Source organism: Dipteris shenzhenensis, chromosome 23 (assembly GCF_047967505.1).
Source record: "Dipteris shenzhenensis isolate YYH24624 ecotype China chromosome 23, Dip_SZ_1.0, whole genome shotgun sequence".
Classification (NCBI taxonomy): Eukaryota; Viridiplantae; Streptophyta; class Polypodiopsida; order Gleicheniales; family Dipteridaceae; genus Dipteris; species Dipteris shenzhenensis.
The window spans coordinates 23,966,373-24,038,461 of NC_141618.1; the positions used below are offsets into that span (position 1 = coordinate 23,966,373).

Sequence of the window (72,089 nt, forward strand, 5' to 3'; positions counted from 1 at the left end):
TAGACGCGCTCCAGAGAATACAGAAAGTGAGATTTTGGTGTACATCATTGCTTTCCAAACATTGCCCATGATTACCAAAGCACATAATTTTTTGCAAGCCCACATATACAAGAATTAAGGGAAATGAGGAGAATGAGACAATATGTAAAATAGTTTTGCTAATATCAATTGTGGGGCTACGGTTCAATCTCATCCTCAATGAGATCAACCCTTGCCAAACTATCTACTTCAAAATCCAAACAAGTGTTTAGATCTACAAATACATTCAACCCATTACTACTTGTGCCACTCATGTGCTCATCGAAATCAAGATCTCCAATGGTAGGCTCGTCCTCACGAGTAATGCCGGCCTCAATATCTATATCTCCTATCTCATGATCATCCTCCTCTCTTGTATCACGGTCATCATCACGTCCATGGCCATGATCATCCTCCATATGCTCCATATTAGTAAATGTACTATACATCACTTTGGAACGTGGCATAATAGGTATGACATGCCACCACCTATTATTATCCACCATTGGTTGATAGACAACCTAATTCAAACACAAATACAATCATGTTACTTTTCTTGCATCAAATATTTAAAAGCGAGTATTTTTATGTGTGTGCACAGTACCTGTTCACATTGTTGCGGTAGTATTAGTGTGTATTTCCTACTTTGCCAAAACTTTGTGGAGTCAATAGTTACAAAGCCACTTGCATGGCGTTTGATTGTTGCATTAGGGCCTCTTTCCACCATGTCCTTAAACCACTTTACATCCAAAACATACACAAAGAAGCGTCGAAAGTCAAGCATAATGATATCTTGGATTATGCCACAATAATCATCCATGACTCCATTGGCTCCCTCAAGGCTAGCAATGACGCCGCAATCTTGTGTGTTTCTCTTATCATCAATCCGTTGTGTTCGAAAATGCTTGCCCTCACACCATATAGCATTGAACATAGTGCACTACACCAAGAAAAAATTCAATTAAATAAGCAATCTAAATTATAAAAAGCTCCTAACTTATGCATAACATTCTATATACCGACCTTGCTCATGCATCCCCTAGCATACTCCCATTCTTCCATTGTGATATGCATCCCCTCGTCTTTCTCTGCTTTCTCCATTTCATCAAGTAGCCAATCCACATGAATATCCTTTGGAAGTGCTCTTAGACGCTGAGGGTATGGCACACGAGATCCGTGGTGTGTACGAAAGAGGGCCCTTTCTTCTTGTCTTCTTGCCTTTGCATCCTCGTATCTTGTCACCCATCTTTTCATCACATCACTATTAAGCACGCAAAAGAGGTTGATACTATTACATGCAACTCCGTGTCTATTACTTTGTTGCGTCCTTTTCCTTGAGGCACAATAGAGGTCATCCTTAGGTCTTCAAGGTAAAAAAACACGCCCATTTGGTCTCTCTTGAGGCCAAGCTTCACGCATCCTTCCTGTGGTACGTAGATCCTCCCTTATGCCTGCCGAATCTCGTGTCCCATTCAAATGCTCCCAAATGGTAGATGCCACATTCTTGAAGATATGCATGGGATCGAGCAGGTGATTGATCTTGAGGTGGGACCAATATGGTAAACGATAAAAGATGGAGTATCTAAACAAAATAAAGTGTTAGCGTGCAATCCTCACTTTCAACCAATATAGCCAATCTTTACTTCCAGCCAATAGTTACAAATCCTTACCGGCTCATGCCAAGTGGTGGAGGAGTCGTGGAACCGTCCCAAATTCTCATCCAATCTCCCGCGGTGAGTGATTGTGGGAGGACTTCATTCCAAGGGGCAACATATCTAGGATGATCAGGTGGGAGAAATCGATGGTGATTCTCATAGATGACCTTATTTAATGCGTCTGTCCGTGAGGCAACTAGCGAAGGACCACAAACAGGACATGCATGGTAACCCGATGTAGTGAGACCTGAAACAATAGATGCAATTAAGAGTGGAAGGTGGGTTTAGGGTGCCACGTCCTTGCCTATTCATAATTAAAAAATGCAATGCTTACCTGAACACTCGCCATAGCCTGGGAAGTCATGCATCGTCCACATCAAGACTGCTTTGCAGTTGAAGTCTCGTGACGAGGGAGACCTGCTCACATCATGCACCTCGATACCTCTCCAAAGTATCTCTAGCTCATCAATCAAAGGCTCCAAATAAACATCAGGGTTTTTGACTTTATGCTTCCCTGGAATTAGAAGGGACAGCATGACATGTCCTTTCTTAATAGCCATAGAGGGTGGAAGATTGTAATTCACCAATACCACTGGCCATACACTATAAGACGTGCTTTTGAGACCAAATGGGTTCACACCGTCCATACCCAATCCAAGTCTCAAGCTCCTAGGTTCTTCCTTGAAGCTTGGCCATGTGTCTTCAATATGCTTCCACACAGGAGAGTCCGCGGGAGTTCTCCACTTGCCATCGGTTGATCGATGGGAGGAATGCCATGACATGAGCTTTGCAATAGATTTGCACTTGAACATATGTTGGATGCGAGGGATTATGGGAAAATGTCGCAATACCTTACGAGGCACGTCCAAGGTTTTGAGATCTGCTCTATATCTTGCCTCTCCACAAGTAGGACACTCTCTTGCATCCTTATGTAGTCCACGAAACAAAACGCAATCGTTGACACATGCATGGATGCGCTTGTAATCTAATCCTCCAAGAGAGGTCACATGTTGCCTTGCCATATCTCTTGAGGTCGGTAATTTATTCTCCCTTGGAAGCATTTTACACAATAGCCTGCACGTGAAGACCATAAATGAGGAAAAGCATTCGAGTAATTGACCCACGCGCATAATTCACCATGTTTGCAAAATCGACTTTAAAGCTTACTTGAGTAATGCATTCAAACTTGCATTGCTCCATCCATAGATGGTTTGCAAGTTTAGTAACTCAAGGGAGGCACGTAGAACAGAGAATGTGCACCCCTCAAACAGTGGAGTCGATGCTGCGGTAAAAAGATCATCCTGCTCCATGCTATTATCCCTCCCTTGATGGACATATAAATCCCGCACCATATCATCAAACACCTCCTCCTCCACGGCTTCATGAGGTAATGGTGGAGGGCTACTATCACCATCACTCCATGCATCCGTAACGGTCCCTCCTGAAGATCCCACCTCATATCGCCGACACTTCGCCTCCTCACGACGGGCATAGGGTAACATGTGCGGGTGTGGCACTGCATCCTGTATCAAATTAAAACGGGATCATTATAACTCAAACATATGAATACCCATAGGTATCTCAATCAACCTTAACTTACAAATCCTTACCCTGTTTACGGTCACATCCCATTCTCCATACTTTGAGATATGATTGAGCGTAATCCTGCGTGCACGATACATGTTTCCTCGACATCGATAACACAGAAATTTGATTTTTTGCTCCAACCACATTTCGCGATGGTGGATACAGAGGGATTCATCCTCACTGGAGCTGCTTGTTGAAGATGGAGACATCCTACAAACAAACAACCCACCAAATTTGCTCTTCCTCAAATGCTTAAAAACTCTGTGTTGCGTCTATCGCCGCGTCTATCGTCGCGTCTAATTACACGTCTAAATGCCCATCTACTCTGTGTATTTTAACGCGCCTTTAGACGTGCTAATAAATGCGTTTATAAACGCATCCACTCTGTGTATTCAGACGCGACTATAGACGCGCTAATAGACGCGACTATACCCGCGACTTTTAAACTTGTTTTTCAGCGCGCCGCTCGCTTTGCTTTTCTTTTGACTACTTAAACTTCGCGAGCGGCTTTCTTTCTTCTTTATTAGCACTTCTATAGATTCGAAGCTCCCATACACAGTTCCAAGCTTTCACTCAAGACAAAAGAGCCGTACCTACACAGCTTGCTTCCAAGCCTAAAGAAGAGGAGGAGTACGAACAAGGAGAAGAAACAAGCTTGGAAAAGAAAGATCCTTCCATACCTTTTTCCAAGTAAGTCCTTTTGAAGTTGTTCTTGCTTGCTTTTTCCAGTTTTGTACTTTTTTGCATCCACGAAACGCAGCATCTAGGTATGAGCGACACGTTCTTTTGTCGGGCGAAACGTCCTTTTTCACTTTTGAGTATTCTCGACTGTCGGAGCGCGTGTATAGAGGCGTCTGAGGACGCGTCTAAACTTGTGTCTACAGGCTCGTCTATATGCGTGTCTGAGTTGTTGCAGACACACACAGACGCGGATATAGACGCCTAAACAGACGCTCTGTTAAACGGAGTTTTAAACGAAGTGTTAGACGCGATTTTAGACGCGCTGTTTAACGCACTGATAGACGGATTGTAGAACGGACTGTTAGACGCACTGTTACTTGAATTGTTAAACGCTCTGTTAGACGCGTTTATAGACGCGCAGATCAGACGGGTCTATAGACGCGCTCTGACAGAGCCTCTTTTTTTTTCCCCCCCTTTCTTCTCAGCTCCCAAAGTAATAGATTTGTTTATTTTTTTTCAGTTCAAGATGTGGCCAGGAAGTGCTTCTAGCTCACCTGATCCGCGGGAATCGATAGGGAAGGATTTATATAATCTTTTAGGACACCCTCCTAGTCCTGCGGAGTTATATGGGTATATGACGGGTACCCTTAACACTCCCCAGGAGTCGGCACTACAGACTCCGAGCCACCCCACACCGCCTGAGATCACCCCAGCGGAGTCCGCACAGCCGTCCTATGCCCCTTTCCCTGTACCATCTTATGCCCCTTCCCCCATGCCGTCTTATGTCCCTTCTGCCATCCCGTCTTATGCCCCTTCCCCCATGCCTTCAGGAGGTCCTTCTGCCTCAGCGAGCCGTCGACGTACTCCCCAGCCGTCGAGACTCGGTTCTCCAGCTATGAGTGGTTAGCGTAGTCCCGCGCGGTCCCCAGCTACGAGTGGCCAGCGTACGAGCTCGACACGACAGGGTAGCAGGCGTAGTAGCAGGGAGAGCGGTGGCGGATGCTGCTTTGGGCCATGTGGCGGTGAGGAGGAGGATGATTCAGATGATTTAGACGTGCCTCTGGGTGATGGTACGATTTATTATGACATCACCTAGACAGGAGGCATCTTGATGGATACGCGGGGGAAGGACATAATGGCCTTCATGCGCTCTGTAATTGCTAACAATTACAGAGATTGCTTTATCCACTATAAAGACCACCCAAAGAGGTTGGCTGATGAGACCCTCGCTAATGTTCGCTCTAGGTATCCTAACCCCCCCAATTGCCAGTTCACAGATAAATGGGGGAAGTCAAAGATTGTTACGATACTTAGCAATAAAAGATCTTCCCTTAAGAGGCAGGCACTAGCGGACCATGCCAGACTTGAGGCAGGTCAACCTCCAAGGGGCCCGCCCCACACCGCTCAGAAGCGTGAGTGGAAGAAGGCAATGAAGTCAGCGAGGGAGGAGCCCAGTCTGCAGCACGTGGAGGCACGGAGGATCCAGATGGAGGAGTATGGGAGCGCGCATTTTGGAGCAGGGGGTGTTGACTCATGGGAGGCCCAATTTGTAAGTATCGGTCTCAAATTATATTGCTTATGTAGTTTATTAGGAGGTTGGTTGTTTCTTTGTACTAATCCCTCCACAAAGTGTATCGCGGTCATGCAACTTGAGATCGTGGGCAGATACCCTACTCAAGTGGAGACAGCCTACCACCGCCACCATCGCAGAGGAGATACATGGAGGCACTTCTATGATGACGGGTTGATTACTGAGGAGCAGTATACCCGAGCTACTGGACAGGCCCCCCAGGTATTTGAAAGTAATTAAATAATGCCAAAATTATAAGTAAAGATTTGATTTTTCATACATTGATATATGTTGTCCCTTGTTTACAGGGCGCCCCTGCACAAGACGACGAGGAAGACGAGGAAGGAGGTGCAGAAGGCAGCGCAGAAGGGAGCGTGGAAGGCAGCGAGGATTAGTCGTTAAAAAGGGCCCCCACCCCTAATGTATAAGCTTATGCCTCATTTCAAAAAAAACCCCTATTGTACACTCACGTGATATCATAAGTTTCCCCCTGTGAATCCCCCGGGCCAGTTTGCGACAGCCTTGTGTGCCATGAAGCTTAAACTTTGCAGTGGGGTGCCCACACTTCTCCATGACATCATTTAGCTTCAACCAAAAAATGATTTGAGCCTCATTGTCCTCCTCTTTCATCTTGCACACGACAACAATCATCAACTCTTAGACACTGCATCATACAACTAAAGTTAGGCGTAAGCATCATCCCTTTGTGCTGGAGGGAATGTAGGAATAGTAGCATTTGCCTTACCTGGGATCATATACGTGAGAAGCCATCATTGTCCACCCACATATGCACCGTAAATGGTTAAAACATATCTAGCTATTTCATAGATCTCAACCACTAGTGCAGCACATGTAGTTCACTAGATTACCCGTGAAGTAGGCCCTGTTCTTGACATCTTCAAGATAAAGCATCTGCTTTCATCATCGACCGCTTGATCGAGGAAGAGGCTCCCCTGGAAAAATCTGTAAGCACATCTTAGCTTCAGCTTCAAGAGTCTAGACTCCATGCCTTCATCACTTTTAGTGTGAGCACCATGTACCATATGCCATTCGACTACACATTATGTTGCTTCTAAGAATTCAAAGAAAACACACTTGCGTGTAGTTTCCATTGGGTTAAATCAGCCCTATATGGTTTTACCTGTGTCTTTGGACAAGAGGCTCCAACTCCTCAAGCATTGCCATCAACCCATTATCTGTAATGGAGATGCCCAGGTTGCGAATGAGTGCAATTGAGACTATTTTTTTTGCGACTACCATTTGTAGGTGTCTGGGACCTACTGCACTAAAGTCCTTCACCATCTCTTTGACTGTGCACCTAAGATCTTTTACATGGGCTCTACAGGTACCTCTTTGCACCTCATGATTATGTGTGCCCACGTGGAAAAAGAGTCTCATCATTTTGGGCCCTGCCATCACATAGTACGCCACACATTCACATTGCTTCAAAAGAATGGGGGACCTTTTGAAAAAGAAACACGCCAAGGTTCCCAAGCCAGTAGCAGACATTCCAACAATAGCATGCAATCAAGGAGACATAGTCAACGTTCTCTAACTCAATTTCTCGATAATGGGTGTGCTATGGATGACCTATCCATGTAGTGCAGTTCGACAATCCGTTAATCGACCTATTGGAGCAAAGGGGGTTTGTACATTCTAGCTCCCCCACACACCTACTGCGATGAACTTTGCTAAGAAATCTCATTGTTGTCGACATTGGTTTTGTCCAACAATGGCTGTCATACTTTTGCTCCATGCCATCCATTGCACTCGCTCCATGCAGCATGGGTGGTAGTTCGAATGCAACGTTCCCATTGTACATTGTCAGAACTTCCATCAACTTCTCCACTGTGGTTGAATTGTGCAATAGTCGATGACATCCCCTAGAAGACCTGATGTACGACGACATGCTAATGACTACTTGAGGACCCTCCATTGCGGCTACTATCAATCAGTACCATGCCATGGCCTCCTAATGGTTGTTCAACATGGCTTGAACATATCGTATCATTGGCTTCGACGAGAGGGAGTTCAAATAGATCTGTACTTCATTGAGGTTGCTAGACCCTGCACCAGTTGGGCCGGCCATTTCAAGAGGGGCGAGAGAGAAAGAGAGAGAGAGAGAGAGAGAGAGAGAGACGGCTAGGGTATGGAGGATGAGTTGAGAGAGAACGAGAGCTTGAGAGAGATGTGTGTGTGTGGGGGGGTAGGGGGTCTTTATATAGTTGATGTCTGACAAATAGCATTCAATGAGTATTTAATGCAAGAATAGGTGCAAGGGTGAAGATGCCATTTTTTGAAATTTGTTTGTTGTCAAACATTAAAAAAAACAGCTATACCCTGCACCTCCACCCCAAAAAACAAAAAAAAGCTTTTAAAAGCCTCGTGAAAAGCCCAAAAAAATGAGCATCTTGGCTCTTGGCATAGCAATCGCAATTATGCAACAATTAGAAAGTGTAGGTGGTTTGTGTGAAAGGCAAGCAAGGTTGTAGAAAAAACATGAAAACTAGTAAAAATTATATAAAAATTTTGCCAAACAGTAAAACAGCCATAACTTTTGTGTAGCAACTCCAATTTCCAAACTTTTTGAAGGAGAATCGACGGAATAACTAGATCGATGCACAAAGTTGGCAGCCACACACACACACACACACACACACATGCACACACACACACACACACACACACACACACACACACACACACACACACACACACACACACACACACACACACACACACACACGGATGCACGCACGCACGCACGCACATACACAAATTTCTGACCCCTTTCCCCCCCCTCTTTTTTCTACTTTTGTGTTTGGGTCTTGTTTCATGAATTTTTTTAAAGAAGAAGAAGAAAACTATTAATTGCTCCCCCTTCATTTTCTAATGTTTTCTACTTTCCAATTGTGTCATTTTTGCATTGTATAAACCCCCCCTGTATTACCTCTTTATAACTTCAACTTTATTGGCAAAACTTCAAAGCTTTTTTATCCTATATGATATATATTTATGTATAATTAATTTTACTAGTAACAAGAAGACCTATATGCTATATATTTATATCTAATTAATTTTACTAGGGACAAGAAGACCTATATGCTATTTAATTAAATTTACTAATGATGAGAAGACCCCCATACTTTAATTATCCTTTTACCTTTTTTCCCTTTCACCCCCACTTCAATTGAATGTTAACTCTTTTCTATTCACTTATTGTCCATTAACCCTCCCCCCCCTTTTTTTTGGTTTTCAAATAATTAAAACGCTACTAGTTAATATATTTACGTAACCTTAATTTACCACTATTTCTGGTCTAAACTTACCAACCCCTTAACAACAACAACCCCTAACACTACCCTGCTGCCCTCATCCAACTAAACCTTATCCATTCCCACCAACCTCTTACCCCTTGCCATTCATCACTTACTAGGCGTTACACACCGCCTTTCTTACATTCTATGCACAACACCTATTTAGTGGCATGCTTGACATTTGTAACTGCTCACCTTCTTCTCAGACACCCTCTACTCATTATGGAACAAAAGCTTACTACTACCTCCCACAAATATAGCTTCCTCACAAGCTACCTTTCCGTTAGATTGCTCCCTTTCTGTTGGCATGCTCTCCTCTACCATTCTTGTGGTCTCTTCTCTTGGCTCTGGCCCTTCTCTCAACCACCTCTACATCAGCGCCTCCGCTTACGAACCTCCTCTATGAACCCTTTTTGTCAAGACTAGGTGCTTGTCATTGTTCCCTGGCAAAGCCTACACCTTGGCTGACTTGCAGGTCTTCATTGGCCCCTTTATCTCATAACAACTTTCGTTTTTACATTTCTCATGCTTCCTTATCATTCAATGGCTTGTCTTTCCTTTTTTCCTCAGTTTCTCGCACTTCCCTTTGAGCGCACCACCCGTCTCTTACTGCTTGCTACCTACGGTGGGAGTGTTGTACCTTTGACTCTTTTAGCTATCATCGGGCTTCTCTACGTGATGGACTCATTGCGCACTTACCCATGGTGGCCTCTCAACTAGGTGCTTTTGGTCGATCATCTCTCAAACTTTTGGAACAAATATTTGTGTGCCCATGAGATCGTTGCCATGTTCTTCCTCTCCATAGCTACGTTTGCTGCTTAGGTCCATTTTCCTCTTCTTTTCAAATACTCGCTCCACTTCACTTCTCGTAACGATTTCAATTGCTAGCTAAAACTTGATTCAGTGAGAAAAACTTAACGTTGAAGCTTGAACTTGATTCTTAATAAGTGGCTGAGATCCTTCCATAAGTGGCTGAGTTCCTTTGATCCTCCATGCCAATACGCACCTACGATGTACTTTTTTCGGGCTTTGGTATTAGTGGAGGAGAAGGTGGCATTTGAGGTCACAGTGTTCATATCGTCTGCATGGCGTGAAGGACCTTGTTTGCTTGCTTTGATTTTGACTTATCTTTCAATAAAGCTCTTAGAACTAGTCAACCTTAGAGTTGACTTACCCTTGTTAGTCATTAGTCCTTTTTAAAGAGCACTCGGCTTTATTTACTTTAATCTTTAGCTTTATACCTCTCTTAATTTTTCCTTTAAGTTAATACTTTAATGACCTTTAATTTTCATCCGTAAAATGCTCTCTACATATACTTATTTACCTCTTATTTAATTGTATAGTGTTTTTTCTTTAATTATATATACAAATAAATAAATTTATCCAATTTAGTTTTTGGTTTTTTGTGTTTTGTGTCTTGGATGGGAATTTTTACTATAATAATTCTAAACCCTAAGTTCCTTCTAACCTTAAAATATTTTACTAACTTATTAATTAAAATTTCAAGCTTTTATTATACCTTAGTTTTTTCTAAATTTTAATATGCTTTGTCATACATGATTAGTTTGTTAGAGAAGTTTGTTGTTTCCTCGATTTATTGTGTCTATATCTTGTTTTCCCTTAGTCCTAACCCATTTCTTGTTTAATTTTTTCATTTTAATGCCTATTTTTTGCCTTTATTAATTCTCTTGCCTTGTTTAAACCATTCTATTCAATTTACCTTGTTAGTTGCTCTCCCCTAATTATCCTTCAGGAAAATCCCTTAATTTCCTTTATTTATATTAATTAATTGTCTTAAATCAATTATGTACCACAATTACATGTTGGAATTCTTAAGCAAATCTATTTTTTTCCTTTAAGACTTTGTCTAGATGGTCCTTGTGGTGCAATCAAGGGTGATGATTACCCCCCTAATGTGAAAAGGGTGTGGACTACCCCCCTGTAACAAGGTTTATTTTTTCTCTTAAGATGGTGCTTCATCTCTTGGTCTACTTTTCAATTGATAGTTCTGTTAATAGTTGCAAACAACTTTTTTTCACACATTATTTGTGGATTATCTCCTTTTATTTTTGCTCCTTAAATGACTCTTTTTATGCATTAGAATGTAGAACCTGTTGTGCATGTTCCTAGGTAAAGCACTAACAAAACAAGGAGCAAAGGCATTACTTGTCTACCCAAATCATGCTATATTGTTCTAACATATAGTGTATTTGGATGGTGGTAGGTAAGTGGACCCTAACCTCGGAGCCTGGACTACCCGATAGATTCAACATTTTTTGTACCAATTCTTTGCTTAAAGTTTGCAAACTCAATATAAAGAAAAATTCTTTTGGCCAATCCTCCTACTTTCTTTTTCAATAAAAGTTTTTGATTGCAGCATTATTAATGGGTACTTTAATTTAGTTGTATTTATTTATTTGTATGTTTTTCAAACCAATGCTTTTTATAATTATCCAAATGATTGAATTAATTGTATGGTTCATTTATTGATGGGATTATTAAATCTAAACACACACTCCCATCTCTCTCTCTCTCTCTCTCTCACACACACACACACACACACACACACACACACATCTGTGTCTCTGTCTCTGTCTCTGTCTTTGTCTCTATCTCTCCCTCTCTCTCTCTCCCTCTCTCTCTCTCTCTCTTTCTCTCTCTCTCCGTGCCTTAGAAACGTCTCTATCTTTCCCCCACCTATCTTTCTCTTTTTCATCTAGTAATAATGAGGGTTTTTGTTCCATGAATGTAGGTCATGCAAACCCTAACTTTGTACTGTATCCTCAATCTACATCCTAGCAAGAAATTCCTCACTCGTATTCAAGCGAGATGACATCGTCATCTTGTATGATGACAAATATGATCTCGTGGCTGAGGCACACAGCCGTCAGACACATGAGTCGAAAGGCATTCGATCCAGCAATGTTGGTGTCATCATTTCATGCATGTATGATAAGGGTCCATTGAAAGGAATCAACAAGATGGGGCTAAAGTGGACCTCAAAGAGAATGCGTTACTCGTGTGGCCCATTAAACAAGTGGTGAGCTCTTCTATTGTATCCTTCTTCCTTTGCATCAGCTTAGAGTGGGCTTTGTTGGATTTTCTTGAATCCATTTCACCAATTTCTATGAATAGAGACTTGATGATATAGCCTAGCTCGATGATGAGGACATGCCTCCGATGGGGGTGCAACTTCTGTGAGAGGAAGAGTGCGTGGTTTGAGGGGTGCTACTTTAATGCAAGGGGGAGGTAGATGAAGAAGGACAATTCGGCTCGATTCCTCGAACGTGTAGATTCTTATTGGTGCATCATCGATGGGAGGCCTGTCCTCAAAACTCCACGAAGCCTTGGTGACATCTGTTGGGGCTACCGCCGGTGCTTCTAAGCACGATTCCAAAGGAGAGGAAACTTGTGATGCAAGAGAGTTCAATCGAAGAAGAAGAGGAGGAGGAAAATGAGGACAGTTCCCTAGTGAGCGTAGCAAAAGTGTGAACACACCCTCTTCCCGAGGGCAACATGGCAAAGGCAGAGGTCGACGTGCACCAAAGAGATTGGCCAGAGAGGAGTGCAAGGACAATTATGAGGAGGGTGTCCTTGGACAGACAACAATGAGGGCCTCTCGCGACAAGACAATTGTGTAGGAGTGCATCGAGGACCAGCTACAATCATTCACAGTGAGTAGTTCAATCTTTTGAAGGTGTATAATCTCAAGGCACAGAGTGAGAATGAATGTTTGGGCTAAATGAAAAAATTTCCTTTATAGGTCGAAAAACATATCTCTCTACCCCCTATCCCCTTGTGTCGATTGCTCCCAATGCCCACTATCTGCCAGATCACATCCTGCACCCAAGAGCATTCTTCTCAAGTAGGTACTTGTTGGGTTTGGTTGTCTTCATTGTGTTCACCGCTGCCACACCAACAATGCAAAAGAGAGATGTGGACGAGGATGTGAAAAGGGAGTGGAATGCGCACTGGCTCTGAAAGCACAAAGAATTTGAGGAAGAAATTAGGAACATAGAGTGGACATTCTTATCCAATTCCTTATTTTACATTTGGGATGGGAACCATCGCTACACATGGTGGATGACCGAGATAAGGACATGTAAGTATTGTAGTCTAGTGATTTGGGTGATTCAACATTAGTAGCCATGTTTCATTTGTTTTCAACTCATGAATTCTTTTTTTGCTTTTGAGTGCCAGCCTTTCCTAATGATGAGCATCGGCATATACACATCCAATGCCATTTAGTGGAGGTGCCCTCGAAAGATGGAGAGTTGTTATCTACGTTATCAAGGACGAACATGTGAGTTCGATGATTCCTAATGAACGCATTGTGTTGTTAGCTGCCTCGCCCTAGCTGAAGGATCGTTTAATATGTTGCTTCTGACTCCAGGCTAGCACAGAAGGGGGTTGTCACCACCACTTTTCTGGACCTCATTTGTGAGACGAAAGTGTTGGGTGCTATATCAGATGTGGCAATCCATCGAAGATTGTCAATAGAGAAGAAAAAATGGCTGGACGCCCATAGGAAGAAGGTAGCTACAAAAGTGCATTGGTACAAAAACCCTCTTCCAATCATCGTACAGGTGATGTGGAAGTTAAGGATCAATAATGGGACACTTTTCCCTTTCCTTCTCTAGTTTTTGTGATATGTTTGATGACAAGGAAATGAATGCATGTGCAGGACACGTATGACAAACACTTGTGTCCAGTCATGCATAGCCGCAACGAGTTGTTGAATGTTGACTTTCGAAAGAAATGGAGCGAAGCATACTATAGTGTGAACGACAAGCTTTTGAAGCATATGCATTGACTCTTGAAGTTGGCTAACCTTGCACTAGGGGCAAGATGCTACAAGTAAGTGAATTGTAGGGATTACATGTGGAATGGCAACGATTAGATGACAAGCTTGCGTACAAAGTGATTGTTTATTGAAACCACTTCACTCTAGACTGGGGGATGAAGCCCCCAGGGGTGATCAATGAGGAGAGGCTGTATAGCCTTGCAATGTCGAGGTTGACGGAGGATGATAAAGTAAGGTCTATGGAAGCTCTGGCAAGCAACGACAAGGGGATGCATGTCATAATGGGCATTCCTAAGCGTATGATTCAGCACACCCTAAACCCATGATGAATAGGCTGCTTTGCTTTTAACTTGTGTGGTCAATTCTCAATTGATGAACACTTGTTTTGAGCACTTTTCTGTAGATGGAAGTGTGGTTTTCAGGACCTGGCTGAGATGGGAGACACTATAGTGATCCAAAATGCATGAAGCTAGACTCCACATTTTACGGCATTGGAGAAATTTCTACTCAATTGAGTGTGATGAGAATAAGTTCTTTAGACACACGTAGGAAACGAAGCGCAAACACAGAGAGCGCCTCTTCATGCATGTCACAAAAATTGCAAGCTTGGTATGCCTTGACAACCCAGGAAGGCGCAAAGCTCGCAAGCTTAAGGCATGTGTATCGGGAGGCAATCAATAGAGCGAGCCCGAAAAAGCGAGCGACAATTAGTTGAAGTGGTTGGAAAATCAAGCAAGCAAAGAAAGAATCTAAGTTTTTTATAAAATAATTGCTTGAAGTACAAAGTATTTAAAAAGGTGGTTATGTGTCACAAAATTTATATTCTAATGCACACAAGTTTTTTAGATGGTGCAAAAAGGCATGATATTCATCTAAATCATGCCTTGTCATTTGATTTGATATGTAACATTATGCCATTTATATTTGATAATCAAAAGATGCAGGGATGTTAAAAACTCATCTTTTGGGCCAAAACAATCAAATGTTGACATCTTGCCAAAATATAGGGATGTGAAAATGTCCTCTTTTGGGCCAAAACAGGGAGCGCGCTCCCTGTTTTGGCCTAGAAGAGGACATTTTCACATCCCTGTATCTTTTGATTTACAAGTCCAAACGGGGTCATGTTACATATCAAATCAAATGGCAAGGCGTACTTTAGACGATTATCATGTCTTTGTGCACCATCTAGTAAAATTTAATGCACCAAAAAATGAATTTGTGGCCAATTTACTGCATTGGTAAGATTAGTAGGAGGTAAGAATAAACCATTAGGGAAGGATATTTTTGCAGTAACAAAGAAACATGGGTTTTGTTCCAAGAGTGAACAGAGTTAAGAAACCTAAGCATTTACAGATGCATGGAATCTAGACTAATCCATGCAAGGAGTCCTTGGAAAGATGATCTCAATTACTCTAGTGGAAAGAGAGAACTTGATTGCAGTAGGGTTTGTCTTTGATACAAACAATGACTTGGAAGTTAAACATACAAATTGTCTCATGGATGATGTGAAATTAGTGTTAATGGCTTTAAAGTTATATGCATGTTTAACCTTCTGGCATTGAGGGAACATATGCACTTTTGAATAAGTTATTATTTTTTGCTACTAAAATGGGGTATTTATAAATCTTTTATTGTTTTTTATCTCTCGCTTTTTTTGGCTTGCTCGCTTTTTGTCGCTCGCTTTTTGGTAATCCTCGTGTATCGGTATGCTTTCATGACACACGTTTTTTTGTGAGATGTATTTGTGTTTCATAGTGGAGATACTAACTTGGTGGGATTGGCCTTTTGGATGTGCCAGTTTCATGTCTACAGAAGTGGCGAACCAAGCTGTGAGCCATTTGCCAGGTGACTGTGAAGATTGGGGCATGATAAATGATTCGGATGCATCAATGTATGAGGAGTTCCAGTTGGATCAAAAGTGGCCGGAGGAAGTGTACAAGAAGTGCTCGCTATTCTTGGATTACCCTAAAGGGGAGCACCCACGCGAGGAGAAAGAAATGTACATGACGTACAACAAACTAAGGAGGCCGAAACAACCACACAAGCTTGCAATGACGGTATGCACAAACTCAAGTGTCCCCCAAAAGATTTCTCTTCCAGGTTATTTTATGTACTTACAAAGGACTCTACGCTACAAGAAACTGAAGCAAGCAAGGTGAGAGCGAGGAGGTTCGAGAGAGGCATCTTGATGTTGCATGTGAGATGTCTATGTGCATGGAGACGTCCACCAAGCACATTCCACCAAAATGGCGGGTTATTATATGCAATCCATTCTAGGTAGGAAGTTTGATACGAAATGAGCAGAATTACGAGAACTTCAACTGGTTATTGGAGTCTCTAGAGGAGGTGAACCATGGGAAGTGTTTAGAGGTAGATGGTCAGAGCACAGATAGCTCATGCAAAATCATGGTGGTTCACCTCCTTGATGCATCACCGATATTTGGACTAGGGGATGTCGTTGAGTGGTGGAACGGTTTTGAGAGAATGCTTGTAACGCATTCAATCTTGCAAATTGAGTGCTTGCAGACAATGGAGTCCTTATATTCATAGGGACAATGAAAGGATTGGACGCCCTTCTCATAAAGATCAGGGAGGATAGGCATCTGCATGAAGAAATAGGATGCCAGAAGTGGATATTTTTTTGCTCGCATGTGCTGCACTCAGAAACCACAATGTGTGCAGGGAAAGAGAGAGGTACGTGCTGTAATCTCATGAAAGGTTCAAGACATGATCGCATGATGCATATGTTACACATTCTGATTTGTTTATGTATGTTTATATGTAGATCCACATGATACATGTAATGGTGTACGTGTTCCAAGGTAAGGAGCATAGAGCCACCCCGTTGGAGGACTTTGTGGAGGATGATATCAGCACCGTAGATGTGCTAAGCGAATGATATCCCCGTGCGAGGTACTACTTAAGCAATTGTGTAATAGCTTTGGCAAAAGTCAAAACATAAGCTGGGCTTGCATTGACTTTTAGTGTTATGGTAGGTGGCATGCAATGTAGACGATTATTTTGGATGAGGTTGTTGTAGGCCTTCTCAGAACATGGAGACACGCTCCTCGATTGCAATGGAGGGTGTAGAGATTTGGCCTCGGGGGGATCACTCATCATATGTAACCCTATCACGTGAGTTCAACAGAAGGATTTTTTTAATTTCTAAAATTTACAGAAATAAATATACATAAGGGACTCTTTAAAATAGTTTTGGAAAAAATTTACAGATTTGTATAGAAAAGGGGTACATTTTATTCATGAAATTTTTTACAGATAAGGGACTTTAAATATAGGCCTTGAACGCACGTGATATAGAGGGTTTATACATAGTGACCCCCCCGAGGATTTGGCAGAAGCCGCAGTGCAAGAGGGGCAGAGAGTCTTGTGCCTTACCATAGAGGGAGGGGAAGCACGACTTCTAAGAGGCAGAGTATGGGTTCGAGTTTGACATCTGCATGAATGTTTGTTGAAATTCAACTATGCACAATTTGGTTTTTCCTTTATGCAATATTGCACTTTTGTAATCTCATCGAGAGCTTGTGGCTATGAACAATTGCCCCCAGCTTCGAGGAAGCTGGTGATTTTTTATTTGAACGAGGTGTTGCTACATAGGAGGCCAAAGATTCAAGGTGCCTTGCTAGCCAAGGTGTTAGAGCTACAAAGCCACTGGGTCGCGTTATGGGGTATGAAGATAGTGGGAGAGAGGGAAGGAGTCTCACTTGCGGCTTTCTCACATACACAATGGGGGAATACACACACAGGTGGAGGCTGAAAACAGTTTTTCTCTTCTTAGTTGTGAAAGCCAAAAGAACTCAAGTACAAAGAAATAGAAGAACCCTATATGTGGGTCTCAAAACCAAACTCAACTAACTAAGGTGGCATACTAACTGAGCCACGAACTAGAGTAGATAAGGATAGCTGTCATCCAGCTATTATTCGTGGGCGGTGTACCAACCGCATCTGTAGCTAACAAGTCGGTGACATAAATGCACAACGGTCACCCTGGCATATCGCGAGTGGAGCTCGATATCTCAACACTCCCCCTCGAGCTCAATCCCAATTCCTGCACACCAAGCAGGTCTCTGAACTTGCGCAGCTTCTCTGCGCCCAATGCTTTTGTGAATATGTCAGCTACCTGATCCTCTGTGCTGACATAAACTAGATCAATAAGACCTAGTAAAACCTTCTCCCGCACATAGTGATAATGCACCTCAATGTGCTTTGTTGTAGCATGATAGACTGGGTTATTTGCCAAGTGTATACTGCTCATGTTGTCACAATAAATGACAACTGGCCCATCTGTAGACTGATGCATATCATAGAGTAGCTTATGCAGCCAAGATACCTCGCATGCAGCCATTGCTGCACCCCTGTACTTAGCCTCTGTGCTCGACAAGGCAACTGTAGGCTGTTTCTTACTGCTCCAAGTGACTGCAGCACTCCCAAAAGAGAACACATATCCACTGGTAGATCGTTTATCAGAAATACTACCAGCCCAATCAGCATTAGTGTATCCATGCAACTGTATCTGAACCCCAGCCTCATAAAATAGTCCATACTACAATGTGGACTTCACATACCTGAGTATGCATCTAGCCGCATCCAAATGCAGTTTCCTTGGAGCCTGCATAAACTGACTTACCAATCCAACAGCATAGCTTAAATCTGGCCTGGTAATAGTCATATAAATCTAACTTCCTACTATGCGTCTGTACATAGTAGGGTCTTCCAGAGCTCACCTGCATCTGTGCTTAGCTTCACATTTTGCTCCAAAGGAACTGAAATAGGCTTACAGCCTGTCATCCCATATTTGGACAGCATGTCCAATCCATACTGCCTCTGTAAGAGTTGTATCCCACTTGGTGATCTAATCACCTCAATGCCCAAGAAATAACGTAGCTCTCCCAAATCCTTCATCTCAAACTTCTGCTTCAATAGCATTTTCACATGAAGGATATCTTCATCACTATCACCTGTGATGATCAAATCATCAACATAAATGACAAGCAGCATAATCCCTTTCTCTGTTTTTCTCACATAGAGTGAGAAATCTGCCTTGGAAATGTGAAAACCAATAGTGACAAGATACTGTCCTATCTTGTCAGACCATGCTCTAGGTGCTTGCTTCAAGCCATACAAGGCTTTCTTCAACCTGCAAACAAACTTAGGATGAATAGCATGAACATAACCTGCTGGCTGCTCCATAAAGACCTCTTCTTGCAAATCACCATGCAAGAAGGCATTCTTTACATCCATCTGATGTAAAGACCATCCCTTTGATGCAGCCATAGCAATGACTGCTCTTACAATTGCCATTCTTGAAATCGGACTAAATGTTTCTTCATAATCAATGCCATATGTCTGTGCATACCCCTTGACAACTAATCTTGCCTTGTATCTATTCACAGAACCATCTGCATTGTGCTTGATCTTGTAAACCCACTTACAGCCAATTGCATTCTTGTTTTTAGGCAAAGGCACCAATTCCCATGTAGCATTGGCTTCCAAGGCATCCATTTCTTCATCCATGGCTTTCTCCCATTTTTCATTTCCCATGGCTTGCTCAAAAGAAGTGGGTTCTGGTTCCTGTATCACTTTGACCATATAGGCATAGTGAATGGCTGTAAATCCATCATATTTCAGCCTATCCATAGGATACCTAGCTCTGGTAGATCTGCACAAAATAGGCTCACTTCCAGGTGCTCTCAAAACATCCCTGGTCTTCCTTACTCCAGGTGTAACAACAGAAGGAATACCCAACTCATCATCAATGCTCTGTTCTGAGCCACTGGATTCACCATCCACATAAGAGTGACTTGCATTCACATCAAACATGGGTTGATCTACCTTCTCTTTTCCTTTTCGTGATACTTGTGTACCACTATCTGCATTGCTTTGAGGAGATTCTCCTGATCTCAATCTGCCTGTCCATGGCGAAGTATGTGAACCACTGCTAGAGGACACTGCAGGTCCACTGATATTTTGTGATTGCTGCTGTGAATGTTGTGCAGCATTACCATTTTGTGCATCTACATCAATCATCACATTTACTGGTTTATACCAGCTGCTCATCTCATTAAAAACAACATCTCTGCTCACTGTGAACTTACGTGTAGAAGGGTTATAGCATCTATACCCTTTCTGCTGCAGAGAATAACCAATAAAGACGCACTTCTCAGCTTTTGGATCCAACTTGGACCTCAACTCATCTGGCACATGAACATAGGCAATGCAACCAAAAATTTTCAAATGAGAAATGTCTGGTTTCCTACCAGTATACATCTCCTCTAGCGTCATGCCATGTATTGCTGCAGTGGGAGTCCTATTCATTATGTAAACTGCTGTAGCAACTGCTTCAGCCCAATAATAATCTGGTAGATCTTTTTCATTTAGCATGGCCCGAGATACCTCTCCAATATGCCTATTTTTCCTTTCTGCAAGTCCATTTTACTGTGGGGTATGACTGCATGAATATTGCTGCTTTATGCCATGCTCCTGTAGGAACCTTGCAAACTCATTTGAGAGGTACTCTCCCCCTCCATCTGACCTTAGGCATTTTATTTGTAGGCTTGTTTCTTTTTCAACCATAGCTTTAAAAGCTTTGAAGTGCCCAAACACTTCACTTTTCTTTTTCATAAAATACACCCAAACTTTTCTACTGAAGTCATTAATAAAAGTGACAAAATAGTGGCAGCCTCCAATAGATGCAGCTTTAGTAGTCCACACATCAGAGTGGATTAATTCCACTGGCTTTTTACTCTCTTGAACATGCCTAGGAAATGGTTTCCTTGCCTGTTTTCCAAATTGACAGGCTTCACAAACCTTATGCATTTCTGCAACCTTAAATTTAGGCAATCCTGGAACAATATTTTGGGCTTGCATTGATTTGAGTCACTGTATATTAACATGACCAATGCGTTTATGCCAGATATCAATATCTGCAACTACACTGGTCCCATGTGCAAACATTGCTGCACTCAATTCAGGCATGTCCGCATCCAACGTAAACATCCTGCCCTTCTTCTTTCCTTTTGCTATCAAGCCACCGTTATTTTTCATATCTTCAACAAAGCATCCATGAGGATTAAATCTGACCTACAAGCCCTGCTCAACCATTTGACCAACAGAAACCAGGTTCTTGTGATGTTCGAGACATGAAATACATCAGACAGGTATTTCTTTTTCCCATCCTGCATAGACAAAGGAATTTTACCAATCTGCACAATAGGATGTGCAGTATCATCACCAGTCTCCACAAATCCTGGTTTTTCCATTTTCCTTGCATGCTGCATCCATTCTGCATGACCTGTCATGTGGTTTGATGCACCTGAGTCAACATACCACACATCATTTCGTTCTTCTGCACTTGTCACAGAATTGGTCATATGCTGCACCATAAATAGATGCTCATTTCTGTCATCACTATGTCTACTGGAAGATGCATAATTGCCTTGCTACAATTTTCCATTCATAATGTCATTCTGCTTTTTGTAGCAGTCCTTAGCCATATGACCCATTTTACCACAGTAGTAGCATTCAACATTGCTGTTTGCATTTTGGCCTGTCTGCCATCTACCACGGCCTCTTTGGCTCCCCCTGCCTCTAGAGTTACCACGTCCTCCTGCATAGGACTAGTTTTCTTGAGTTTGCTGCATATTCTGATTTCTACCACGGCTTGCAGATCGGCGTCCTCTACCTCTACCTCTACCTCTTCCAGCATTTGAGTAGAAGACAGTTTCTTTTGAAGTTCCTCCTGAAGAAGATGCACCCCCATTTCTCTGCTCTTCAAAAATTAGAAGAGCAAACAACTCTTCAAAATCTGGAAATTTTTCACGGACGGCAATACATGTCCGGAACTGTGCATAATCCTTTCCTAGACCATTCAAGGTCATAGAAACTAGATCATCATCTTCCACTGGCGACTCAATGGAAGCAAGTGCATCTGCAATTTTCTTCACCTTCATGTGGTAGTCATTGATGCTCAGGATTTCTCTCTGCACATTGTGCAACTCCTGTTTGAGCTGCATTTTCCTGGCTTGTGTATTTGTGCTGTACATTTTTGCCAAAGTATCCCATGCCTCCTTTGGCGTACTTGCATCCTAAATATGCACAATCATAGAATCCGAAATACTGATAGACAGCCAGTACATAACTTTTCTGGCTCTCTCATGCCATCCTTTAAATGCTTGCATTTCTTGTTGATTGGGAACATTAGGAAGAACTGGTTCTTCTTCATTTCTTGTAATTAACTCCCAATAGCCTTTTCCCATAAGGAAATTCGTCATTCTAAACTTCCATGCCTGAAAGTTGTTCTTGTCAAGCTTTTCTGTGACAATCTATGAAAGAGAATCAGACGCCATTACAGAACATTGCAAAATATTTTGTCACTGTGATAAACACAGCTTTTGCCTCACACGGGCAGATCTGCAAAACTGACGAAAGTGGTATTTGACCACATAGTCACTTCCTAGTGACGATTTTGCATCAACAGGCAACAAGCATGATTCTGCAACTCCCAATATCTCTGCACACAGGCATACAATGCAATTTCTGCGACAACTTTTCACCGACCAGCCGACATAAAAAACAGGGCCTTTTTCTATGTGCCTGCGAAGAACTTCCGCCTTCAAAACGGGCCCCGAAATGGCCTCGAATCAGAAAAATAAAGTCACTAAGGGCTTCGCCTGCTCCCGTAGCATATACTGCACTCTTGCCACACCGCGAAGGGCGTCTCAATCTGAGACAGTGCACTCTTGCACTTCTGGCTGTGCTACCTACAGAGATTTGCTCCCAAACTCGAAATAGGAAAGCAGCACTGGTCCTCTTACCAGGACACCACGAACTTGGTTTGCTTTCTTGAGCTCCTTACCACGAACAAGGCTCTGATACCATGTGAAGATAGTGGGAGAGAGGGAAGAAGTCTCACTTGCGGCTTTCTCACATACACAATGGGGGAATACACACACAGGTGGAGGCTGAAAACAGTTTTTCTCTTCTTAGTTGTGAAAGCCAAAAGAACTCAAGTACAAAGAAATAGAAGAACCCTATATGTGGGTCTCAAAACCAAACTCAACTAACTAAGGTGGCATACTAACTGAGCCACGAACTAGAGTAGATAAGGATAGTTGTCATCCAGCTTTTATTTGTGGGCGGTGTACCAACCGCATCGGTAGCTAACAAGTCGGTGACATAAATGCACAACGGTCACCCTGGCATATCGTGAGTGGAGCTCGATATCTCAACATGGGGAGGCAGTTTGATGTGGCTATTTGGAGCTCAATATAAGAGGACAATCTGTAGAGATTGGTTGGCTTGCTAAACCACTACTCCTTAAATCATACCTATCTATTCACCATGTGGAAGGTACCAGACATCAAGTCATAGCTATGTATCCACCATGAGGTAGCTACCACTATGTTGTAGCCATCTATCCACCATGTGGTGGACAACAGGTAGCTACCTATTCCATGGAGTAGCTATCCACTATCATAGCTATGTATCCACCATGTAGTACCTACCATGGTGTTGTAGCCACCATGGTGACCACTACTCGTTAAGTCATAGCTATCTATGCACCACATGGAAGTTACCAGACGTCAAGTCACACCTATGTATCGAGCATGAGGTAGCTACCACGGTGTTGTAGCCATGTGGTGTGTGTTATCTATAGCACTTGTGGGAGGGCCTAGTAGGTAGCATTTGGTGGGAAGGTAGCCAGCCCCCAGATCTTTGCTACTACCATACACAAGGAGAATGTCGCCAAGCCACTGGCTACACACCCTTCTTTGTGTTTGAGCATAGCCAGGATAAATGTACCACACAGGCCATAGATGTAGGAAGAGGACATGGGCATGCAACGCTCAAGTTTGGGAAGCACTTGGCTGACATTGATTGGCAACACTTTGACCCTTTGGCAACGTTGTTTGTGGATGACAATGCGGGGAAGATGGATCAAAATCCCACAAACACGTACATTGTCCCACCCACTTTTATGGGGGATTGCATGGATAAAGTTCTCCACTCAAGTCTCTTGCCCTATCTACATCGATTGGCAAACTGTGCAGAGACAGTTGAGGATTTTGTGTTCAAAAACCCCTTCCATGTGCTGCCCATGGAAGAATAAACAGAATTGTAATGCTACTTTGAAATGTCAGTAAAATTATTATTGTTTGAGACTCGAAGTACTAAATTTTTGGTTTAAAAGCAAGTAGCATGGACTTATGTCCAGTGCTTGCATGTGATTTCTTCATCTGCATTTGTGAAACAGAGAGAGAGAGAGAGAGAGAGAGGTTACACACACACACACACACACACACACACACACACAGAGAGAGAGAGGTGTCACAAGTGGAATAGGTGGAACAAAATGTGGTGGTTGCAAAAAAAAACTCGCTTCAAAACTCGCTTGAAAAACTCGCTTCTTGCCCATCTTGTCCCCACAAATTCAAAAGCAATGGTATTGTTGCCGACTCATAATTCACATGAAGCTATATTTCATTTCTCTGCATTACTATATATATATTTGTTTCGATTCCACAATGCAATTCCGAACAAATTAGCTATTGTCACCATAACATATATTCATATAAGTAGACCAACCAAATTTAGGATGATGCAAAATTGCTACCTCTGGAAATTCTATACTTTGCTTTGAAACGCGGGGCTATTTCCCACAAAAAGTGGCTTATAATGTTGGAGAACTAGGTGATATTGCCTTCATTCTCACAGTAGATGAATATGAACAAATTAGCTATTATCACCTTAATATATATTCATATAAGTAGACGAGAGCTGAAATTTGAATTATGTAAATTTGCTACCTCTAGAAATTTTACTATTGCTTCAAAGCACATGGCTATTTCCCACAAAATGCAGCCTACATTGTTGGAGAAGTAGGTGATATTGCCTTCCTTCCCACAATAGACGAAGATGGAATTGAAGCATTGAGCTCTACCCCAATGCTGAGCACTAATGAAGTAGCACTCCTAGAAGGTGTGTAGGTTGAACTTGAAGTGTTCGAGGGTCTGGGTAAAGACATGGGTATGGTAGGAGAAGGAGGTAGGATCTAGGGGGGAGCCGCTTATGATGGAGTTGGGGAGATGAAGGGTATCAAGGGGGGTGGATGGAATGGGAGGAGGCAAGAATGAGAAGGAGGAAGCTAGTAATTACCATAGCTGAGCCAGTTCATGAGCAAGAGCCGACGATCTCCATAGGGAAGAGGAAGGGGCATTTACTGAGGGAGATGATGAGCAGAGGGGAGCTAGAGGAAGTGATAGCTCTTGGGGTGTTCACCTCCCAAACTTTTAGTGTACCACATGCATTCAAAAGGAGGGGTATTTTAATTCCACTTTTGGGAAAATTTTAATAGCTTTACAATAATCGGAGGGGGTTTTTAATTCAAATTTAGAAAAATTTTTGTTAGTTTATAAGTAAAGAGGGGTGGTTTTATTGGGGGGGAAATTTAGTTGAGGGGCTTTTTTAATACCCCTTGAATGCACGTGATACCTAGGAATTCTTAGTGGTCCACCCCCCGAGCGATAGCTAGGGAGTTTGATAGAGTAGAGGGGAGCTAGAGGAAGTGATAACCAGGGAGCTTGATGGAGTTTAAAGAGAGGGATCATCATCGCCATGGATGTGAACAACACACGTGCAATGGCCATAGCTAGAAGTTGGCCATACAATAAGACAAAGAGAAACTTGCATACAAGTTGTCCCATGACATTTGTTTTCAGGCAAGCGAGTAAGGGCCTTATTAGAGTGAATGGTTATTTTATGGAGCAACTTGTAAAAATAGGATGACACATGGCTTAATCAGAGCTCAAATTTTCACTTGATCCCTCTATGTTGCCTGCCTAAATAGTGTTCACAGAAATATGGGACATGGTAGCTAAGGACCTATTTCCATGCATCCCAGATGCTCGCATCTAGGTATAAGAATCATGGGCAGATTGAGTTCACACATAAACCCGATGGTGGTGAACTTCAATCTTTTGGTTCAATTAAGATTTTTGTGGCTCGTTCTGCCACCTAGGTGCCCACACCACCATCACACCTTGTTGTGTAGAAAAAGGCCCTAATAAGAGCAGTAGTCATCATGCATATTTGGGAGTTTAGAAATGCCATTATTTTTGAAAGGGGCCAAAGGTTAATGGTGTTGAATTAGCAGGTTGTAAAAGAACTTCCAAGGATATCAAGTATTTTGGGAAGAACAATGAGTTGTCTCATCAACTCTTAGCTATCTTGAACTGAGGTTTCCCTAGCAATGGTCTTCCTTCATAGGAGACTGTAATTTTCTTTTCTATTGTATCAATCCTATTTCTTGGTTTCTCTAATACAAATTTAAATTTTCCACACAAACAAAAACATCACAAAACTTGGGGTTTTAATCTATGAAAGTTTTTCTTGAAGGTTTTTCTTGAAAATTTTCAGATTTTTAGCTAAAATATAACTAAATGGCCTGAAAGCTTGGAGAGTTTATAAATTGAGAAAATATTTATTACATGTGAAAGTGAACATGTTGTAGGTTCATTGTAATATATAGTTTATAAGTTTTCTAGGTGTTAAAATATACGTTCTTGTTAGATATCAATGCTCCACTCTCGTGTAACTATGCAGGAACCAGCTAACTCTACTTGTAAGCCCCCCATATGAGGAGAAGGCATTTGAGTAGCTCGGTTATCTGGTAGGTCTTGGTTTGGAGACCAGATGGGGGCCATGTGTGGCCTGATGGCTGGACGGAGTTGGCACACCGCCAACTAGGCTACATGCAAGTGCGGGAAGGCATCCCATGACTGACCGCATTGAGGGTAGACGAAGCATTTCCTATGCTAGCCCACTCTCAGATGAAATGGGCTCCACGGGCTTGCTCTTATATAGCCACTAGTCGTAGTCGGTTGGACCCAATTGGGTGATCGACCCAGTCTGCCCAAAACGATCGACGAGGGGTCGGTAGGCCACCGACCACACGATAGAATCGTGGCGTAAAATAGAGCAACTGACCTATGGTATCCGTTTGGGGCCCAGAGCCATCTGGGATCATCTGGGGCTCCAAACGAGCCCTGCTACTCAAGAGTGGGCTGCCCCGGGAAATGCTCCGTCTACCCTCAATGCGGTCAGTCATGGGATGCCTTCCTGCACTTGCATGTAGCCTATTGGCAGTGTGCCAACTCCATCCAGCCATCAGGCCACATGGCCCCTATCTGGTGTCCAAACCAGGACCTACCGGATAACCGAGCTACTCAAATGCCTTCTCCTCATATGGGGGGCTTACAAGTAGAGTTAGCTGGTTCCTGCGTAGTTACACGAGAGTGGAGCATTGATATCTGACACCCCCCCTCAATGTCCACCTGCAAGTGAACTTACTTTTTCGGCCAATGCCAAGTTGATGAAGATGCCTCTCCAGCAGGTCTCTTCCAAGAGCCTTCGTGAAGATGTCCATAGCATTCTCTGTAGTCGGACAGTACACCAAGTCAACCTCTCCATCCATGATGAGCTCATGTACAAAGTGATATTGAATCTCAATGTGTTTTGTGCGAGCGTGGAACACAGGGTTCTTTGCAATCGCCATGCAATTCTAATTGTCACATGATAACTGCATAGGCTTGTTCTGCACTACACCCATGTCCCCTAAAATCCTCCTCAACCACACTGCCTCACAAGAAGCAAAGCATGCTGATTTGTACTCAGCCTCGGTAAAGAAAGAGCAACTGTGGGTTGCCATTAGGGAAAAAGGGAACTCATTTTGGGGCCCTATAAGAAATTCACTATTTTTTGATTTATTTCTCTCCTAAAAGACCTCCAAAATAGTAAAATACGGAAACGTGGCTCAAAACTGTCAGTAAGGACTACAGAACTGTCAATTCAAAAAGGAATAAGATAATCTTTTGTCTGACTAACACGATTTTGCATTAAATATCCTCTTAGATTTTTTTTTGTTTACCAAAGATTCCGCATCTCTTTGGCCGACGTGTGCAGGCCTTTCATAAAGAGTCCATCACTGAACTTGGTGATTGCAAGTTTTCAAAATATTCACATGGATACCGCCACACTTCCACGATTCATGTTACAAAATGACTATGAGATTGAAAAACAAACTTTGCATCCTGAGAAGCACAAAAAATGGCCGATACTAGTGAGTCACTATCTCAGAAGAAGCGATTACACCATCTTCACATCGACTTAGAAGAACAATATGCTCCAGCACAAAAAAGACGAAAGGATACGGTGCTGAATGCTCAACAGTGGGAAAATATGAGAAGAGAAGGGCTTCAACATATTGACTTATGGTGTGATGGAAGCATATATCCAAAATGTCAAGTAAAAAACTCTACACCTCCATTTGTCAATCCCACCACATTACTGAGGTTTTTCGGCGATGGACAAAATGGACTTCTTGGTTATATTTCAGCGCAGTCTGCATTTGCGGAAACGTATAAAATGATGTACCTACAAGAAAAGGGGGCCAAGATGCAGGAGATAGCCATTCGTGCAAAATTGGAGCAGCAGTTGCAGAATGAAATTGAGGAGCATTCAAAGAGTAAAAAAGAGTTGACAAGAGCAAGAAAGAAGAGAATCGTGCTTGGAGACAGACTACGTAGCAGGAAGATTAAAAACATTGCAAATTTGAAGGCTGGGACTGGTGGATGCAAGCGACGAATTCAGGAAGCAAGGTTAGATTGAAATTTATCATTTTGTATACTCAAAAAGGCTCTCTTCCATACTATATCTATTTCGTTGATTGTCGCAAAATAAGAATGGAGGTGCTGAATGATATAGTCATATTGTGTTGTTACTACAGGAAATTATTGGAGCCTGCAAAAGAAAATATGGACCCAAATCTTCTTCCTGTTAAACAAATGAAAGGATAATTGCTTTCTTGCGGTGTAGCAAAAGGTTTGATTGAGGAAAAAAAATACAAAACAGTCAAACGCAATGTTGTAGAGGACTTTGTATCCAATAATCAAGTTGATGGCACTATAATCCAAGAGGCTCTTGATGTTAGTGGAGTTAGCAAGAAGGGATATAGTTCGATTTTCCATGCGATATCCTCAACTTTGAAAGATCAAAGGATGAAATGAGTTTTACTGCCAAATCCAGCAACCGTGTGGAGGATAAGAGGTCATTTGAATGAAAGTATAGATGAATTTATTGGGCAATATATCCATATTGAAGAAATATTTCATGGTGTTAAAGGAACCACTGTGTATGATCCTTGGAACAATATATTTTTACATCTGCAACAACTTCAAAAAAGAATGGTCGAGTTTTATGGAATAACATTTGAGGAGTGCAAAGGCATTTTGAAATTTGTTATCAAACTGGATGAGTGTGAGGTTGTAAAGGAAAAGAAAATGGAAAGAGTTACTATTACATTGATGAATGGAGCAATTGATACATCATTGACTGAAGCGAGTTCGAAGTATTTTAGTGTGCAGTCAGAGAAACACATATGGTGGTTAGGCTCGTTCCAGGTATGATCATTTTTTGTTTTATACTTGATTTTGGTCATTGTATTCAAATCTGTTATAGTAATACTTTTGTTTTCTATAATCTGGCAGGTGAAGACCGAAGACCATGAAACACTAGATTGGGTGTTTTACCACACGGAAATACCAAGAATAATCAAAAGACAAGTGCAAGGTGAGAATCTCCATGTTGCAGGAAAAGGTGATTTTCAAGTAGAGTGGCACATGGCCGGGGATCTTAAAACACTTAAGTGCATGTATAACATTAGTAAAGGAGGCAACTCAAAGTCTCCTTGTCTTTACTGCAAAGAATCAGCTCAAGTAATGGATTCAAAATGGTGTAAGAGAGCACCTAATAGAGATAAAGTTGACCCTGACTTCAAGGCCATTCTAGACATTCCACTATGTAATGTTCACATCTGCACATTGCATGGTCTATGTCGAATTATTGAGAAATTGGTATTTTTATATATTGGATTTGCTTGGAAACTCTGTCCCGAAAAAAATAGAAAGGATGCTCTTCAAGCATTGGAAAAAGTGTTATCCGATATAGGTCTGCATGGAGGAGATGTTCAAATCACAAAGGATTTTAAAAAGTCTACCAATGGCAAGGAGGTACCAATCAAGCCCTCTATTGGTGGTGTTAAGGCAAGAAGATTCTTGTCTCGACCCAAACATAGTAAGCAAGTAAGGCAAGGTAGAACAGTTTCAAAGATTAATTATGGATTGTGGAACCAAGTCCATAATTCTGTGAAAGATCATGAGGCAGATGGGAAAGCACGAAATAGGAAGGCAGAGGTGTGGAGGTCTCTTGATCAACTCTTCATGTTCTGTGACAAAGTAACATGGACAAAGAGTGATTACAAGAACTTTGAGGAGGCAATTAAACATTTTTGAAAGTCAATGAAAGACGTGTGGATAGCCTGCAATATAACTCACTACATGGTAAGGTTATGTCTTTTTCTTTTACTTAAGTGTGATCCTCTTTTTTTTTATTACTTACTATGCATTCTTATGTCTTACAGCATATCATATACAACCACCTTCCCTATTTTGTCAAAAAGTATGGATGCCCAGCTATTTGGTCTACCCAAGGCATGGAGAAGTCTCACTACATGGCACGTAATGCATTTTTTAGACACACACAACACTATGGAGGGAGTCAGAAGGCAAATAGTCTGAAGGAAGTCTTCCAATGGTTTTATCGAGGCATACTACAAAGGTTGCATGCTAAAAGAAAAGTTGCTAGCTCCAAAATCAAGCTTGCTTTTCTTCTAGCCCAAAAGCAAAGACGAAGACAAGCTCTAGACAATTCAATTGCAGCAGAGAGACATAGACAATGGAGGGAATCGAAGATATTTAGAAACCATAAATGGACAAGTAAACATGAATAGGACTCATTTGTAACTTATTGGTGTTATGTCCACATGTTTTCAAACTCATTCAATAGAAATTTTTTCAGTGGAACAAGTGACTCTTGGTGTTATGCATGAAAAGTATTTCTTTTGTGAAACATATGATCTAAACTTAATACAATTTGTTTACAATTTCAATATATTGTTCATTTAATATTTAACGACACCACTCTATGTAAATGTACAAATCATTTCATCATCAACTTATTAATCATTTATACAAGATCATACCAGATATCAAAGACTTTATACAAATCAGTTCAAATTTAATATAATGTTTGTGCTATATTCGATGACTAAATCCTCTTTCTCCCAGGGCCTGCCGATCGGAACTCTCTTTTTGATCTTGATTGGAGTCTTTTTCTTCTTTATTGGCTTGATGTCGACTGTCTCTTTATCCTTTTCTTCAGCTCTCTCCACCTGTTCCTCTTCTTGGATTGTGTGGCCTGATGCAATCATGGGTGGCTCTCGAAACCTTATGAGCTGGTGTTTTCCATAGCCCTCCAGATATTTGGGCTCCTTAACACCACATGCTAATGCATAAGAAGTGTAAGACAAAAAGTAAGCGGCCCTAGAGGCCTGCTTATTCACATAATCTCCAAATATATCTATGGCAGACAACCTCTCTATCAAAATGATCTTTTCCTTTTGCCATGAAAGAACATGTCCACCTAAAGCCCTGGACAAACATTTTAAGAAGTAGACAATGGCTTCTCCATTGTTGCTCAACTGCCTATGGTAAATCAAGATCTTGGCACTGCCTAGATCATGAATATAATGAGTTAGGCCTGACATTTTGCGAAACCCAACCTGCCTGCTTCCACTTGATCTCTGGAGGAATGTGTCATCCTCAATTTGTAGCTGCCACATATCAAAGGATTGGAGTGAGACAATACACAACCTACAAAAACAAAGTTAAGCAGAAGTCAAAGTATTTGATTTGAAGTACCTTCTCATTTTCATCAGCAACAAGCAGTTCATCTTTCCAAAGATTTATCCCTCTCCCCTCTTGTCTAGCCTCTTCTTTAGGCTTTTCTGTGTATAGTGCTGAGAGATTCATAGCTTCCTGTGTGAGCTGGAAGGCAGCTTCATCTGGCTCTTGGAACTTTTCAGCCTCTTTGAAACAAAATGAAAGGGCCTCTACAGGATCAAACATTGTTTCCAAAGCCAGTAGTGAATGGTCATCCTCTATGCCAACCTCCTTGTCAAGCCTTGAAGCCTGGGCAATAAGGGAAATGGCATAGTCCTCCCTCAAATTGAACATACACTCTATATCATGGAGGAAAACATAATCCTTTCCACCAATCAACACACCTGGAAGCATGGGCACTGCATAGTTGCTGCTCTGAACATCAAAATTTTCAACTGGCTCTGCTCCCCTCAGAGTTTTTGTCCTCAGTTGAACAAGGTCAAGAGCAGCCACTTGCAGCCCCTCATCCTGAAGGTTGATATCTTCTTCTTGCTCTGCCATTTCTGTGACCAAAGAAACATTCTCCTTTCCCTCTGCTTCAGATGTGTCTTCTTCATCTATTTCCTGCCCTTGTTCATCCAAAGACTCCTGACTGAAGACAATATACATAAGAAATGCCATGCTCTCCTCAAGCACTCTGCACTTTCTGGTGTGCAAAGTATAGTTGAATTTATAGTGATCAGGCAGGCTGTCAAATCTTCTGTTCACATGGTACCTCAGCCTGAGACAATATGATTTATATGCACAAAAACCTTTTCTCCTTCCACAATTCTTCCTGCCTCTGTCAGTTCTTTGAAGGTATCCCAATAGTCTGAAAGAAAATCTTTGTGCTGCTCCAGTACAGAGCTCATTGTGAACTCCATGTTGAAAATACTGTGGTATATATGCAAGTTACTCTGAGCCTTGCATTTGTGAAGAAACTCAAATAGGAGCAAATCTGGAGAATTGTCCTCTTTTGGTTCCATTTGTTTTTTGATGGAAGAATCAGCACTCTGCTCCAGTCTCTTCTTTTTGCCTGTTCAAAAACTTATATACTATGAATTCTATATGTTGACATATGCAATCAGTGAATGCATTTTCTATCACCAGAAAATCCATTCATGACATCTCATGACTCACCTGGTGATTGCTGTGGTCTAATAATAGCAGCAGAAAAGTCCAACTTCCTCTTGAAAGGTGAGGCTTGGGAGCCAGCTGTTCCAAAACAAAAACATTTCTCATCATCAAGGAAGATTTCCACAGGGCTAAAGATAGCAAATTAATGAGGTAGAAGTGAGAACCAAATCAGACATAGGAATTTGCAGCAAAATGCGATATGGGCTATTTAGAGATATATAAACCACTCTCCTCGCATTTTGTTGCAAATTCTCAAGTTCTGTTGATGTGCTTGTCAAATCAAGCACTTGGTTCATCTCAGTGATTCCTGGACACTATGATCTCATATGCAAGAGAAATAATGGAATGAGTGAAACTTTTCATGAGGAATGTGTCAACAACAGGAATTTGCAGCAAAATGCGATATGGGCTGTTTAGAGAATTATAAACCACTCTCCTCGCATTTTGTTGCAAATTCTCAAGTTCTGTTCATGTGCATGTCAAATCAAGCACTTGGTTCATCTCAGTGATTCCTGGACACTATGATCTCATATGCAAGAGAAATAATGGAATGAGTGAAACTTTTCATGAGGAATGTGTCAACAACAGGAATTTGCAGCAAAATGCGATATGGGCTGTTTAGAGAATTATAAACCACTCTCCTCGCATTTTGTTGCAAATTCTCAAGTTCTGTTCATGTGCATGTCAAATCAAGCACTTGGTTCATCTCAGTGATTCCTGGACACTATGATCTCATATGCAAGAGAAATAATGGAATGAGTGAAACTTTTCATGAGGAATGTGTCAACAACAGGAATTTGCAGCAAAATACGATATGGGCTGTTTAGAGAATTATAAACCACTCTCCTCGCATTTTGTTGCAAATTTCTAGTTTCTATTCATATCCAACTCCTATCTAATTTCTGGGTGATTTACCACATTCTTGAACAGTATAAATTGAAAATGTAACAAGAAGGATGGAGCTGAGTGAAGACATTGGGACATCAAAAATCCAATGGATGGAAGAAATAAATGTTAAAAAACATTGAAACCAATCTAGAATTCTGACCTTTCTTTTCCTTTTCCATGCTGATGGAGTTGCACTGGTAAATCTCCTGCTCTTTCTCTAGCTTGAACTTTGCACTCTAGGTAACCTGGAGATCTGGCAGTAGTAGTAGTCTTCAGGCAGGTTGCAGCCTGGATGGAGTGTGCTGGGTAGGAAAGGATCAGAGAGAAGGAAATGGAAGATGCGAGTGTCGTGGTAGGGATGAAAGATTGGGAGACAGGGGAGGGAAAAGTGATTGTGGTATTGATTATGAAATCATGAATGGCACAAGTTCCAAGGCATAAAGTGTACTTTCACACGTGCTAGATTTCAAACTCCAAGAGATCTGGGTCCCATCCACACGTGTGAAAAACGACTACATTCCACACGTGTGGGATTTAGAGATTCTTTATTTCTATTTGCACTTATTTGTGGTATCCTGTTTTAGACCTCTTGCCCTCCAGTCTCTGCTCTCTTGCCTCCCTACCTCCATACTCTGCAACATCAGCATCCTGTCCAGCAGCACAGGTTCATCCTCAGCACAGGTTACTCATCAGCAGCACAGCACATCCACAGATAGATTCCAGGTCAGTAACAATGGGTTCTCCCCTTAGTCTCTGCAATCTTCTTGCCTACAATAGAAAAAATCCATCCTGCATGGAAATGCATAGACTCAAGTCAAGACAGAGAAATCACTGTAGGAATGCAGATCTTCAAGTGTGATATTTGCATGTGAGGGTAAAACTGTACTTATGGGTTCTCCCTTCAGTCTGTGCACACTTCTTGCCTTCCATAGACACAATCCATCCTGTATGGTTATGCAAACACCTTCAAATGAGTGAAGGCATATTCCAGCATGCTACCTCATGAATTTGCAGCAAAATGCGAGGAGAAGGCCTTAGGAATTTCAAACAGCTGAAATCGCGTTTTGTTGCAAATATTGAAATATTGCTTCATCAACCCCTGTCATTCTGGTTTTGAGACTTCCATAGCTATAATCTTCTTGCATAAACTCCATTCATACTGTATTAATTTGGAGAGACATAGAAATCACTGTAGGAGTGCACCAGCATGTCATTTCAAAAATTTGCAGCAAAATGCGATGTGGATTTATTTGAAATTCCAAACTGCTCATATCGCATTTTATTGCAAAGTTCTCTATATGGCTTCATCCACCCCTGTGATTGCCTTTTCTTTGTTAGAACATTTTCTCCATGTCTGTGATCTCTTTCCAATCCTTTGTATGCAGTTTTTCAGAGTGATGGCAAGAACCAAGTCAACTGCAAGGAAAGTTGGCAAAGGGCCAGGGCTTGCAGCAACAGCAGCTGGGGCAGGTACCAAGAAATTTAGTGTGCCTCCAAAGGGAAGAGCTGCACATGGCAGGAAGGGTAAGCCAATGAGCTTGATCAAGCAAAAGGCCAAAAGATTGAATCATGGTGCAGGTGTGCTAAGGGAGATCAGGAGGCAACAGAAAGCTATAGGCTTTGCAATACCCAAAGCACCCTTTCAAAGACTGGTGAGAGAAATTTGTGACAGTTGGAAACTTGGGTTCAGGTGGAATAGAACTGCCATTCTTTCCTTACAGGAAATGGTAGAGGATTACTTGGAGAAATATTTTGAAGATGCAATGCTTGTAGCAGCCCATGCTCACAGGGTGACTTTGATGGCCAAAGACTTCAACACTTTGTCCAGAGTGAGATGGAGGTATGACAAGCTTGTTCATCCTGTGGAATGGTAGGACATCAAAATGAGAGACATATTGCTAATTCCACCTACAAGGAAGTTGAAGGTTGATGAGGTAAAGGTTGTTGAGGTAACACACTCAAAGAACACCAGAGGGAAGGCTGCTTATGAGGACTCACTGAAGCAGCAAATAAAAGAAACAAAATCTGTTATAGATGTGGAGACTGGAAAGAAGGAGCTACAGATACATAGAAGGTTGAAGGAGCTGGGCCCTGATGTAGTTGTTCATATTGAGGATGAAGATTCAGTGAATGATTTTGACTTGACAAAACAATGCTTAGCAGCATTGGCTCATAAGAATGAGTATTGCTCAGATACTATCATTCTTGCAATGCTCTAGTAAGTGTCTATAAATTTTACATTTTTTGCAAATCAATCCTCCTTGTACCTCCTTTATAACCTACCCTAATTATTTTTTGATCCTATGCAGCATGATGAGAAGCTGGCTTCACCCCTCTGTACAGCATACTGTCCATATTGTTGATCCAGCCATTTCTTCTAAATTAAGAGATGCAAAGGAGACTCCCATGAGTATTTCCAGCTGGTTCAAACACTGCAATTTTGAAGTAATTGATGTTTTGCTACTTCCATACCATAGCAGGTATGTGGGTGACTACTTCTTTTAAGATTCTTCTTTAATATTGGGAACTCTTGTAGCCTTTGATTTTTTTATGCTTTTTTCCTTATGCAGTGACCACTGGAGTTTTGTTTCTATTGACATCTAGCAGAAGCAATGCTTTCTATTCAACTCTCTAAAAAACACACATAGAGAGCTGAAATTGTAAGTGCTGTGTGTGCTTTTTGAACTTAAAACTTCATTATTTTGATATCATACTAACTAAATTATACATATTGCAGTTGTATTAGAAGGCTTTTAGATGCATTGGATCACTGTCCTCCAAATGTCTCTCTTTTGGATTCAATAGAGCCAATAAGTCTAGAGGTAAAAAGTCTATTAAATGCTGTCTTTGAACTTATTGAATAATTTTGTTTTGTGCTGATGCTAACAGTTTCTAACATATCTTTCTAACTGTACAGACACCACAACAAAATGATTCAAGTAGCTGTGGATGGAGAGTGCTGATCAATGCAAAATATATACTTTCAAGCTACTTTGAGAAGGAAAAGCCAGACCTGGTAAGGAAAAATACTTTCCATTTAACTTGAAGATAATTCATAATGATACAAAGTGTTCTAAATTATCCTCTTCCATTGCAGATGAAAGAGGATAGCTTCAGCTCCAACTATGTACATAATTTTAGAGCTCATACAATTTGGAGGTTTTTGAGCTATGCCTCCCCCAAACCTATTGTACCAGCTACTGTGGAGCTGGGTGAAAGCTCTAAAGTACAAGAAGGTGTCATACACCTTGATCCCACAAATGAAGCACCTAATGCTGAGGACCAGAAGCCACAGGAGCAATCACATAGTGCTGAGGAGGAGCAGACATAGGAGCAAAGACCTGCTGCTGATGTTGAGGAGAAGGTGGAGAAGCAGCAAAGAGAGGCTCCTGGGGCAGTGGAGGAGACAGGATGGAGCACGGACAGGATGGAGCAGCAGAGAAAAGATCCTCCAGAAAATGTAGAGCAGCCTCTGGATCAAGCTGTACATAAATAGAAAATGGATGTCAGAAATATGTTCTACATATTTAGCTAAACAGTTCTGTACAAAATCTTACTTGATTGAATACAAAACATTTGTTTATGGAGTCTGTGTTATCTCAATTTTTAAATTTTCGATGTCTTTGCATTTTATTGAGCTCTCTCTTCTTTTGAGTAACTGCAAAAAAGCAATATGAATCAGAGTGGTAAATTAAACTAATAGCAATGCTTAATGAGACTAGGATAAATCAGATGGTGTACCTTTCTGTTGTTGTAGATAAATAAAAAGTCGTTTGAGATAGAACCTTCAGTCTCAAACAGAATGTCACTGCGCAATTGAGCTAGGGAGCAACATTCTCTTAATGAGATATTGACTAGCACATCACCATTCTCAACAACATCAATATCAATAAGTTTATTTTCTGCACCAAAAGACTCTTCATCTTGATCCATTGGGACAAGCTTTGTGCCTAGCATTCGACTGTGCTTGTAATAAAAAGAGAAAATAAAATTTTGTGATGCCACCATGTACTTCAGTTGCATAGAAGGTTGGACCACCTCACAAAACACTGAACTACATGTCTTCTTATCCGAACCTTTATCCAAAAATTGTGGCATGCATGCCGAATTTGTTGCTTTAACTGTGAACATTGTTTTTGAAACCTTCACTGGAAAGGTATTAAACAAGTCCACAAAAACTGTGAGAGGCATGCACAAAGAAATTTTTACTATCCTAGTGGCAATATTGGGCCTCAGAGCTTTCTGTACTTCTGTAAAAAGCTTCGCCCTATATGCCTCTGTAACACTAGAATGTGGGTGAGGCCAATCCACTGAATTCCACGCCAGAAGGTCTTGTTTTATTAATACACCATGTGTGTTAGCTTTGTCCAGCAACTGATAAAAATGATCAGTAAAAAATATACCCGATTGAGCTAGCTCTGTTGCACATCGACCTTGGTATTGTTGTTCTCCTATCGATCCATGCAGAACATCTATAAATCCCAGAATACATTCGATGTTTTGCCATGTCTCATACGATGAAGGATATAAATCTGAAATAAAACAACACAAGAATGTCAATAAGCTAAGAGAGAAAGCTTCATCTTAAAAATCCATACACCTCATGAAGAAAAAAACCACAATAGAAAAATATACAATTAGACTTCAGCTGTGAAATGAAGATCTATTTCGGCTCTTACCAAACTTCAATTCCCAAACAAAAATGCATCACTGTCATTTCAAACTCTCTTCCTAGCAAATGCTTTGTCTGCGAGATCTTCTCTTTATGGTTCCCTGTTATGACAAGGTTGTCCACATAAAGGACCACGATCATACACCTGCCTCCTTCTCTGAAGATATACAAATTTGCATCACATGGGCTCCTCCTGAACCCGTTTTGCAGAAAGTAGGCATCAATCTGTCGGTACCATGCTCGTGGGGCCTGTTTCAGCCCGTAAAGTGCCTTATTCTGTTTACAGACTTTACCTTCTAAACCAAGGATCACAAAACCTGGTGGTTGTTCCACGTATACCTCCTCCTTGAGATCCCCATTCAGAAAGGCGAATTTTACATCCTTTTGAAACACGGGCCAACTTCCCTGGGTAGCTAAATCCTAAACATTGCGAATTGTGGTTAGTCGAGCTATGGGAGCAAAAGTATCATGATAATCAAAACCATGTACTTCTGCAAATCCTTTTGCCACGAGCCGAGCCTTGTACTTATCCAACGTGCCGTCGGACTTGTACTTGGTCTTGTACACCCACTTGGTGCTGATTACCTTGCATTTTGGTGGACGATCCACAAGGTCCCAAGTGTTGTTCTTCATTATGGAGCCATACTCAGACTGCATAGCCTCCATCCACCTATCATCACCTTGGGTCTCTTCAAGACACTTGGGTTCATCAGCACGGATCACTTCTGTCATCAAAGCATAGTTGACCAAGTGTTCCTGCGCCCTTCTTTGCTCCTCTAATCTCTTGGACCGGCGGTGTTCGGATGGTTCCTCCTCAATGGCTGGAGGTTCTCTGCCGTCCAAAAGCTACTTTACCCACTTCGGGAATGGCCGTTGCCATTGTGGTTCTGCAGGCTCTTCTTCATCTTCTTTATCTTGAATCCTCCCAAGCACCATTGGGGGAGTTCGGTCTACTGTTGGTGGTGGTACTGGATGGATATCCTGGTCTGGAAAGGAAGCGTCCTCCTCCGATTGATGCGGCTGTTCTGAGAAGACCACATCGCGACTTACTATTACCTTCTTGGTAACAGGGTTATAGAGATGGTAACCCTTCGCCTCTTCACTATAGCCCAAGAAAATACACTTCCGGCTCTTCGGTTCCCATTTGGTCCTGTTAGCATCAGGGACATGCACAAAACAGTCACATCCAAAAACTCTGAAATGTGCAGCTGAGGGTTTCTTACCAGAAAAGGCCTGCAGTGGTGTCATCCCATTCACAGCCTTCGTGTAGCTACGATTCAAAATGTAAACTACCGTGTTACATGCTTCAGCCCAGAAAGTCTTTGGCAAATCTTTCCCTTTCATCATACTCCTGCCCATTTCACAGATGACGCGCATCTTGTATTCTGCTACTCCATTTTGCTGTGATGTATGTGGCGGGGGTTTCTGCCTCTTGATCCCGTGACTTTTGCAGTAACTTTTGAATTCAGTTGATGTGAACTCTCCACCTCTGTCTGATCTCAATTTCTTCACCTTCCTCCCCATTTCTTTCTCAACCATTACATGCCATTCCTTGAACTTACTAAAAGCCTCGTCTTTAGTCTTCAGGAAGTGTATCCATATCCTTCTACTGTAGTCGTTGATCAGCGTCACGAAGTAGTAGGAACCACCCAAAGCTTCCGTCTCCATCTTTCCATAGAGGTCCATGTGAACGAGCTCTAGAGGAGCCTTTGCCCTGCTGGCCTCTTTAGGAAAGGGCTGCCGATGCTGCTTGCCCATCATGCAAGCTTCACATACATTGGGCAGATCTGTAATTTCTGGTAGGTCTGCAATCATTCCACTTTTATGCATCTCCTTCAAAGAACTAAGGTTTAGATGACCAAACCTCTCATGCCATAGCCTAGTGTTCTTCACATCAGCTCGAACACTGAAAGCTGAGAGTTCGTAAATGTTGTTGCGCCGTGTACCTTTACCAATGACCTTCCCTTTAAGATCCAGAATATGTGCGCCATTCTTATCGAATTGAACTTTGAGGTCCCAATCTGTGATCGCAGAAACGGACAACAAGGAGACAACAAGTTCCTCTTGATATCTAGCACATAAAGAACATCGTACAACTGTTTTACAACTCCATCTGACTTGAGAGCAATCGTACCTTTTCCTTTTGCTGGACATTTTGCATCATTGCCGATTGCTACCAGGATGTCATTCCCTACCGGTTGTAGAGAGGTATACCAATCCTTCCGACTGGTCATGTGGCGCGATGCACCACTATCAATGATCCAAGGTTCATCCGCATGTACATGAACTGCCTCCGTGCAAATCTCCTCAATTGCTATGAATTCTGCTTGTGCCCTTCCTTGTTGCAATAGAAGCACTTGATCTTCTTCTTTCTCTTTTTATCATCAGAAGAAGATGGGTTACCAGAGTCCTTACCCTTACCTTTCTTTGATCCAGCATAGAAAGCCGAATCTTCTCTAGTCCTCATCTTTTGATGCATCTCCTCGACCAGACAATTTTTCATTCGCGAGTTGAGTCTCCAGATTCTGAATCCGCATCTGATTCGTGGTCTCGTACTGATTTTTCAAAACCGTTCATGCCTCCTCCACTATGGTGACATGTTGAATTAAGACCATGATGGAATCACTTACACTGTAGACAATAGAACATAGCGCATCTACATTTCTTCTTGTCCACATGATAATCTCATCTGTAGTTGGTACTATCTGTTGTCCTACATTGGCTAGATCCAGTCTCGCAACCAACTTCAAGTCCACCCCAGTAGCAGTATCCCAAAGCTCGTATGCGCTTAGGATGGGTCTTCATCTTGAACTTCCAGAGTGGATAGTTAGAGCCGTCCAACTTTCTGCTTTCGCCGAACGGTGGGATTCGCAGTCTTGCGGGCTGGGCCATCTCTCACAATCTGCTCGCAAAAACAGAAACACACTACCAAATCTTCTTGCTAGAGTCTAGGCTCTGATACCATGTAAGAAAACAATACAACGTCTGTGCTCAATAGATAACAGGATCTCATACGCAAGAGAGAAAACAGATAGTATGGAGAATCAAAAATTTGTTTACTGTAGAACTGATACAATAGATGGCGCTGCCTCCCAGCCGTGCGCTCCTATGAAAGAAGCTTCGATGGTGAGCTCGAAACAGTAGAGGACGGAGGCTGGATGCCGGAATCAGGGTTTCTATAGCCAGTGATGAAATGGGCTCCACGGGCTTGCTCTTATATAGCCACTAGTCGTAGTCGGTTGGACCCAATTGGGTGACCGACCCAGTCTGCCCAAAACGATCGACTAGGGGTCAGTCCTGAAATAGGCCACCGACCACACGATAGAATCGCAACCCTAATTCCTTAGCATCCAGCCTCCGTCCTCTACTGTTTCCAGCTCGCCATCAAAGCTTCTTTCACAGGAGCACATGGCTGGGAGGCAGTGCCATCTATTGTATCAGTTCTATAGTAATCAAATTTTTGATTCTCCATACTATTTGTTTTCTCTCTTGCGTACGAGATCCTATTACCTGTTGAGCACAGATGTTGTATTGTTTTCTTACAATTCTATCTTTTGCTAGCAGCTTAGGGACTATTGCCACTACCAATTAGGGAGCACTAGTTAAGGCTATTAATGGAGTGTTAACATGATTGTGCATTTCCCTTGGAATTTAGAGAGTGTAGTTAACATCAAGGTCTCTTTGGTGGAAAATAGATTTCCACCATCTAATTGCAGCACTTTTTAGATCCAAACCAAGTAGAAAGCCATTTTATAAAGATAAGATGAAAGATTTCGATTAGACAACTAACATGAGACTGTAGAATGAGAAGGTTGGGCTCAATGAAATCAAAGATTTCGATTACTAAACTAACATGAGACTGAAGATTGAGAAGGTCAAGCTCAATGAACTCTCTCCTTATTTAAGTGTAGTGTAGACACAACTAAGACCACATTATGAAATCTAGCCCCAAAACTCTATACACCAATCCACCTGTAGTATATATATGGCATACCCAAATAACTTTGGAATGCTTTTGTTCTATTTGAAAATGATGTTGGATGGCATCATCACAAAAACAGACCTAAAGAAGGAGGAAAATAGCTCTGCATGGAGGACATGCTTTGGTGGTGGGTGTATTACTTGGAGTCGGCAGAGATGGTGAATATTAATTTCCCTCGCTATTGTTTTTATTGCTCCTTTAAGGTATTTGTCAAGCTTATGATGTAGGTTGCTTTTGGTAGGACATGATAGAGGCACGAAGTGTATAGAGTGCAAAGACCAGGATAAAGAGGACCCCCCAGCAAAAGGAGGAGTTACTATGGGTGTATAAGTTGGTAGAGTTAAGCAAGCAGTGTGTGACCTAAGTGTGTAAAGAGGTCTGCCATTGTGCATTAGACTGGCCTAAAGAGCTGGGAGATGCTTGCTATAGAGAGGTTGATAAGATAGTTGGGAGCCTGGAATTTCCTAGAGCCGCAAAATGTCGTCGTATTTTGAAAAAATAAAAATCTTGCAGCCATTTCTTGGACTTGTGGACTTTCTCATGGTGCTCGTAATACTTCATTTTGTATCGACCTGCTCACATTAGTTGTCTAATCAAAAATTTTCATCTCACATTAGTTGACTAATCAAAATCTTTCAGTCTCACATTAGTGGTCTAATCGAAATCTTTCGTCTCACATTACTTGTCAAATCAAAATCTTTCGTCTCATTATTTTTATCACCGCACTGGCGTGGATCAAAGGATACTATCTAGTCACATGGTTGAGAAAACATTGAAGATTGACAATTCAATAGATTACACAAAGATTACATATAGATTACATAGATTACATCTCAAAGACTCCTTTCCTTCAGATTACATCTCAAGGACTCCTTGTTCAGCTCCCTAATTGTAGGCTCGGCCCTCCTTTCAAAAACTAGCACATTAACCTTTAAAAGCCACTTGTGTAAGAGAGACTTTAATTCATCAATTTAGAAAAAGTGGCTTTTCCCCCAACACTCTATGGTAACTTTGTGGCCCTTATGTGATGTAGTCCTACTCTCCCTTACCTTTGTACACTCCAAAATCAATTAAGCTTAAATTAACAAAAAAGAATGGACTTAAATAAGAGTGTTCTCCTAATAATAAGTGTTAGAAAGAGTGTTCTAACAATAAGTGTTAGAAAAAGTGTTTTTCTCCCTAGCACTTTATGGTAACTTTGTGATCCTTGTGTGATGTGATCTCTACTTGTACACTCCAAATCACTTAAACTTTTCTCAACACACAAAAATGAACTCGAATAAGAGTGTCTTTCTAGCAATAATTGTTAGAAAAAGTGTTTTTTTCCTAACAATTTATGGTAACTTTGTGACCCTTATGTGATGTATATAGCCTCACCTCTCACACACTCCAAATCAATTAGACTTCATTCAACTCACAAGAATGAACTTGAATAAGAGTGTTCTCCTAACCAAAAGTGTTTGTAAAGGTGATTTTCTTCTTAACACTTTATGGTAACTATGTGATATAGTCTCTTCTCTTCCTCACCTCTTATACACTCAAAATTAGTTAAACTCCACACACCACACAAAAGTGATAGAAAAAGTGTTTTTTCCTAACAATTTATGGTAACTTTGTGACACGTTATGTGATGGAGTCTCACTTTGGAGATACCTAGGCCCTTAAAAACCCACGTGTGGTTGCTCAAGTTCAAACATCTCTTCTTTGTCCCGAGTGGAGAGCGATGGATGGGAAATGCCCATTGTGTATAATGAATATAGGATTTGTTGACTGGGGGGATCTAGCGAGAGGGATCGGCACTCTGATGTGATGTGCGAGGTGCAATGAATTAGTGGGGTGGAAGAGGAAAACAAGGGAGGCACTTTGGAGATACCTAGGCCCTTAAAAACCCAAGTGTGGTTGCTCAAGTTCAAACATCTCTTCTTTGTCCCAAGTGGAGAGCGATGGATGGGAAATGCCCATTGTGTATAATGAATATAGGATTTGTTGACTGGGGGGATCTAGCGAGAGGGATCGGCACTCTGATGTGATGTTCAAGGTGCAACGAATTAGTGGGGTGGAAGAGGAAAACAAGGGAGGCACTTTGGAGATACCTAGGCCCTTAAAAACCCATGTGTGGTTGCTCAAGTTCAAACATCTCTTCTTTGTCCCGAGTGGAGAGCGATGGACGGGAAATGCCCATTGTGTATAATGAGTATAGGACTTGTTGACGGGGGGATCTAGCGAGAGGGGTGGGCACTCTGATGTGATGTGCAGGACCATGTCCAGTTGCAAAATTGTACTTAGAGCAGCCTCAATAATTTTGTAAGCTGCACTCATGGTAGAGAGTGGGCTACATTGCAGAAAGCAAACAGACAACTTCGCGAGAGGGCCTCGTATCAAATGATCGATGAAATATACGCCGAGCTTAAGAAGTACCCCGGATCAACGGGCAATGTGAACATCAGGAATTACATCAAGAAAGCACTGTTTCCCTTTTCTATGCATCAAGTACATGACTCGCCTGTCAAGGCATCCTGATGCAGGCTGTTGCTAGATTGAGCAAAGACAAGTTTGTAAAGAGGTTGAATATCTAACACCTGCTTTCGCATGGTTGGTGCTTGGTCGAGACCCCGACTCTGTGTATGTAAAGGAGTTTGGCCGAAGCGTATCTATATGGGAGATGTTCGAAATGATGGTGATGACTCCACTTAAGACAGTTATCGATGTCGACTGGAGGGACTTTTTCCCCGCCTTTAGATGGGTTCCAAATGAAGTGGAAGACAAAGCGAAGGGCGTGGCCGGCCAGAGATCGGCAGTGATCCGCGCGTTGATTGCCGAGCAGAGGGAGCTACTCGCAAATGGGAAGGTTAGAACTTAAGCGAGAACTCAGCTTCCTCCCTGGTTTTTAGGCCAAACATCGGAAATCTGTAAGATGAATGTTGTTGGCTCCTCAAGTCTGCCGTTTTCCTTGCTATGCAGAAACCGAACTGTTACCTCGACAAGCAAAACACTTGAGCGAGAAGCAGCTCGAGATGTCAGCTTGGGAGCCCATCATCGAAAGCACAGATACAACACTGGTGACGATCGAATGGGCAATGTACGAAATCGCCAAGAACCCTGCAGTGCAGGTAAAGGCTATATCTCTAGGGCAAGATTTTGTGCATATGATCGATGAAACGTCAAATCTGGATTCATGAATTTTGCGGTGACAGAGCAGAGTGCTTACTAGATTGATTAGACGATGGCAGGAGAAGCTCTACCAGGAGATCAACGAGGTGGTCCGGCTCCAGGCTTGTGACGGAGGATGATCTGCCTAAATTGAAATATATGGATGCCACAGTGAAGGAAACTCTGAGAGCATATCCTCCTGTTCCTCTGCTTCCACCCCGTTACGTCAAGGAGGACGTTTAGCTGGGTGGCTACGACGTCAAGAAAGGATCACAGGTAATTATTTAAATTGTGCATGATTCTTCCGTATAAGCTAGCGTCGCAATTCTGTTACAAACATTCTAGTTCGTATGTAACAGATATGATGGGTGTGCGGTTGCAGATTGTAGTAAACATCTACGGGATCAACTACAATCCACAAGTGTGGAAGAAGCCAGAGGTGTGGGATCCGGAGAGGGTGTTGGGAGACGAGAAGTTGGACTTGGGGTTCAAGGACTTCAGGGCGCTACCATTCGGAGCAGGAAAGAGGATGTGCGCAGGGGTGACACAAGCCATGTACGTGATCCCAGCCAACATAGCTTACTGTGTGCAGCACTTCAAATGGACGCTACTGTGTGCAGCACTTCAAATGGACGCTTCCACCAGAAGACCCCAACGTAGGAATCATCGACACCGTCTTCCTCACCACTCACAAGCTCCATCCCCTTGAGGCCATCGCCACCCCTCGCCATCCTCGTCGCCTCCCCGGCCCTTGAAAAACCCACCTCGCTACTCTTTCTCCACTTCCGGCCATCTCATCTCCATCTCCATATCCTATCGACAAAAGAATATGTAAGGCGTGGTTCTATGTCTTTGGACTGAGGGATGTCTCTTTCATTACACTATACTGCTCAAACGATGAGTACTGCAATGTGCACGATCTTTAGTCACCTAAAATAATGAAGTTGATTGTATACCGTTGGCTTTAGCACTTTGATATTCATCATACATATAACTTTTTCTTGAAATTAAGAGGATTTTCCTTGAAATTTTAAAGGATTACCTCTTCAAATAGTCATCTTCAACTGTCAATCCAATAATTGGCTTTTTCTAAGATTTCAAAGGATTGTTTGTTTTGCATGTGGGAACATAAAAAGGAGATGGAACACCCCTAACTTTCAAAACAATGTGGACTTTATGTCATATTACATTGAGCAAATATGGCTATCCATATATTATATTGTGCTGGAAATTTTGAACCCTTAATAGTTGTTGAAAGCCTAACTATAGCTTGACAAAGTCTATGTGTCTTATACACTAGTTTTACCTCATTTTACTTGCACATGCTTTAAATGCTGCTGCACTAGAGTTGTTTACTTTGAATGTGATGCCTACTTCTAACCCCTTTTAATGAGGATTGGGCGTCTCACCATAAGAACAAAAAAACTAGCATTGAAATTATATTCATAATAACCATCAAGGTGAACATGATAATAACATGGAGAAAAAAATCACTTCTTCAGGTGTAATATTAACAAGAAAAGAAATCAACACATGAGGCCAGATGTTGGACATGGCGACGCTCGAGAGCCATGGGAGAAGGGGAACGTGAGGGGAGGAGCGTTAACAGGGATGAAGAAGGATACTATGGCACAAGGGGGAAGTGAGAGGGGGAAGAGGAGCATGTACATGATGGGAGGTGGAATGTAGAGATGGAGACATCAAGGGACGATAGTCATACTTCTATCTATACTTACTCATTTTGAAGAGTCCACATGCCCGTCAAAGGCTACACCACGTGCCCCTCAAAGGGGAGTCCTCTTCTCAGCAAGAAGGAGAAATGAGCAATGGCAGAGGCGGCTGCAAGGCACTAGGTATGTTGCCACGTGTTCGTCTCTGTCCCCTGCTTTGATTGAATGAGCAACAGTAGAGGTGGCTGCAAGGCAATAGGTATGCTGCCATGTGTCCATCTCTGTCCCTTGCTTTGGGTACAGATTCTGAGAGCTGAAAATAGAAGGAAGAGTAAGGCTCACAAGTGTGGAAGGCAGAAATAGGAAGTTAGGATATCCATACCCACTGTCCATGGAAGAGGGGCAAAAGCAAAAGCAAACAAAAAGGAAGTTAGGATATCCATACCTATTGTCCATGGAAGAGGGGCAACCTCTTTCTTGAACCTATCCTCTACCCAGGTCCCCAGGGGTGTAGAAATGACTTCCAATCAAGGGGAAAAGAGAGAGAAAGTGAGGATACAGGTTCTAAGAGCTGAAAATAGAAGGAAGAGCAAGGCTCACAAGTGTAGAAGCCAAAGTGCATTGAAAATTGGACAGAGAGAGGGAGGGAGGGAGGGATAAGAGAGAGATAGAGAGAGACAAGAGAGAGGGAGAAGAGAGAGACAGAGAGAGAAGAGAGAGATAGAGAGAGAGTAGATAGATAGATAGAGAGATAGATAGATAGATAAATAGATAGATAGATAGAGAGAGAGAGAGAGAGAGAGAGAGAGAGAGAAGTACAAGTAGAAGTAGAATTCAAATTAATATCCATGGGGGGCCAAAAATGACCCATGGGACCATCTCAATACAATGCAAAGAAAGTCTCCTAAAAAAGAGGGGGTTAGGAATCTATGAGTTCCCATGATGACATGTAAAAAGATGATCTCAACTGACAGCAAGTTGTAGAGAGTACAAACTCTGGCGTGTCTGGGCTGATGCATCCAAGCTCCCTTCTCTATAGCAAAGAGAGAGAGACAGAGAGAGAGAGAGAGAGAGAGAGAGAGAGAGAGAGAGAGAGAGAGAAGAGATAGAGATAAATAGATAGAGAGAGAGAAGAGAGGGATAAAGAGAGAAGAGATGGATAGATAGAAGTTGTAAGCCCACACGGCTTCAGTGACCTTCTGATCCCACTGGCTCCTATACCTTGTGGCCATTTTTCCCATGGATTTACAAACGAGGCCATTGGTCTGCTCCGTTTGTCCCATGGATGGTAGATAATAGATGCTAGAAGCATGATGATCAATACCCATACGATCCATGAGCAACTCCACTACTTCATTTAAGAATGGACTCCCGTAATCAAACACTATGTCTATGGGTGTCCCAAAACTTGCGTAGATACATTCAAATATGAAATATGAAACTACCTTACCATTTGCAGCAGGGAGGGCAATAGCTTTAGCCCACTTTGTAACATAATGAGTGGCTACCAAAAGATACTTCTTTTTGCAGGTAGTCATGGGCAAGGGCCAGACAAAATCTATTCCCTACTTCTGAAATGGTTGGATGGACATCACTGGTGATGTTGCCCAGGTCGCAAATCCTTCCTACCAAAGAATTGACATGGTTCACAAGTTTTGCAATACATAGTGACATCCTTGAACAAGGTCGGCCAATAGTACCCAGCATGTAAAATCTTCTTAGCTGTATAGTCATCGGCATAGTGGCCTCCACAAAATCCATCATGGTAATGCTTCAATATTTGAGGCACTTCATCTGCATCAATGGCCCGTCTTAGTACCCCATCCATGCCTTGATGGTACAATACCCCATCAAAGAGAGTGTAGCGCTTACTATCTTGGCAGATCTTCTTTCTCTCATAGCTAGTACTTCTAGAGGAAAGGAGAAAGCGGTCAGAAACCTATAGATACCACCATACCATGGATCCCCCACTTCTATGGCTGCTACAAGGTTTACATCAAGGCACTCCTCTAAATCAATCAAAACATTCTTCAAGTTGGAACTCCTCTATACAATTTTGAAAGAAAAATCATATTCTTGTAGAATTGCCAACCATTTGGCCAACTGGCCCATGGGATTTAGTGATTGAAGAGCTTGCTTTGGAAGACAATTTTGCTAGAGATTATAATGGACTTTCCAGCCACATAATGCTTAAATTTATCAATGTAGAACACCAAAAACAAGGCATGCTTGTTAGCCTCAGAGTAGCACCGTTTAGTTTCGAGCAATTGTTGAGAAGCAAACCGCACAGGGTACATGAACCGATCCTCCCCTTGCTGGAGAAAAATACCCGCTAGAGTGTGCTCACCAAACCCAAGATTGATATAGAAAGTCTTTGACCAATCAGGATTGCGTAGAATGGGTTTTGAAGCTAGAGCATTCTTGATTTGTACAAACCCTTGATCACAATCCTCATCCCCATCTTTTAACACCATAGTCATGGGTCACATCAAAGTAGGATATTAATCAATGTAGCGGCGATAGTATCTTGCTAGATTGACAAATGAACATACCCAACGTTTGGTTGTTGGCGGGGAAAGCTTGAGGATAGCTTCTACCTTTTCGGGGTCAGGCTTGATGCCCTCGGATGAGACAATATGTCCCAGTAACCTCCCTTGAGTGGCTCCAATGGTGTATTTATCAGGGTTGAGATTGCCATTCGCATCATTGACTCTTTGGAAGGCCATCCTAACCTTCATGGCGTGCTCCTTATGTGCTGAGAATATACAAAAATCATCTAAAAACACCTCCAAGAAAACCCCCAAATAAGGAGTGAACACCATCTGCATAAATCTTTGAAAGGTAGCAAGAGCATTGGTGAGGCCAAATGGAATCACCTTGAATTCAAACGTCCCCCAGGGTGTGGCAGATGTGGTTTTGAGCACATCCTCCTCAGCAGTTTTGATTTGATAAAACCCAGAGTAATCATCGCAGAAGAACGACCGCCGGCTTAGGGGGTGAAATGGCAGTGCAATGCCCTAAGAGAAGGAAGGGGTGCCTAGGGAGGTAGTGTAGAAAGCAAGGCAGGGAGGGGAAGTTTGAGGTGGAGCAGCATTGTAGGGTGCAGTCGCAGCAGCAAACGGAGCTCGTGGGAAGGCACGGTGCACGAGGCTAGCAGCGGGCACACAAAGAGGCTAGCATGGTGTGATGCTCAAAGCGGGGTGCAAAGTGCGAGGAGTGGCAGTTGGGTACAGTGTGTGAAGCACAAGGCACGGCTCTGGGAGGGGCACGGCATGATGGAGAAGTGAGGAAGGCCATGGTGGTGTGGCATGGTGCACGAGGGGGAATGGAGTGCGAGGGGAAGGAGGCAGGAGTAGGCATGCAGCATGATGGCACATTAGCAGTGATGGTAGCGGGGGACATCAGGCAGCTATAGGCATGCAACGGGATCAGTGGTGGGCGTAGGCATGAAGGTGCAGTGGCGATGCAGGTTCGACGTCGACAGTGGGCGTTGGCACGAGCATAGAGGAACAACGGCGTGGCATGACCTATGAGAGTGGGTGGCATGGATGGCAAGTGGCACGCAGTGCAAGGGCACGATGGGCGAGGGCAGGCACACGGGGATGGCGAGCGGGCAGAGAGCACGACGGTTGTAGATTGCGAGGTGAGAAGTGGGAGGTGGGAGGTGAGAGAGAGAGAGAGAGAGAGAGAGAGAGAGAGAGAGAGAGAGGGGGGGGGAATAATCAGTACAATACCACGAATCAGACGTGGATTCAGAATCTAGAGACTCAATTCGCGAACGAGAAACTCTCTGAGTTTGAAGTGGCAGAGAAGTTCATCACTAGGGTGAAGGATCTGCGCGATTTTTTTTAAAAATGCGCCTTCACTGGTTGGTGAAGTAGCCTCTCACTTTTGTGTCGCAGATCGCCAAGAAGAAAGCTTCTTTTTTTGAACTTTAGATATCTCTCTCTTTTTTTCTAAATAAAATAAATCCTTTAAGAGGGCCTTTGCACCTCGGGGTCCCTTGCTTTTTTTTTGAATATATATATATATATATATATATCAAAGAAATCCTTCGACGAGTAGATGTAGCGCATCAATCATCAGAGCCGTAGACAGGTAGAGTCGCAGAGAGATCTCAATACTTCATTGCAAGACACATGCAGATTAAAGAGTAGGCACAAAGACCAAGTGCTGCGCCACTACTGTTTGCTGTCCACGACAGCAGAGGGCCAGAGACTACCTTGATGTTGGGGCAGTTGGAGCTGCTTGGGTGCACAGAAAGCTGCACTGCACACGTACAGAAACCGGGTTGTCAATCGATGTGACTGTAGTCTGCAGATAGGCTATCATGGGCGTACGCAGTGGGAGACTCCTTGTAGGTTTGCAAAGACAATACGGGCGACCTCTTTACAGATGATTGCATGACGTGTGGGCAGCATACAGATTCGCACAGATCCACAGACACTGAGGTTACAGTGACGCACGCACAAAGGGAGATTCCCAAGACTAGAAGCGGCCAATCTTTGATGCGGAACTTGATACTACAGTGAACGGCGCGCCGCAGCCGCCAGGCTACTGAGCCGCTGCTCACTGCTGACTCTTGAGTGATCCCAAGTCCCAAGGGTCGTGACTACACAAGGGCACAGAATCTAAGTTGCGCTCTTGGAGTCGACTTCGAAACTCACACGGTTAAAGAGTACAAACTATTGCAGGGCTCCCGAGATGATGACGTCTGCTAAGTACTTGGTGCGGTCTTTAAAATACAAAGCCTAAGACTAGATGCACACATCCCTCAATGCAAGCTTTCTCTCCCCCACGATCTCTGTTTTTGCATATGTGTCCTGTAGTTCTCTTCAAGACTTCTCTTTTTCCCTCACAAGAGTGTGACCATAGCTCTGATACCACTGAAACTAGAGAGTAATCTTTTCAACACAAAAATTCACCACATAATCAATTAGAGAAGGAAAAGCACAATCACACCATGAGAGCGACAGCAGAATGGGTACAATCTCCCCCCCCTAGATGAGTAGCTCACGCTTCCTCATCTAGAGTATTTATCATATTTCATAAAAGCACCAAGGAGTTATGGGGATACAGAACCACTCAAGGTCAGTACATGGAACACACCTTTTCAGTTGGTATACAGCCTTGAAGCTGTGGTCCCACTAGATTTTGTAATACCAAGTCTACGCATAGCAGTACAGGAATGCATGGGAGACCATGAATCCTTGAAAGAAAGACTCTATTAGTTGGAGAAGCATACAGAGACAAGACTAGTCGCCCACCATGCCATGACAATAGAAAAGTGCAAAAGAAAGGCATGGTTTGACAAAAATCTTAAAGCTAAATACATCAAGGAAGGTGACTTGGTCCTGTTATACAATGCCAAAGTACACAAGGGGAAACTGAAGTATCTAGGTCAAGGACCCTACCGAGTAAGAAAGATGAATCCCATTAGAGCTGTGCTACTAGAAACATTGGATGGAGTCCCATTCAACACAATAATAAACGAGAGCCAATTGAAGTGCTACTACTTCAACACACAAGCCACCATCCCTAACAAAAACGAATATTTGGGAAACCAAGTCTTCCTTAGTTATAGGATTAGATTGTTACACGTGCACTCACTAGCATACACACATTTTTGCACATATAGTTTGCACTAGATTGTTACACACACACTCATTAGCATATGCACATTTTTGCACATTTAGGAAGAACTAATCAATTTTGTATTAGGGATGATTGAGTCTTAGTTCCCTATCAAATCCCACAAATAAGCATATAGTTAGTCCCTTCCTAATTGACACATCATGCGCACTCACATGATTTTGCATAGGCACATAATAGATTGCATCAATAATAGTATCACACATTTTCATTCCAAGCATGCAATGAATTCATAAGCAAGACAAGAAGCTATGCCAAAACTCAAGATGAATTGGCAAAAGAGTTTGCGGCCTCAGCAACAAGACCCCTACCAAACATCACAGCCATCTCCTCAATGCAAAAATATCAGATTTGCATACAAACTTATCTACAAGCTCAATGATACGGGTGCAATCGCATCCGACATGTATGCAAGATAGCGAGAAATGCCAGCCTCAACAATGAGACCCCCGCCAAACCTCTTCCCAAGAAAATTTGATGTCAGAGTCCGCAGCCCCAGCAACAAGATCCCCTCTGAAATTCACAACCGTCTTCCCCTGCTCAAGAGGAGATAAGCTTCTTGACTATAGACCATAAATTGTATGGTGCAAAAGCATTACAGCAGGAATGACTCCATGCCACAAGCTCAACAGCCACTGGGTTACTCACATGGTATCCCAACTACGTGCTCGCAATAAGCCATAACCTGAGCATGGGTAATAAAATGGATCCGAGAGTATGTTGTCTTTATGCTAACATGGACTTAGGAAGAACAGAATGTGTGTGTAGAGTAGCGGCAAAGCTCTGCTTGTACTTGCATAAGGCTAGAAATAATCCCTCTTAGAAATCCAACTTGCATGTCCTACATGAAAGTTCTACATATGATTCCTACATGCAACTTCTAGATACGAGTTCTACATGCGAGTTCTACATGCAACTCCTACATGTGAGTTCTACATGCAACTCCTACATGCAAGTTCTACATGTGAGTTCTACATGCAACTCCTACATGCGAGTCCTACATGCGAGTTCTACATGCAACTCCTACATGGGAGTCCTACATGCGAGTTCTACATTCAACTCCTACATGTGAGTTCTACATGCAACTCCTACATGCAATTCCTACATGCAAGTTCTACATACGAGTTCTACATGCAACTCCTACATGCAAGTTCTACATGCGAGTTCTATATGCAACTCCTACATGCAACCCCTACATGCGAGTTCTACATGCAACTCCTACATGCAAGTTCTACATGCGAGTTCTACATGCAACTTCTACATGCAACTCTGACATGCGAATTCTACATGCAACTCCTACATGTAACTTCTATATGAAAGTTCTACATGTAGAGAGAGAAAGAAGCTCTCCAGCTTGTATAAATATCCCATAATGGAATGAAGCCCACACTCTTTGGGGCAACTCCTCCTCCCCTCTCCTCCAACCTTGCAACCCATCCTCTCTCTCTCCTCCTCCCTCCTCCTCCTCCCTTCTCCTCCTCCCTCTTCCTCAACACCTATTTCATTAATTTTGGACTTTTTGTGTTGTTTTTGGACGAAGCCCAAAAATCCTTCCCAAATGAAAACTTTACTTTATGAAAATATCCTTTCCAAATCAAAATTTTACTTTCTAAAAAGTTTCTTCCCAAATCAAAAGTTCACTTTGTGGCACTGTCATATTCACATAAAAATATTGTTTTTTCAATCTATACTTTTGCACCAACATGCAAGAATTTGAAATAATCCTATATTAGAAATTCTAGCTATATCTAAGTTATTTGTTAATTTAATTATTTTTAATATTTTTCCTTGACGTTTTTCCTTCCCAAATCAAAAGTTCACTTTGTGGCTCTATCATATTCACATACAAATATTGTTTTTTCAATCTATACTTTTGCACCAACATGCAAGAATTTGAAATAATCCTATATTAGAAATTCTAGCTATATCTAAGTTATTTGTTAATTTAATTATTTTAAATATTTTTCCTTGATGTTTTTCGTTGACGTGATAAATTTATAAATCCATGAAAGGAGACTTAAATATTTCATGAAAATAACATTGTCACTCGGCAATATGCACAAAATTTAACAAAACTTTTAATAAATAGAAAGAAGACATGATGCCATAAGACCAAAGAGGGATAATAGCAATTGTAGCTTTATGTATATGATTACATTGAGAGACGTTGCTCTTAGCTAGAGTCTTTATATCCAAAATGATATAGATTGAACATATGTTTACAATTTAAATTGTTGCTCTTAAAGAGCCTCAATTCATGCCATCTGCATAATTTGACACCCCATTGTCTTATTGCTCAATGTCACGACAGTCCCTTGCCAGTTGCCATCTGCATAATTTGACCTAGGCTTGTCTTGCCAAGCTTGCCCCTTGGGTGCATTGACTCCCCATTGTCTTATTGCTCAATGCGATAGTCCCTTGCCAGGTGCCATCTGCATTAACTCCCTGTTGTCTTGCCAAGCCTTGACCCTTGGGTGACATCCAGTGCAAAATACAGGTGCCATCTACATTAACTCCCACAAGTTATCTTGCCAAGCCTTGCCCCTTGGGTGCATTGACTCCCCATTGTCTTATTGCTCAATGTCATAGTCCCTTGCCAGGTGCCATCTGCATTAACTCCCTATTGTCTTGGCAAGCCTTGACCCTTGGGTGACATCCAGTGCATATTTTGACTCTCATTTGACATACGAGGTGATGACTCTGATTATAATTGTCTTGGATTGGCTCCTTGCCTAGTACCCAAATAAAATCCTTCTGAATCAATGGACTTCAATACAAAGCTTTAATCATGGACATTCTTCATTTGCGCTATCTCCTTCTACTTCCTCCATGGCGAGCATCCTTAAAAATTCGTGTATATGCAAAATAGTTTGCTGTGGTATTTTTATTTTTCCTTCTACCTCATATCCCATGTGCTTCTTTGATTTCTTTGCCCTTGAATGCCAAGACACTATGATTGTCTCCGTCGAAACTTGAGAGACTGCTTCATCATTTGGGACCCACTCCTTCATTATACAATTAGTATATAATGTGTTGTTATCCATATTCTCCTTCCTGCCCTTTGGCTCATACCATACCGCTGTAAATGTTGTAGCTCTCCCTTGGTCATCTCTTTGCACATCAACTACTTTTGCAACCCAAAACTTCACATTCTCATATTCATCATCCGATGGTCGAACCACAACAAAACAATCAACCTCTATATCTACTTGTGGCATGAACTCTCTCTTCTTCGGTCCACAATATGGACGTGGGAGTAATGATACAAAATCATTTTCCAAGACTGGAGCTGGGCGCAAATCGTTATGAACATTTGGCCAAAACATATTGCATTCTTCCTTGACATCCTTTGAGCCTCGCATTCTCTCAAGGTCCTTTATTAAATTTCGTGTCTTGTTAATTACAGTGGTAGTGTGTTCTCTCCAAGTAGGCTTCGAATCAGGATATCTCTGGAGCATTTCCTCTTTGTATGTAATAAATGCTTTTAATCCATCTATTTCACAATTAGACCTCTCATTAAATTCTTGTATAGGAGCCCATGTTGGATACCTTTCCTTGCTGGGAATTGAAGTTAAGAGACTGTAAGGTTCTTCAGGTTCCCATTTTGTATCATGAGAATACTGTTGCCATTGCATTACGGGTTTTTCATCTTAAAAAAAAAAACGAAAGTAGTGTGGATTGGTATGACCTGTCAATGCATCACCACCCATTTGTATGAAAGGTAGAATGAAGCTCTTCCAATCATACATTCTTTCGAGCCTCTCACATACTGTACTTTCCTTACGACCACCAACTTGCCTGCCACATCTTCTTACCAAGTCATCTATTGTCTCCACATCCTTGCATTTAAGCTCCCTTGAGACTGTGCTAAAAACCTGATCGATATCCTCATGTGTATGCCCATCATACAAAAATCCACATTCAACCTCATTGAAGATTCGATGAGCAACTAGCATGGAGCAGAAGGCAAACATAAGTACATTCTTATTTTCTCGCCAGCAATTATCAGCTTGTATTCTCAAAGTCAGTGGCAGGCGACCTTTTTCTGCATGTACATTGCGAATTGCCTTCATAATAGATGTTACAACTTGATTGCTATCATGTAGATGCAAGGAATCAATCCATATATCTACAAAGAACTTAATTCCATGCACTAACCCTCCACATAGATGTGTCTTTAGAAAGTGCTTTCCTTGTAATTTAGGTGGAGTGGCAACAAAACGAGGCAATGTTGTTGTATTCTGATCCATGCCATCTACAATAAGGCACATGTAGTCATCAGGATGCGAAATAGCTTGCTCCTTCCAAAATGCATATTTTTGTCTGGAATGTCGAATAAGGTCATGATGAGATTTTCGGTTTTTTTTGTATAATTCCCTTTGATTTGGACATGTTGCACTCTCAATCGCTCGCTTTAAATCATCACAGACATTGCACTTTGACATTTTTTGCCTCCTTGGGATTTTAACATATCCAAAGTTCTTCTTCCAAAGAGTATACAAAGTATGAGAAGAAGCTACAGCATCCCCTCTTTGCCTTTGCTTTTCTGCAATAGAGTCAAATACTTCGAGCTTTGTCAAGCCCATTGGAAGGTGCATTTCAGTGATCGCGTCACCGTTAGGGAGTTTGGTAGATATATGGGGTTGAGGCAAAGCATTTTCATGTATGAAGTCTTGTAAAATTGTTGCTGCCCTGACAGTTGAGATTCTTGATTTGGACCTTCCTCTATTACCGTGAATGCTAAATTTGTTGCCGCCCTTTGCCTTGGTGACTAAATCCCAATATGTACCATGGGATAATCCAGTAATATTGCGATATGCCTTATTGCAAATCCTTTTTCCATTTACGAGAGGTTTTACCTTTTGTCTTGAACTTAGACTTTTATTGCCATTCTGAAGAAAGCAAGAGAGACTTGTGAGAAGGTATTCATTTCTTTCACTTCCCCTTCTTTGCCACACGTGTCCTCTACATTCCCTGATGTCTGTAAGATCAATGAAGCGCATACATCTTCGCTTGCAACATAGATATCCCAATGCATTTAACATGTTCTCCTCCTTCATTACTCTCTTCCTCTTTGGTTGCTTTTGTGGATCTGCCTGGATTCTCTTTCTCTTCATGCATATGTATGACCGTTTTTGTTCCTCGTGCACATTGTTATCTGTATTTATGCACTTCTTCTCCTCACATTTGTTTGTAACCAAGCATCCATGATTGGTCGTTGCATCCTTGTTCATATCACAATCAAAGTTAAATACTGAATAATCCTCTGTTGATCTCATCCTCATTTTTAACATACTCTTAGGACCATTCAATGAATTCAATATTCTACGAGAGTATTGAGAACCTTGAAACTCTTCCACTCCTGAGAGAACATCACTCATTGGGACATCTTGCATGGCTTTCACAAATCCACAACCTTGATTGACACCAGGTTTGTTAATATGCATGAACTCATCCACACTTGACAAGACATCGCTATTGAAACCTTTGCCCTTCTCACTGTGCAAGAATTCATCCACCCCAGATAAGGCTTCGCTTCTAAAATCATTTTGTTTCTTGGAACCAATGAACTCATCCACTCCAGATAAGATGTCACTTCTATAATTGAGTATATTGAAATCATCCACATTTGAAGTGATAGAGCCTGGCACATGGGCACGCTTTTTAGGTCCTTTGATATTGTAGTATGCGTTGTCTTTATCATTGAAAACCACGTGCCTCTTTCTCATGTTTAAAAATTGCATGCTCCATCTCATATTCTTGCCTACCTCATAGTAGGGATCACATAAGGATGTTATGTTATCAACCATACCATCATCAGTGACTTTTAGAATCCTCATCTGCGCAAATGACCATTGCTCCACTTGTTCAAATCCCAATACTTCACCTTCTGCTACAATCTTATTTGCAAATGATCTCATTTGTAAAATGTCCCCTATAGTAAAATCCAAGGTGGTGCACTTTGTATTCTTGATAATGTCTGTTGCATAAGTCTCATCTTTGTCCCATGCTATAAATGATTTGTTGGATGTATTGTAGGGCATAACATCTCCAAGTTTTTCCATATCTCCACATTTATACTTTAGCTCAACATGTGCGCTAAGAATCTTTGATACAGTAACTGCTACCTTATCTTCGCCAAGTCTTCGAAAGTGGCAAAGTGAATTGGGATCACTATCATGGATTGTAGCAAATGCAACTACTTCTCTTTTGCTACATAAAATCACATCCATCCCTGGAACAAAATCTATAGCCATCTCCTTTGTGAGAGTCCTTCGCAAGCAAGCTGCAGTGGCAACAATTACATAAATATTAGTCTCTTTTTAATAATCTACTTATTTATTATAATTTTTAATTAGTACTTAATTTATTAGTGGGAGAAGTTATCCGATCAAGTACTCATCAGATGGACATGCCAAGTTATCCTTTGCATGGTCAATCAAGCATTAAATACTATTTTTGCTCTAGTGTCATGCACATCCGTAAAAAAACATGAGCCTACTAGGTACGTTATTATCCAATCAAGCACTAATGGGATGCGGGTGCCACTTTGCATGTAAGTCAATTCCACCTAGTTGAGGTGTACAAAAAGTGTTGTGCCCATCGGATATGCTTTGCATGGTCCATCGAGCATTAAATACTATTTTTGCTCCTGTCATGCACATCCATAAAAAAAACACGCTGCTAGGTGTGTTATCCGATCAAGTACTTATGCGATGGGAATGCCACTTTGCATGTAAGTCAATTCCACCTAGCTAAAGGTGTGTGCAAAGTATTGTGCCCATCCAATATGCTTTGCATTGTCGATCAAGCATAACACACTATTTCTGCCTTACTGTCATGCACAACCATATAAAAACACGGCCATAGGTGTGTTATTCAAATAAGTACTTATAAGATGGGGGCTCCACTTTGCACGCAAGTCCGTTTTAACTACGTTGAGGTGCATGCAAAGTATTGTCACCATCGGATATGATTTGCATGGTCGATCACGCATTATACACCATTTTTTCCCTAATGATATGCACATTCGCACAAAAACACGCCATTAGGTGTGTTATCTAACCAAGTACTTATCGGATGGGTGTGCCTCATTGAGAACATTTCAATACCACCTAGGTTGAGGCGTAAAAAAAGTTTTGTGCCCATTGGATATCCTTTGCATGGTCAATCGAGCATCAAATACTATTTTTACTCTAGTGTCATGCACATCCGTCAAAAAACACGCTGCTAGGTATGTTATATGATCAAGCACTTATGGGATGGGCATGCCACTTTGCATGTAAGTTGATTCTACCTAGTTGAAGGTGTGTGCAAAGTATTGTGCCCATCGGATATGCTTTGCATTGTCGATCAAGCATAAAACACCGTTTTTGTCTTAGTGTCATGCACATTTGTCAAAAAACGCAGTCCTAGATGTGTTATTCAGACTAGTACTTATCGGATGGGGGATCCAGTTTGCACGCAAGTCTGTTTCAACTAGGTTGAGGTGTGTGTAAAGTATTGTCACCATCGGATATGATTTGCATGGTCGATCACGCATTATACACCGTTTTTTCCCTAGTGGTATGCACATCCGCAAAAAAACACGCCCTTAGGTATGTTATCTGACCAAGTACTTATCGGATGGGTGTACCTCTTTGACAACATTTTAATACCACCTAGGTTGAGGTATAAGAAAAGTATTATGCCCATCGGATATGCTTTGCATGGTCGATCGAGCATTAAATACCATTTTTGCCTTAGTGCCATGCACATCCGTAAAAAAACACGCTGCTAGGTGTGTTATCTGATCAAGAACTTATGCGATGGGAATGCCACTTTGCATGTGAGTCAATTACACCTAGTTGAAGATGTGTGCAGAGTATCGTGCCCATCCGATATGCTTTGCATGGTTGATCGAGCATTAAATACCATTTTTGCCTTAGTGCCATGCACATCCGTAAAAAAACACGCTGCTAGGTGTGTTATCTGATCAAGCACTTATGCGATGGGTGTGCCACTTTGCATGTAAGTCAATTACACCTAGTTGAAGGTGTGTGCAAAGTATTGTGTTCATCGGATATGCTTTGTATTGTCGATCAAGCATAACACACCGTTTCTGCCTTAGTGTCATGCACAACCATATAAAAATACGGCCATAGGTGTGATATTCAAATAAGCACTTATCAGATGGGGGATCCACTTTGCACGCAAGTTTGTTTCAACTACGTTGAGATGCATGCAACATATTGTCACCATCGGATATGATTTGCATGGTTGATCACGCATTATACACCATTTTTTACCTAATGATATGCACATCTGCAAAAAAACACGCCATTAGGTGTGTTATTTAACCAAGTACTTATCGGATGGGTGTGCCTCATTGAGAACATTTCAATACCACCTAGGTTGAGGCATACAAAAAGTTTTGTGCCCATCGGATATCATTTGCATGGTCGATCGAGCATTAAATACTTTTTTTACTCTAGTGTCATGCACATCCGTCAAAAAACACGCTGCTAGGTATGTTATCCGATCAAGCACTTATGGGATGGGCATGCCACTTTGCATGTAAGTCTATTCCACAAGTTTGAAGGTGTGTGCAAAGTATCGTGCCCATCGGATATGCTTTGCATGGTCGATCGAGCATTAAATACCATTTTTGCCTTAGTGCCATGCACATCCGTAAAAAAACACGTTGCTAGGTGTGTTATCTGATCAAGCACTTATGCGATGGGCGTGCCACTTTGCATGTAAGTCAATTACGCCTAGTTGAAGGTGTGTGCAAAGTATTGTGTTCATCGGATATGCTTTGCATTGTCGATCAAGCATAACACACCGTTTTTGCCTTAGTGTCATGCACAACCATATAAAAACACGGCCATAGGTGTGTTATTCAAATAAGTACTTATCATATGGGGGCTCCACTTTGCACGCAAGTCCGTTTTAACTACATTGAGGTGCGTGCAAAGTATTGTCACCATCGGATATGATTTGCATGGTCGATCATGCATTATACACCATTTTTTTCCTAATGATATGCACATCCGCAAAAAAACACGCCATTAGGTGTGTTATCTGACCAAGTACTTATCGAACTCTAGTGTCATGCACATCCGTCAGAAAACACGTTGCTAGGTATGTAAACCAATCAAGCACTTATGGGATGCGCGTGCCGCTTTGCATATAAGTCTACTGCACCTAGTTGAAGGTGTGTGCAAAGTATCGTGCCCATCGGATATGCTTTGCATGGTGGATCGAGCATTAAATACCATTTTTGCCTTAGTGCCATGCACATCCGTAAAAAAACACGCTGCTAGGTGTGTTATCTGACCAATTACTTATCGGATGGGTGTACCTCATTGCGAACATTTCAATACCACCTAGGTTGAGGCGTACGAAAAGTTTTGTGCCCATCGGATATGCTTTGCATGGTCGATCGAGCATTAAATACTATTTTTGCTCTAGTGTCATGCACATCCGTCAAAAAACACGCTTCTAGGTATGTTATCCGATCAAGAACTTATGGGATGGGCATGCCACTTTGCATGTAAGTTGATTCCACCTAGTTGAAGGTGTGTGCAAAGTATTGTGCCCATCGGATATGCTTTGCATTGTCGATCAAGCATAAAACACCGTTTTTGCCTTGGTGTCATGCACAACCATGAAAAAACACGGTCCTAGGTGTATTATTCAAACTAGTACTTATCTGATAAGGGCTCCAATTTGCACGCAAGTCCGTTTCCACTAGGTTGAGGTGTGTGCAAAGTATTGTCACCATCGGATATGATTTGCATGGTTGATCACGCATTATACACCGTTTTTTTCCTAGTGGTATGCACATCCGCAAAAAAACACGCCCTTAGGTATGTTATCTGACCAAGTACTTATGGGTGTGCCTCTTTGACAACATTTTAATACCACCTAGGTTGAGGTATGAGAAAATTATTATGCCCATCGGATATGCTTTGCATGGTCGATCAAGCAGTAAATACCATTTTTGCCTTAGTGCCATGCACATCCGTAAAAAAACACGCTCCTAGGTGTGTTATCCGATCAAGCACTTATGCGATGGGAATGCCACTTTGCATGTAAGTCAATTCCACCTAGTTGAAAGTGTGTGCAAAGTATTGTGCCCATCAGATATCCTTTGCATGGTCAATCGAGTATTAAATACTATTTTTACTCTAGTGTCATGCACTTCCGTCAAAAAACACGCTGCTAGGTATGTTATCCAATCAAGCACTTATGGGATGGGCGTGCCACTTTGCATGTAAGTTGATTCTATCTAGTTGAAGGTGTGTGCAAAGTATTGTGCCCATCGGATATGCTTTGCAATGTCGATCAAGCATAAAACACCGTTTTTGCCTTGGTGTCATGCACAACCATGAAAAAACACGGTCCTAGGTGTATTATTCAAACTAGTACTTATCGGATGGGGGCTCCAGTTTGCACGCAAGTCCGTTTCCACTAGGTTGAGGTGTGTGCAAAGTATTGTCACCATCGGATATGATTTTCATGGTTGATCACGCATTATACACCGTTTTTTCCCTAGTGGTATGCACATCCGCAAAAAAACACGCCCTTAGGTATGTTATCTGACCAAGTACTTATCGGATGGGTGTGCCTCTTTGACAACATTTTAATACGACCCAAGTTGAGGTATAGGAAAAGTATTATACCCATTGGATATGCTTTGCATGGTCGATCGAGCATTAAATACCATTTTTGCCTTAGTGCCATGCACATCCATAAAAAAACACGCTGCTAGGTGTGTTATCCGATCAAGCACTTATGCGATGGGAATGCCACTTTGCATGTAAGTCAATTCCACCTAGTTGAAGGTGTGTGCAAAGTATCGTGCCAATCGGATATGCTTTGCATGGTCGATCGAGCATTAAATACCATTTTTGCCTTAGTGCCATGCACATCCCTAAAAAAACACACTTCTACGTGTGTTATCTGATCAAGCACTTATGCGATGGGCGTGCCACTTTTCATGTAAGTCAATTCCACCTAGTTGAAGGTGTGTGCAAAGTATTGTGCCCATCGGATATGCTTTGCATGGTCGATCGACCATTAAATACTATTTTTGCTCTAGTTTCATGCACATCCGTAAAAAAACACGCTGATAGGTATGTTATCCAATCAAGCACTTATGGGATGGGCGTGCCACTTTGCATGTAAGTCAATTCCACCTAGTTAAAGGTGTGTGCAAAGTATTGTGCCCATCGGATATGCTTTGCATGGTCGATCGACCATTAAATACTATTTTTGCTCTAGTTTCATGCACATCCGTAAAAAAACACGCTGATAGGTATGTTATCCAATCAAGCACTTATGGGATGGGCGTGCCACTTTGCATGTAAGTCAATTCCACCTAGTTAAAGGTGTGTGCAAAGTATTGTGCCCATCGGATATGCTTTGCATGGTTGATCGAGCATTAAATACCATTTTTGCCTTAGTGCCATGCACATCCGTAAAAAAACACGCTGCTAGGTGTGTTATCTGATCAAGCACTTATGCGATGGGCGTGCCACTTTGCATGTAAGTTAATTCCACCTAGTTGAAGGTGTGTGCAAAGTATTGTGCCCATCGGATATGCTTTGCATTGTCGATCAAGCATAACACACTGTTTTTACCTTAGTGTCATGCACAACCATATAAAAACACGGCCATAGGTGTGTTATTCAAATAAATACTTATCAGATGGGGCCTCCACTTTGCACGCAAGTCCGTTTTAACTACGTTGAGGTGCGTACAAAGTATTGTCACCATCGGATATGATTTACATGGTCGATCACGCATTATACACCGTTTTTTCCCTAGTGGTATGCACATTCGCAAAAAAACACGCCCTTAGGTATGTTATCTGATCAAGTACTTATCGGATGGGTGTGCCTCTTTGACAACATTTTAATACAACCTAAGTTGAGGTATAGGTAAAGTATTATGCCCATCGCATATGCTTTGCATGGTCGATCGAGCATTAAACTCGGGGGGGTCACTCATCATATGTAACCCTATCACGTGAGTTCAACAGAAGGATATTTTTTATTTCTAAAATTTACAGAAATAAATATACATAAGGGACTATTTAAAATAGTTTTGGGAAAAATTTACAGATTTGTATAGAAAAGGGGTACATTTTATTAACAAAATCTTTTACAGATAAGGGATTTTAAATATAGGCCTTGAACGCACGTGATATAGAGGGTTTATACATAGTGACCCCCCCGAGGCATTAAATACAATTTTTACCTTAGTGCCATGCACATCCGTAAAAAAACACGCTGCTAGGTGTGTTATCCGATCAAGCACTTATGCGATGGGAATGCCACTTTCCATGTAAGTCAATTCCACTTAGTTGAAGGTGTGTGCAAAGTATCTGCCCATCGGATATGCTTTGCATGGTCGATCGAGCATTAAATTCCATTTTTGCCTTAGTGCCATGCACATCCGTAAAAAAACACGCTGCTAGGTGTGTTATCTGATCAAGCACTTATGCGATGGGCGTGCCACTTTGCATGTAAGTCAATTCCACCTAGTTGAAGGTGTGTGCAAAGTATCGTGCCCATCGGATATGCTTTGCATTGTCGATCAAGCATAACACACTGTTTTTGCCTTAGTGTCATGCACAACCATATAAAAACACGGCCATAGGTGTGTTATTCAAATAAATACTTATCAGATGGGGCCTCCACTTTGCACGCAAGTCCGTTTTCACTACGTTGAGGTGTGTGCAAAGTATTGTCACCATCGGATATGATTTACATGGTCGATCACGCATTATACATCATTTTTTCCCTAATGATATGCACATTCGCAAAAAAACACGCCATTAGGTGTTATCTGACCAAGTACTTATCGGATGGGTGTGCCTCATTGAGAACATTTCAATACCACCTAGGTTGAGGCGTACGAAAAGTTTTGTGCCCATCGGATATCCTTTGCATGGTCGATCGAGCATTAAATACTATTTTTACTCTAGTGTCATGCACATCCGTCAAAAAACACGTTTCTAGGTATATTATAGGATCAAGCACTTATGGGATGGGCATGCCACTTTGCATGTAAGTCGATTCTACCTAGTTGAAGGTGTGTGCAAAGTATTGTACCCATCGGATATGCTTTGCATTGTCGATCAAGCATAAAACACCGTTTTTATCTTAGTGTCATGCACATTCGTAAAAAAACGCAGTCCTAGATGTGTTATTCAAACTAGTACTTATCGGATGGGGGCTCTAGTTTGCACGCAAGTCTGTTTCAACTAGGTTGAGGTGTGTGCAAAGTATTGTCACCTTCGGATATGCTTTGCATTGTCGATCAAGCATAACACACTGTTTTTGCCTTAGTGTCATGCACAACCATATAAAAACACGGCCATAGGTGTGTTATTCTACTGCGACAGATTTACATGCGTAATCGTACTTCAGAACTGCGTATGAAAATTCATAGAGTAGAACAGTGATCGACAGAATCATTCATGATAAAACAATAAGGTAGATGCAATAGAATCTCTGTATTACATTTCTCCGAGCAGTACAACACTGTACTCTCTGATACATAGCATTGATTCTTGCTCCGATCCTCATCAATGAACCCCAATGAGCCTCAATGAGCCCCCTGAATGATCGCTCTCTTCTCTCTTATCTAACCGGCACACATAACTCCTTCACGGTTGCCGTGACGGTTGCCGTGACTATTCAGTTCTCCGCCTAGTCCTAGAACTTCCGTCTTTTCATATCTCACTATAAACTAGATACAACGTATTAATGATAATAATCTAAGGACTAATGATCTAAGGACTCCCCCCCTAGTTCCTCTTTGCTGTTGCTGCTTTTGCCCTTAACACTTGGCACTCCCGGTGAATCGGATTCCGGATCCGCATCCGAACCCACCGGTTCTCCGCTACGGTTCATCCTCGACATCGCCACCGTCATCGTCCGCCGCCGCCGCTGCCGCCGCCGGAACTGCTGGAGCCGCCAGCGCCGGTACTTGTACTGCCGGAGCCGCTTGCGCCGGTCGAAGTAAAGGTAGCTGCTGCGGGTTGAGAGCATGGGCATCCACAAAAATTTGGAGCTGTCCATAGAAAGGTGGTGCCGCCGCCCCCGCCTGCTGAGCTACTGCCGCCATCCGATGAATATAGCGGCATGCTGTCCGCAGGTCGACCAACAGAGCTGCTCTCTCAACATGACTCATTCTCCGCAGCTGTTGTAGCTCCTCTTCATGCAGTCGAGTCTTCTCAGATAGAGCGAGTTCGAGATCGGTTACCCGCATAGTGCGATCTGCTTTCTTCGCCACACCATCCAGTCGTTTCATTACCCGCCCCAATTCCTTGGTTTGGGCACCTGTTGATTGTTCTGCCGTAGTAGCTCTGATCTTCAGCAAATCTGCCATGAGGCTCTTCACCTCAACTTCATGTTGATGGTGCTCTTCTTTCCGGGCGAGCTTGAGTGCCAACAGCTGAGATCTGGCATCGTCACATTGCTGTTGCACCACCGCGACGTGTTCTTTTTCCTCTGGCCTTCGCTCGTCGGAGGGCTTCTTCCAGTTCGGCGATCCGTTTGACATAGCCTTCGGAAGAATCCACCGGTCCCGCCGCTGTCTGCTTCCCGAGAGTATTTGCCGATGTAGAACTTCCACCCTCCAATTGTGCTGCAGTTTCCGTCACCGGTACTGGTGGTAAAAATGCTGTTCCTGCGCCCCCTCCCGCCGGATCATCCTCATCCCTCCGGGCCAACCGTCGATCGAGAGGCCTACAAGCCCGCTCCAGCTCTACTCGCAATTGACGTTGATGATCAAGAAAAATACCCTGCATCTCTGCGACGAAGGCTTCCGATAAATCCAACAAAAGTGCCTCGTCCAGCATGCGTGTAGAGCTAGAGGGTTGCCGGTACGCCATCACTTCCGCTTCCAACAACTGCACCCTGGCGGTCGCAGTTGTAGCCTTCTCCGTCAATTGTTCCGTCAGCCGCAGGTGTTCTTGAGTTTGGGCGACAATCGCCGTCCTTGCTTCCTCCATATCCTGCTGTCGCCGTGCATCCATCTGTTGGAATCGTAACAACTGCTCCTGCAGCTGTTGATTGCGTGCGAGCAGCCTGGCATTTTCCTGGCGCAACCTCGCCTCATTCTCCTCCAGCTGCCCCTTCTGAAAACATTGGAGCAAGCGCTCCGCCAACCGTCGTGCCGTGACCAGATCATATGTCTCCACCGGCGGAGATAGCTGCAGCTCACCACTCCCCCTTGGGACTACACGGGTTTCCTCCTGACATGCCTGTCTCCCCGAACTGTCCTCCCGAGTGTGGACTGAGCTTTCCCCTTGCAAGGCCTCAGCGTCCGGGCGGGTTTTCTTCAACATTGCTCCGTCCGGCACAAGAGCCAACTTTCTTTTCAATAAACTGGCCATGCGGCTCGATGTTGCTGAGACCGCTGGCCTACTCCTCTGGCTGCCCTGTGGAACTTCTGCCGGAACCACCACCGCAGGTACTACCGCCGTAACCTCCACCGCAGGTACTACCGGAGTCACCTGGTTCCTTGGCGTCAGAGCGCCCTCCGTTGTTGATCTTGCTAGTTCCACCTCCTTGGACTCCTTGTCCGAAGCATCGTCTGTGGACTCCTCCACCTCCACATACGACCCTGGGACTACCGGTTCCGCATCTGGTCCGAACAAAAGAAATAAGACTTGCCCCATCCGGGATGTTGCCGTTGGCTTCAAGAGCTTCTTGGCCACCTCCAGAATTCTGTCCGCCATCAGCTTCGCCCAGGGAACCGGTTTCCCTTGCTCCGCCCTCTGGAAATAGGTAAACTGGGTCTGTCCCAGTAGCTCTGCTTTCACCTTCTGCCAGAGTGCCTCTGCAATAAACTTGTAGCATGTCTTCTTCGAAGCATCCAGCTTCTTCATGTTGTACTCCCCCTTGCAACCTGCGCCGAGAGCTGCCTCCATGGCACTGCTGGTAAGCTTCGTGACTTTGCATGGACCATCCACCGGCAAGTGCAACCGGGCCGCTACCAGCTCCTTGCACAAGGTGAAAGTCTTTCCATACACCACGACCTTGCGCCCGCGTGCAAGCTGCGCCAAGATATCTTGCGCCAATGGATGAACTGGTGTCGTAGCCCATGGCAAACCCGCGAACTCCACCAGACGAGCTCGTGTCAGCCAAGACTGCACAGCCTCATCCCCAACAGGTAACGGATTGATCAGATGGAAGACCACCATAGCGGCGAGAAGCTGGGATGCGAGGGAGAAGAGTTCTGGAAAACAAAGAGTTGGAAATAAGCCCCCTTTTGCTTCCAAATTGCCTTTTGGATGCCCTGGTGAACTCCTTGTTTGCATGCAACGATCAAGTGTCCCATCATCTTGATAAAAGCCGCACTTCGAAGATTCAGTAGATTGCATGGCGGCGTCCTCGCTCCGCAACACGAAGCTTTGCTCCCACCGTTTCTCGGAATAAAGTGAGTGATACCACACGTGCGTACTAATAGCCCCCATCATCGGTTTCTCCACCGAAATGGCTATAAATGCAGTTGAAATGATCATCACAGGTGGTATCTCCGGAAATGGGTAAGGTGGCATGGGCCCTGTATATGGTCGGAGACGAAATCCATTTACCGGCTTCTGCAACAGCTCCCCCTGTAGTGTTCCTAATCGGAACGTGCCGTCACCATAACGCTCCACCACCCAATACGGACCTCCCCACCGTAACTTCAGCTTACCCGGATGCGGACCCATCCGAGTGTTAAACAATATCACGGCATCTCTCCGTTTGAAGGTCTTCTTCTTTGAATGACGGTCCACCCAGACCTTCCGTCTGTCCTGGACTACCTGTGCAAGATACGCACTGTTGAACCGCTCCTCACCCAGCCGATCCAGCTGTTCAATCCTCCGGTCTACGGACTCGTCCCAGCCCAATTTCTCTGCCGCTGCAATCCGCAGACTCGGTACTAGGAATTCCATGGGGACCACTGCTTCAACTCCGTAAACCAACTTGAATGGCGTGAACCCCGTCGCAACCTTATAGGAAGTCCGGAACGCCCATAATGCGGAGTAAAGTTTTTCATCCCAATCTGTCCGATTTTCATTGACCAGCTTTTTCAGAATGACTAGCAACACCTTATTCGAGGACTCCGCCTGTCCGTTTGCCTGAGGGTAATACACTGTGGACTTCTTATGAATGATTAGGTGCCGGGTAACCAGTTCCCGTAACACCGCATTAAGGAAATGCCCACCTTGATCCGTGACGAGCTCAACCGGACATCCGTACCGTGTCATAATGGCTTCATAAAGGAATCTGGCCACAGCCTTTGCCGAATTATCCTTCAGTGCTCTGGCCTCCACCCATTTGGTACAGTAATCCGTCGCCACCAGGATATACCGGTTACCTGTCCTCCGCGCCGGCGGCAAAAACGGACCTACAAAGTCCAGCCCCCACTTCATGAACGGTTCGAGGGCCAGTATGGGATTATGCGGCATCCGGTCCCGACCTGATGGCTGGCCCAACCTCTGGCACACATCGCATCTTTTGACGAACCTATGCGCATCCCCCATTAATGTTGGCCACCACAGACCTCCTTGGAGTACCTTCCGTCCGGTTACTTCTCCTGCGAAGTGTCCACCGCTGATTCCTTGGTGAGCCTCTTCCAGGATGACCTCCTGCTCATGTGGGTACACACACCGTCGCAACACACCATCTAGCCCCTGCTTATACAATTGGTCAGCAATGATCCGGAAGTCTCTGCTCTTGAGCGCGAGCCGTTTCCGCTGGTCTCGCGACATTCCGTCGCGCATCTGGCCCGTGTCGACAAAGTGAAACATGTCGTCGTACCACGTCTTTGGAGCTGCCGGTACCACCGCCTCCAGTTCGAACAGCTGGGCATCCGGAAAATCGTCTTCCACACCCATCGGGTCTTCGCCAGATTCCAACCGCGAAAGGTAATCCGCTACGGCATGTGTACTTCCTGGTCGATGGACCACCGTGAAGTCGAACTCCTGTAAAAGCAGCATCCACCGGGCCAACTTTCCAGTGAGCTCGGGCTTGTGTACCAAATACAACAAGGCGGAATGATCCACATGAAACGTGAACCGATTCCCCAACAGGTAGTGACGAAACTTTGTTACGGAATAAATCATCCCCAATGCTTCCCGCTCCGTCGTAGAGTAATTCCGTTCGGCTTTTGACAACCTGCGACTTGCATAATACACCGGTCGGAACCACTTGCTTGTCGCTTCCTGCATGAGGACACTACCAATAGCCACGTCCGAGGCATCCACGAAGACATGAAACATCTTCGTCCAATCTGGCGGCTGAACCACCGGTGCTATCGCCAACATCAGTTTGAGCCGTCGAAAAGCTAAGTCACAAGCAGGAGACCAGACTACCGGTACTTTGTTGAGTTGGTCATACAGTGGTGTCGCCACATCCGCCAGATACCGCAGCATTCGGCTGTGCCATTTAACCTGCCCTAGGAATCTCCCGAGCTGCTTACCGTTGCCAGGAACCTTGGCCTGCCGAATCGCTTCGACCTTCGCCGGATCTACCGCAATGCCTTCCGCCGAGATAATGCAACCCAGCAGCATACCGCTGCCCACGGCGAATGCACATTTCATAGGGTTCAGACACAACCGTGCCTCCCTACACCGGGTTAAGCATTTCTTCAGATGCTCAAGGTGCTGCTTGCGACTCCCGAAAACACTGAAATCGTCCAGAAATACCTGCATAAAGATTAGTAAATAATCATGAAATATTTCTTGGACCATGCGTTGAAATGTTGCCGGAGCATTCTTTAGCCCAAATGCCATCACCAGGAAAACAAATGCTCCCCACTCCGTGATGAAGGCTGTTTTCTCTCGATCTTCTGGTGCCATCTGCACCTGGTTATACCCACTGAAGCCATCCAGAAAAGAATACATCTCGTGACCTGCCACTGTATCCAGCATAGTATCATTAAACGGCAAGGGAAACGGATCCGTGATTGTCGCCGCGTTAAGCTTTCTGTAGTCAACACAGACCCGCAACTTCAAATTCTTTTTCGGAACAATCACTATTGGCGAAAGCCACGTTGCACGGTCAACCGGATAGATAAACCCGACCTTTAGCAGCCTGTCCAGCTCCTCCTTCACCCTCTGGGCATAGTTCGGGTTCATTCTATACCGTTGTTGCCGAACCGGTATCGCATCCTTCTGCAGATTGATCCTGTGCTGATAGAATTTGGGATCGATGCCGAGCAAATCTGTGTAGTCCCAGGCGAACACGTCTTTGAAGGATTTCAGCAATGTCTCCAATTTTCCCCGAAATCCTTTATCGAGCTTCGCACTGACACGGACGTTCTTTGGCTCCTCCTCCGTCCCGAGGTTAAGATCCAGCAGCTCGTCTTCTTTGACCCTCCGCGAGCGACGGAGTTCCTGCTCGAAAACTCTTTCTGCCTCCGCCACTCCCGCTTCGTCCGGCATGTCTCCTGTGCCTTCCGGTAGACTCCCTTCGACTGGTTCT

The 72,089-nt window shown here is 42.8% G+C and overlaps 2 pseudogenes across 1 annotated transcript; both read left to right on the top strand.

Moving 5' to 3' along the window:
• Positions 1 to 12,142: 12,142 nt before the first annotated feature.
• LOC147887140 (uncharacterized) lies at positions 12,143 to 13,641 on the top strand (annotated as a pseudogene).
• Positions 13,642 to 15,434: 1,793 nt separating this feature from the next.
• Positions 15,435 to 46,001, top strand: LOC147887141 (ent-kaurene oxidase-like 3; annotated as a pseudogene). The gene is made up of 5 exons (XR_015543206.1): positions 15,435 to 15,689; positions 44,679 to 44,990; positions 45,104 to 45,252; positions 45,373 to 45,568; positions 45,675 to 46,001. The product of XR_015543206.1 is annotated as an ent-kaurene oxidase-like 3 (transcript).
• Positions 46,002 to 72,089: the final 26,088 nt, after the last annotated feature.